The sequence below is a fragment of the Pseudochaenichthys georgianus genome, chromosome 9 (assembly GCF_902827115.2).
Source record: "Pseudochaenichthys georgianus chromosome 9, fPseGeo1.2, whole genome shotgun sequence".
Classification (NCBI taxonomy): Eukaryota; Metazoa; Chordata; class Actinopteri; order Perciformes; family Channichthyidae; genus Pseudochaenichthys; species Pseudochaenichthys georgianus.
Genome location: NC_047511.1, coordinates 31603127 through 31675215, shown reverse-complemented (window position 1 = coordinate 31675215; position 72089 = coordinate 31603127). Strand labels below are relative to the sequence as shown.

At 40.1% G+C, this 72089-nt stretch overlaps 1 protein-coding gene and 1 long non-coding RNA gene across 3 annotated transcripts; one reads left to right on the top strand and one right to left on the bottom strand.

The window, feature by feature from the left end:
* Window positions 1-6841: 6841 nt before the first annotated feature.
* LOC139434429 (uncharacterized) lies at window positions 6842-9270 on the bottom strand. The gene is made up of 2 exons (XR_011643778.1): window positions 9073-9270; window positions 6842-7835 (listed from the first exon to the last, which is right to left on the bottom strand). It is a non-coding gene; the product is annotated as an uncharacterized lncRNA (long non-coding RNA).
* Window positions 9271-11769: 2499 nt separating this feature from the next.
* Window positions 11770-70303, top strand: dtx1 (deltex 1, E3 ubiquitin ligase). 2 transcript variants are annotated; one of them, XM_034091106.2, is made up of 10 exons: window positions 11770-12046; window positions 12659-13305; window positions 51667-52414; window positions 58541-58602; window positions 59198-59359; window positions 61295-61356; window positions 61504-61662; window positions 62766-62927; window positions 64485-64574; window positions 65289-70303. In XM_034091106.2, exons 2-10 carry the CDS (start codon window positions 13047-13049, stop codon window positions 65511-65513), a joined length of 1929 nt encoding a protein of 642 aa, XP_033946997.1. In that variant the 5' UTR covers window positions 11770-12046; window positions 12659-13046; the 3' UTR covers window positions 65514-70303. The 2 variants fall into 2 exon arrangements, with proteins under 2 accessions (XP_033946997.1, XP_033946996.1); XM_034091105.2 differs by having other exon boundaries at window positions 11770-12234.
* The last annotated feature ends 1786 nt before the right edge of the window (window positions 70304-72089 follow it).

The following is a 72089-nucleotide window of genomic DNA, read 5'->3' as shown; positions in this document are numbered from 1 at the left end:
GAAGTGGGAATTATGGGCTCTCCACTTAAATCAGCAACGCAATAAAATAAAATGCATTTAGGCGATTCTTCATCAAGTCCACGTGGAAGTTTGTGAAAATTGAAGAAATTCCCTTTTTTCCTATTTCTGTGCTAACGAGTTGAATACAGCTCAATAAGTTAAAATCAAAGTTTTCACAACAAATAAAATAAGGTACAAGACAAAATAAGAAAAAGAAAATGAACACTTAAAATGAAACAAAATGTAAAATTAAATCCAAAGGAAACTTCTCAAAAGTATTCAACAGTGTACTTCAAGATACAAATCCTATAAAATGTTCACCTTCTGTAGCCCTGCCCCTTTTCCCACTTCTAGTTCGAACGCTTATGTATTAGTTATTCTGGTTTAGCACTAGCAGCAGGTCGGACTGAATACTAAAGCTCATGAGGACAGTTTATAGTAACTCGTATTGCCAGAAGGGAAGATAAAAGATCCAGTGATAACATTCATAAAAACAAGTTAACCAAGAGAACAAACTCAATTAACCTGTCTGTGTGCTATTTAAATAGCGTACGTTAACCAGATAGCGAACATCAGCTATTTATCAAGCAAACCTATCCATCTATAGATATATCTATCTCTATATCTTTAAATCAAGCTAACTATTTATCCCTATCTATCTAACCAGTTAGCTAGCTTTCCTAAGCTTAACATCTAACAAAATATCAAGCGAATGATATCTAAGTTAGAATGATAGCTATCTAGCTAGCTATCTCCAAATTGAAGGCTCTCGTAATTTAAATATGAATAATTATGTAATGCCCTATGGTTAGACTTGCAGTGCAGACCTGTGTTTACCGTACTCACAGTAAAAGTCATTATAAGAACTTTAAGCAGTCTAGAATTAGCAATTAAGCTCTAACCTGAAGTGCCAATACATCATACAAAAATGTGGAAGCGCCCTAGAGGCGGCAGAGCATAAGGTTGAATTAAATAATATACACTACCTGTGACAAAATGTTATAAATACAGTACCAGAAAATGCATGAAGTCAGTTCATCCACGAGTCCAAATAAAAGTTTGTGCCAAATTTGAAGAAATACTGCTGCGTGTTCCTGGGAAAAACGCGATATATAAAGCTTGACAAATTCAATCAAATGGTGCACAACACCCGCAACGCAAGGAAATAAATCAGATTAAATGCATTTAGTCGGTTCGTCCTCAAGTCCAAGAAGAAGTTTGTGAAAATTGAAGAAATTCCCGTTGTACATGTTTCTCTGATAACGCGTTAAATACAGCTCAATAAATTAAAATCAAAGTTTTCACAATAAATAAAATAAGGTACAAGAAAATTAAAATAAACACTTAAAATTAAAATAAAATTGAAAATGTAAAATTAAATCCAAAGGAAACTTCTCAAAAGTATTCAACAGTGTACTTCAAGATACAAATCCTATAAAATGTTCACCTTCTGTAGCCCTGCCCCTTTTCTTACTTCTAGTTCGAACACTAATGTATTAGTTCTTCTGGTTTAGCACCAGCAGCAGGTCGGACTGAATACTAAAGCTCATGAGGACAGTTTATAGTAACTCTTATTGCCAGAAGGGAAGATAAAAGATCCAGTGATAACATTCATAAAAACAAGTTAACCTGGGGAACAAACTCAATTAACCTGTCTGTGTGCTATTTAAATGGCGCACGTTAACCATTTAGATAGCGAACATCAGCTATTTATCAAGCAAACCTATCCATCTATCTATCTATAGATATATCTATCTATATATCTGTAAATCAAGATAACTATTTATCCCTATCTATCTAACCAGTTAGCTAGCTTTCCTAACCTTAACATCTATCAAGCTATCAAGCGAATGATAGCTATGTTAGTATGATAGCTATCTAGCTAGCTATCTCCAAATTGAAGGCTCTCGTAATTTAAATATGAATAATTATTTAATGCCCTATGGTTAGACTTGCAGTGCGGACCTGTGTTTACCGTACTCGCAGTAAAAGTCATTATAAGAACTTTAAGCAGTCTAGAACTAGCAATTAAGCTCTAACCTGATGTGCCAATACATCATACAAAAATGTGGAAGCGCCCTAGAGGCGGCAGAGCATAAGGTTGAATTAAATAATATACACTACCTGTGACAAAATGTTATAAATACAGTACCAGAAAATGCATGAAGTCAGTTCATCCACGAGTCCAAATAAAAGTTTGTGCCAAATTTGAAGAAATACTGCTGCGTGTTCCTGGGAAAAATGCGATATATAAAGCTTGACGAATTCAATCAAATGGTGCACAACACCCGCAACGCAAGGAAATAAATCAGATTAAATGCATTTAGTCGGTTCGTCCTCAAGTCCAAGAAGAAGTTTGTGAAAATTGAAGAAATTCCCGTTTTACATGTTTCTCTGATAACGCGTTAAATACAGCTCAATAAATTAAAATCAAAGTTTTCACAATAAATAAAATAAGGTACAAGAAAATTAAAATAAACACTTAAAATTAAAACAAAATTGAAAATGTAAAATTAAATCCAAAGGAAACTTCTCAAAAGTATTCAACAGTGTACTTCAAGATACAAATCCTCTAAAATGTTCACCTTCTGTAGCCCTGCCCCTTTTCTCACTTCTAGTTCGAACACTTATGTATTAGTTATTCTGGTTTAGCACCAGCATCAGGTCGGACTGAATACTAAAGCTCATGAGGACAGTTTATAGTAACTCTTATTGCCAGAAGGGAAGATAAAAGATCCAGTGATAACATTCATAAAAACAAGTTAACCTAGGGAACAAACTCAATTAACCTGTCTGTGTGCTATTTAAATGGCGCACGTTAACCATTTAGATAGCGAACATCAGCTATTTATCAAGCAAACCTATCCATCTATCTATCTATAGATATATCTATCTCTATATCTGTAAATCAAGCTAACTATTTATCCCTATCTATCTAACTAGTTAGCTAGCTTTCCTAAGCTTAACATCTACCAAGCTATCAAGCGAATGATAGCTATGTTAGAATGATAGCTATCTAGCTAGCTATCTCCAAATTGAAGGCTCTCGTAATTTAAATATGAATAATTATTTAATGCCCTATGGTTAGACTTGCAGTGCGGACCTGTGTTTACCGTACTCGCAGTAAAAGTCATTATAAGAACTTTAAGCAGTCTAGAACTAGCAATTATGCTCTAACCTGAAGTGCCAATACATCATACAAAAATGTGGAAGCGCCCTAGAGGCGGCGGAGCATAAGGTTGAATTAAATAATATACACTACCTGTGACAAAATGTTATAAATACAGTACCAGAAAATGCATGAAGTCAGTTCATCCACAAGTCCAAATAAAAGTTTGTGCCAAATTTGAAGAAATACTGCTGCGTGTTCCTGGGAAAAATGCGATATATAAAGCTTGACAAATTCAATCAAATGGTGCACAACACCCGCAACGCAAGGAAATAAATCAGATTAAATGCATTTAGTCGGTTCGTCCTCAAGTCCAAGAAGAAGTTTGTGAAAATTGAAGAAATTCCAGTTTTACATGTTTCTCTGATAACGCGTTAAATACAGCTCAATAAATTAAACTCAAAGTGTTGACAATAAATAAAATAAGGTACAAGAAAATTAAAATAAACACTTAAAATGAAAACAAAATTGAAAATGTAAAATTAAATCCAAAGGAAACTTCTCAAAAGTATTCAACAGTGTACTTCAAGATACAAATCCTATAAAATGTTCACCTTCTGTAGCCCTGCCCCTTTTCCTACTTCTAGTTCGAACACTAATGTATTAGTTCTTCTGGTTTAGCACCAGCATCAGGTTGGACTGAATACTAAAGCTCATGAGGACAGTTTATAGTAACTCTTATTGCCAGAAGGGAAGATAAAAGATCCAGTGATAACATTCATAAAAACAAGTTAACCTAGGGAACTAACTGAATTAACCTGTCTGTGTGCTATTTAAATTGCGCACGTTAACCATTTAGATAGCGAACATCAGCTATTTATCAAGCAAACCTATCCATCTATCTATCTATAGATATCTATCTATCAGCTATTTATCAAGCAAACCTATCCATCTATCTATATATAGATATATCTATCTATATATCTGTAAATCAAGCTAACTATTTATCCCTATCTATCTAACTAGTTAGCTAGCTTTCCTAAGCTTAACATCTACCAAGCTATCAAGCGAATGATAGCTATGTTAGAATGATAGCTATCTAGCTAGCTATCTCCAAATTGAAGGCTCTCGTAATTTAAATATGAATAATTATTTAATGCCCTATGGTTAGACTTGCAGTGCGGACCTGTGTTTACCGTACTCGCAGTAAAGTCATTATAAGAACTTTAAGCAGTCTAGAACTAGCAATTATGCTCTAACCTGAAGTGCCAATACATCATACAAAAATGTGGAAGCGCCCTAGAGGCGGCGAAGCATAAGGTTGAATTAAATAATATACACTACCTGTGACAAAATGTTATAAATACAGTACCAGAAAATGCATGAAGTCAGTTCATCCACAAGTCCAAATAAAAGTTTGTGCCAAATTTGAAGAAATACTGCTGCGTGTTCCTGGGAAAAATGCGATATATAAAGCTTGACAAATTCAATCAAATGGTGCACAACACCCGCAACGCAAGGAAATAAATCAGATTAAATGCATTTAGTCGGTTCGTCCTCAAGTCCAAGAAGAAGTTTGTGAAAATTGAAGAAATTCCCGTTTTACATGTTTCTCTGATAACGCGTTAAATACAGCTCAATAAATTAAAATCAAAGTTTTCACAATAAATAAAATAAGGTACAAGAAAATTAAAATAAACACTTAAAATTAAAACAAAATTGAAAATGTAAAATTAAATCCAAAGGAAACTTCTCAAAAGTATTCAACAGTGTACTTCAAGATACAAATCCTATAAAATGTTCACCTTCTGTAGCCCTGCCCCTTTTCCTACTTCTAGTTCGAACACTAATGTATTAGTTCTTCTGGTTTAGCACCAGCAGCAGGTCGGACTGAATACTAAAGCTCATGAGGACAGTTTATAGTAACTCTTATTGCCAGAAGGGAAGATAAAAGATCCAGTGATAACATTCATAAAAACAGGTTAACCTGGGGAACAAACTCAATTAACCTGTCTGTGTGCTATTTAAATGGCGCACGTTAACCATTTAGATAGCGAACATCAGCTATTTATCAAGCAAACCTATCCATCTATCTATCTATAGATATATCTATCTATATATCTGTAAATCAAGCTAACTATTTATCCCTATCTATCTAACTAGTTAGCTAGCTTTCCTAAGCTTAACATCTACCAAGCTATCAAGCGAATGATAGCTATGTTAGAATGATAGCTATCTAGCTAGCTATCTCCAAATTGAAGGCTCTCGTAATTTAAATATGAATAATTATTTAATGCCCTATGGTTAGACTTGCAGTGCGGACCTGTGTTTACCGTACTCGCAGTAAAAGTCATTATAAGAACTTTAAGCAGTCTAGAACTAGCAATTATGCTCTAACCTGAAGTGCCAATACATCATACAAAAATGTGGAAGCGCCCTAGAGGCGGCGAAGCATAAGGTTGAATTAAATAATATACACTACCTGTGACAAAATGTTATAAATACAGTACCAGAAAATGCATGAAGTCAGTTCATCCACAAGTCCAAATAAAAGTTTGTGCCAAATTTGAAGAAATAGTGCTACGTGTTCCTGGGAAAAATGCGATATATAAAGCTTGACAAATTCAATCAAATGGTGCACAACACCCGCAACGCAAGGAAATAAATCAGATTAAATGCATTTAGTCAGTTCGTCCTCAAGTCCAAGAAGAAGTTTGTGAAAATTGAAGAAATTCCCGTTTTACATGTTTCTCTGATAACGCGTTAAATACAGCTCAATAAATTAAAATCAAAGTTTTCACAATAAATAAAATAAGGTACAAGAAAATTAAAATAAACACTTAAAATTAAAACAAAATTGAAAATGTAAAATTAAATCCAAAGGAAACTTCTCAAAAGTATTCAACAGTGTACTTCAAGATACAAATCCTATAAAATGTTCACCTTCTGTAGCCCTGCCCCTTTTCCTACTTCTAGTTCGAACACTAATGTATTAGTTCTTCTGGTTTAGCACCAGCAGCAGGTCGGACTGAATACTAAAGCTCATAAGGACCGTTTATAGTTACTCTTATTGCCAGAAGGGAAGATAAAAGATCCAGTGATAACATTCATAAAAACAAGTTAATCAAGGGAACAAACTCAATTAACCTGTCTGTGTGCTATTTAAATTGCGCACGTTAACCATTTAGATAGTGAACTTCAGCTATTTATCAAGCAAACCTATCTATCTATCTGTCCGTCAATCTATCTATCTATCTATCTCTATCTATCTGTAAATCAAGCTAACTATTTAACCTGTGTTTACCGTACTTGCAGTAAAAGTCATTATAAGAACTTTAAGCAGTCTAGAAATAGCAATTACGCTCTAACCTGAAGAGCCAATACATTATACACAAATGTGGAAGCGCCCTAGAGGCGGCAGAGCATAAGGTGAATGGAATAAACCACCCGCGACGCAATCAAATAAACAAAATGACAGGAAGTGCTTGAAGAAATACCCCCACGTGTTCCTGGGAAAATGCGATACAGCTCGAAAAAATAAATAAAATGCATCAAGTCAAGTAAAAGATTGAGAAATGTCCTCTACCTGTTCCTGGGATACTTCGTTAAATACAGCGCAATAAATTCAATTTAAAGTTTTCACAATAAATAAATTACAATCAAAATGAAGACATAAAGTAAAAAATTAAAATGAATTTCTAAAGGAAACTCAACAAAAATTATAAAACAGTGTACTTCAAAAATCGATATATTGATATTGTCCACTATGCACAAAATACAATTAGTACATAAAATGCATGAAGTCAGTTCTTCCTGAAGTCCAAGTAGAATTCTGTGCCAAATGTTGACGAGGCACGTAAGGTCTCAGTAAGCTTGACCTTTGACCTCCAAAAATACAATCACTTCATCTCTGAGTCCTGGTGGAAGTTTGTGAACATTTCAAGAAATCCCTGCAATGTGTTTCTGTGACAATACGTTAATTAAAGTGCAATAAATTCAATTAAAAGTTTTCACAATAAGTACAATAAGGTACAAACAAAACAACACAAAAATGAAATAAACGATTGAAATGAAAACAATAATAAAATGTAAAATTCATTGGGGACGAATATTATCAAGAATGTTTAAAAAGTGTACTTAAATAGAATGAAATCATATATATATATATATATATAATATGAATATAATAGCATACATGACCATTCATGTTATTACTCATATAAAAGAACACAAAAGGCATTTAGTCAGCACTTCCTCAAGTCCAAATTGAAGTTCGTGCCACATTTTGAAGATATTTCACTACATGTTCCTTGGAAAATGTGTTAGATACAGCTTGAGAAATTCAATTAAATGGCTAACAACACCCGCAACGCAAGGAAATAAATACAATTAATTAAAATCCTTGATGTTAGTTCATCCTAATGTACATCAAAATGTGACATGAAAAACAAAACAGTTCAAAAAATTTGAAAATCAAACAAAAATAAATATCAAATTGAAAACAAAGTTAAGTCAAATCAATTTAAAGTTTAAACAATTTGAATAACATATTTCACACTAAGTCAAATTAAAAACACAACAACATTATAAATGCAGAAATCAGTAGCAAAATGTAGTGGCGCTTAATTAGAATACAAACAAATAGACAAATGGACATGTTTGCAGTAAAGCATCACAATTAAATGGTTTCAAACCATTAAAAGTGCTTTTGATGAAGCTGTTCAAACTATTATGCAAACAGAAAACATTGGATGAAAAATAAATGTTAATATTTGACTGCAGTACAAGTACAACACAGTTTATATATATAGATTATACATCCAAAAAGTACATAACATGGTAAAATAACCTCCACATCTGAATTAGATGTTCTTTTAAGGATAATCAAATATTGTGGTGAAAGCAGACAAGTATTTCACTCAAATGATGTACTTAAGTTCAAATCTGTAATACGCAGTGGTGTAAAGTAACTAAGTAGATTTACTCAAGTAATGTACTCAAACACAATTATGAGATATTGTACTTTACTTGAGCATTTCCATGTGTTGCTATTTTGTACTTCTACTCCACTACAATTCAGAGGTAAATGGTGTACTTTTACTCAGCTACATTTATTTCATATCTTTAGTAGAAATATAATCAATACTTAAATAGTTACACCTGGAGTAAATTCAAAAGCTACCGTGCAGCATACAAAGTAATTAAAACTAGCTGCACCTTTACCAGCTTTGATAAACACATTAATGCATCAATAATTGTAAGAAAAACATATAATTTATAACATGCTAAAATGTGCCAATCTCCATGAGTAGTTTTACTTTTGGTATTTTAGTTTATTTTGCTAGTTTGATTTTTGTACTTTTACTTGAGTAACAATTTGATTGCAGGAATTTTACTTACAGAGTATACCTACACTCTGCATAAACAATATTGACATTTTATATGTAGTTGAAACCTTAACTGTCTTACACTTTGTTCCCCTACCTTTATCTGAGAGCTTCAAATACTAGTAACATTCAGATTAAGATTGCTTTATGATCCGTTATTTTTACAGCAGGCATCTGCCATACATTTTAAAACCTACTTGACTTAACTTTGATTAACTGCTTGATGTATTTCTTATATGTAATATAAAGGAGATGCATGCAAAGAGCAGCATGATCAAATACCAAAGCCTTAAAATATAAATAAAACGTATTAAATTCGATTAAATTCGATACAATTATAACAAAACATAATTGTATTTACGTTATTTCTGTAAAAGTGCACCGTGTGCTTGTTTATCTGTCTGTTCATCTTTGTAATTAGTGTCCAGTTCACTTTAGTTTTGGTTTAAAACTTGCAGGGGAAAGTCCTTCATAATTGGTTAATTTAAAAGGAGAATTTCACCTAATTTTGACTTTTTTGGCTATCCCTCATGAGAGTAAGTTAGGTTTTGAAAAATCATGGGTAGGTCTACTTACCAGTCCAATATGGATTTCAAAAGCAGTTATACTCACTCCCTCCTTCATGGTCGCACCTGGCCTCTGTCAGTGGGTCGTCTGTGGATGTCTTGATGGAAAAGGGCATGGGTGGGGGTCTCTGTCTCAGAGGTGTGGTCGTCTGAAGAGCTGCAAAGTGTTGATCTGATAGGTGTTTCAAAGCCAGTAACCCGCGACGTTCTGTTCTGGATCGACTGAATTTTGATGACAGAGAAAAAAGATGTTCTCAATTCCATGAGCTCTGCGTTCCATCGCATGACGCAATATATCTATATTTCGATGTACATTTGACCATACATAGACTGCCTTTGTTTATAAGATAATAAAGCTTATATTCAGTGGCAGAGAACCAAAAAAAAGTCACAAGATTGGCACTTATCAAATCAAAAGTTTCCCCTCATATCTGCTGCAGTTTCGCTCTAAAATAAAATGTCTAATGCTTTTTGGTGGGTTTGCTTCTTTCTTTCTGTTATTTACTCAGGTAAATACAAAATTAGTCAGTTTGGCTTTTTTTAGTTTCTGGAGTTTACAGAGGTAGACTAAAGTGTAGCTTAGTTTGACATAGCATAATAATCGACCTAACCTACTCTGTTATGCAGAATGGACGATTTCAGGTTAATAACCAGGGGTGCACATAACTTTCTCAGTGAGGTACTCAGATGAGTACTGGAGTCCACTCAAAGTTATTTAATGAAGCCCTCTGTATCGCGAACGTCAAAGGGGGGGGGGGGGGTGCTAGTGGAGTACTTCATGACCACAGAGCGTGAACGTTGTGATCAGCTGTTTTAGCACAGTTCTCCAGTGAAGGGGGGGGGGGAGTCTCCCTCCGCAGCCGGTTGCCGTAGTTTTGGCACAATTCCGTTGTACAGGCCGACGTTAACAGCAGCCCTGTCTGTGCACACGGAGACCGACTCTGTCGTCCGGTGATCTAACCGCCTTCTGGAAAAGCTTCACAAGTACGTCGGTACGCAAATGCGATTTGTGACACAAGTGACGGTACGCATTTCAGAATGTTGCCGCGCATGCGTACCTGCGTACCAGTTATGTGCACCCCTGTTAATAACTATATTATTACAATATAATTATTTAAAAATGAGAATAAGGCCCGTAATGTAAAACGACTGTTTTTACTGGCCGATAGCTTAATAATCAATTATAATAAATCATTAGTTGATGGTTGTTGAATAAAGTCATATTTTGAGATAATATGAATCTGTAAAAAGTGAACAGCACCTATAGCTGTCAAATAAATGTTGTAGTAAATCAATTATAATGTTGAAACGTGGAGAGAAAACGATTTCCTGTAAAAGATGTAATGATTACAAAACGCCACACGATGGTGCCCTACTTCAAATAAATAATGATGTTTGCAATGTTTGAAGAAGATTGGTCTTGTTCCTCTATTTTATTTCAGATGAGTTTCAAGAGTAGGCCTATACGTCTTTGACCAACCTACATGGCAGATTTAGCCTCTGTCGTGTGAATAGTTGAAGAAACGATATTATTTTGAAAGAAAATCAATCACACAAAACAAACAAAATGCATAAAGCATTTGAGATGTTCTGCAGGGATGTGATAATTGTTCAATCAAAATACCTCAATAATCCAAGGGGGAAATTAGGCTTCATGACAGTTGCACCATATTATAATTAAAATAGGCTAAATACATATTTACATAAACATAAAATGAATACAAAATGAGCATTAAAAGGGAATAGCGTGTTAGGTACAGAAACAAGGCAGGATGTCCTCCACCGCACAGGACCCTCAGAATACTCAGGTTCATGGTTATAAGTCATAAATTGTTGATGTAGTTTTCTTTCAAACCTCAATATCACAATGCCTTCATTGAAGTCCCTATTGTAGGTCACAATTTCACAAATCGTAGTAATGCTTCTGAAGTAAGTTATTTCATCTAAGCTATCCCCATCATCCATAGGTTTTAGTGTTATTTTGCAACAGGTTAATTTGCACTGATTTCAAGTAGTAGAGTGACAACAAGGCCTCAGAAGGCCCAGAGATGAGTCAATACTACCAATTAATGCTTTGAGTTTTCATACAATGTACTATTGGGAAAGATACATCAAAACCAACAAGACATTTGAGTTTATAAACATATATAGACAACAATGTATATGCAGAGTAGCAGATGTCTACCTGATTGATTTCATAGGATGCATATTCCAAAAATAATAAATAAATAAAAGCGTTTCAAATCGCAAATACCTTTTACGTGAGTAGGTTATGTAATTGCACTTACTAAGTATACTGTTGCATGCAGCATTCATATATTTGGGGTATATTTCTTCTTCTGCTCTTAATATTGCCCTTTACACTTTTACCTTATTGCCCAGTCATCTGTTGTACAAAGGATTGTGGGTCAGAAAATACAGAAAAGCAAGCTGTTTTACAAATCAAAGTTTTTCTATTACTTTTATGCATCTAGTCTTGCAACGTAAACACTGTTGCATGCAGGCATATGGCATACTAAATATGGTATGGTAATATACAGTATGTTTATTTATTTTCTTCTTGTTTATGTTAGCAGTGTACCGTAACCAGTACGTTATTATCATAGAGGTTATCTAGTAAACAGGGGTTTTATTTTGAAACCAGATACCGGAAGTTGTATAATTTTGTTTTGATGTTATTGACACTTTGAATGATTTTCAACGGATATCCATACAGGTGCGCCAGGATATTTTTTGCGTAATTTGCTGGCGGCATAAAATGCGTGTTTACTGTTTTCACGCATGCTGTCTCTCGTTTTACAGGCAGTCATGCGCGTCCAAGGCGAAATGGCTCTGCACCTCACACACTGAAAACCGTGCAACTGGGGCATGCATTCACTTTGACAGAGCGGACCAACAAGCTGCTGTAGTCTGTAGCAGATCCACGGGAATAAAACGACGTCTTGGCTTTCTGCAATAACAGTGGATTACTGGAGCTATAGAAGGTGGGTTTGAAGGAAGATTTCAGTTTAAATGATACGGGGAAACGTACAAATCACAGATGTGAAAAAGCAGGTGCGTTTCGAGATTTTGCACCTCGGTTTTTTTTCTTTTGCAATCTGATTTTCGGCCGGAGTCTGTGAAATGCAGTCTCTACCTGAGAGATGTGTAGCACCACAACTGCAGCCTACAGGTCTGTATCGCCAGAATCAAATCCTGAAACAATGCATGCCATGAAAACATTCAGTATGATGAGTTATAGTAGTGAGAAGCAACAGACCAGGCTTTGCATTTACTGCACCTGAAAAGCTTGTGTTGAAAACGTCTGAGTGAGATTCTGTCTGCTACGATCATGACAGCCTCTTGCTATTTTTGCACACTGCTTTGTCCCCTCTACACAAATCTGAGGACAGTTACTATTATTTTGCTGCTGAAAAAGCTCGTATACATTTTTTTGTCACCGCACTGTATATAAACAGTATTGCCTAGAGGCGACTAATGGGACTATGTTACAGAACTGTAACTGTAAAGCAGTGACTGACTGTTAAGACATAACTCATGGGATTGATCACAGCATTTGTTTACCAGTGTGTTTCTGCTCCTTGTCTCTTGTTTAGAGAACTTCTCCTGTCTACCTGCTGCTAATCTGCTGTGGTCGGCTGTGGAGGACTAAGACTGTCACCAATGCAAATCTCATAATCATAACCATCATCATCACCATCATCCACGTCTGCCACTTCAAACACCAAGACACAAGAGGCCAGAGGCTGCTTTTGGCTGATCAAAGAGCCAGCAGTCACAAAGCACCTGTAGCCCATGACTCCTGCAGAGCTGCCTGCGTGATAGCAGCATGAGATAATCGAGGAGTACCATACTAATAGCTGATTCAAGCCTTATCTGTTTGGCGGTGATGAAAATGTTCCAGTGTGTCAGTTGACTGACAGTTGCAGTGCTGTTCTAGCGTGGGACATAGCCAGTAGCTGAAGCGCAGACACCACAAAGGAGATGGCTCGTCCAGGATCAGGGCTGCTGGTACCTGTCAATGGTCTGGGATACCCTCCTCAGAACCTTGCCAGGGTGGTGGTCTGGGAGTGGATGAACGAACATGGCCGCTGGAGGCCCTACAGTGCCGTGGTTTGCCACCATATTGAGAATGTACTGAAGGGGGATGCTCGGGGAACTGTAGTCCTGGGGCAGGTGGATGCCCAGCTCACTGCCTACATCATCGACCTGCAGTCCATGCACCAGTTTCGACAGGACACGGGTAAGAGATGTGGCATTTACAAGTCAATGTACATGGATGTCGCTAAAAAGGGTTTCAAACAAAGTACAGATAATAAGCACAATAGTCATCAATACATTTTTGGCCTGTTCACCCAGCAGATCAAATATAAAATAGGTAAATACATTTATTTTATTTCTGTGTGCTCACCACAAGTGATATAATATACTGTTAACATTGGAACTGATTGAAACAGAGCAACCCTTGTTTTGGTTGCTACACAGATCTTATGTAACTTTCAGGGGAATTAATGAGTCCTGAATGTCCCGTCTGATTTGGTGCTCTCGTGGATAAAGCCACTGGTTGTGATTAGATGCGTTTCAACAAACTGGACACAAAAATGACAAGTGTAGCAGTGATTTACTCATCCAGGAGTGTCTTTATGCGGCTGCTCTAATGACCTTCCCAAAGGTCACAATGTTGAAGGAGCTGTGCATCATTCATCAGGCAAATGAGCGCTGTTGCTCGGTGCGACACTCCTCACTCTTTCTGCTGATTGTATTCATCAAACGTGTTGTCATTCAGATCTAAGTGTGGCAATCACAATAGTGGTTAGTGATAAAGGGACTGTGCTCTTCAATCATCGATTCACCTCAATTTATTTCGCTCCACATAATGGAAAGAATATGCAGTTTATGGAAAAATCTAGATATATATTAGATAGTGAACCCCTTCCACTACGCTATACTGAGTGGCGATTCAAAAGGGTTTTATGCCGAATATGGGTTCTGTAGTAGAGCATGGGACCAACATTATCTTGAGTGATGGAACAATTACTTCTGGTAACGGTAGTAGTATATTAAAAGTTATAATACCATGTCACTTTGGAGTAAAATCCTCCCAGCACAGCCTTTATTTGGTGGACTATAATTCTCTGTGATGACTGCTACCTTTTTAAAACTAGACCAGATGTTTTTTTTGCCGTGCTCCACTAAAGCTAAACACACTCTCTGTTCGTCTTTGTGTGTGTATTAACCTCCCTGCTGTCTCAGTGTTTGAAGCAGAAGTATGGAGGAGGTTTAGACATCTGGAGGAAGCAGCATTGGACACATCTCAGCTGCCTGAATTATTCTTCTATGTCTGATTCAGTATACATCACTGTGTAAGAGTCAGTTATAAATCAAGCTAATGATTGTTATTTCTGTTGGAGGCTTGATGAACAGGTGGGGTCTTCAACTAAAAAAACAATGTCTTATCACCTCATTGATTAAATCCACAATAATTGAGTCAAACTCTCTCTGTAAGTCAGATACAAGTCTATGTTTTTGAAGGCGTTCTGTAACATTAGAGCGTTACAAGAGGCACAGGGTCATACACATAGGATATACAAAAGGTGACCTCACAATGCATTAATCTGCATTATGTCACGTTTGATTATTTTGCATTGCATCATTTACATTTGTATTTGTGATTTTTGAAATAACGGTCAAAATGTAATGCATTGTTAAAATCAGCAAAAATCCCTACAATTGTAATAAGTTGTAGTCATCTATTTGCCTAGTTGTTACACTGCGTGTGTCTTTATATTAGCCCAGCTACAGATGGGCGTTGCAAACTAGCTCACGCTATACATTCTGTGGTATGTGGCTTTGGGCGAAGCCATATACTTGCTCCTTTTTTAAATAAATATGAACAAAAATTAAAGGTCAGACTGTTTTATTATAAAAAAAAACATGACACTATTCAGTTCTCATGTAAATTAGATTGCATTGCTGTTGAATTCATGCTGTAGAAAGAGAAAAACAGACAGAATAAATGGGACATCTTAATTATACATTATCAGAACAATCCCAACATGTAGAAAGTATTTTCTATTATCCGATGCCTACAATATTTATATATAACAGAAGTGCTACATAAAAAAAATCGTAACGTGTGAAGGCAAATAAAGGCATTGGAAAGGCTTTGAACCCATATGTCAAGTAAATTGATTGAGCACTTAATGAATGGGCTATAGACAGCATACAGTATAGCAATAGATATATTAGCGTTTTCAAGACATTTTTTTCCCTTTAATGTTTGAAATGCATGACAGTCAGGAGAGCTATAGGTGTTTTCCCGTCTGATAGAACAAAACCCAAAGCTTCAGTATGTCTGTGTTTGACTGGCTGTGAGATGAGCCACTGAGCCGTTTGTCAGCCATTACTACGGCGCTGAGGCTAGGCCTGACGTTTATCGGTCCTCATTGTGCTGTTCGGTGTGTAACGTTCCCCCTCGGCTGGGATAAACCTGTCACAGCCCATTGCCTGACGGACAACAGCCCGGACACCTGCTGCCTCCTCTTCATCCTTTTTCCTGTCCCCCAAATATGGGCTGACCTCTACCAGGCCATACCATAGACCATACCATAGGCCATACCTCTACCAGGCCTCTACCAGCCATCAATCCAAACTAGCCTAGCTTTCAGGCTCTAGGGATGTTTACCGCCTGTTTACACAAAGGGCATCAGTGAGTTTGTTTAAACATGGATTGTGATGCATCTGTTTCACTTTGGATGTTTGTCGCTCACCATGTCACACTCTCTGTTGAAGGCCCATGGAGTGTCCCTGCAGGGAAACCCCATTTTGTTGCTGTGCCACTTATATTGTCCTCTGATGCTGTTTATTGCTGGAAAGAGGGTTGAGTGTGCTTGCTGTCCCCTGAGTGTGTGGGTATCTGTCCTTTTTTGTGTACATCTGTGAGTTTTCTGATGACGGTGCTGTGGCAGCTGTGGTGTTTGTGTCCTGTCCCTGCAGGCTGTGTTGAGGTGCCCTGTTCCTCGTGTGGGTTTGGGAGGAGCTCCTGTGGGTGGGAACCTCACAGACTAATGAGAACGGAGCAGTTACAGTTTATCTCCATTGCTCTCTCTAATCAAAGTATCATGACGACAACGCATGCACCACAAGGCGATGCGGCAGGGTTCTCTGTGAAAAGCCACCTAAACAAATCTTTATTTAGTTGGCTCATAAACACAGGGCATGGGTTTCATAATACAGCAACTGGTGAAACACAAAAGTATATGGCAAAATCCTGTACCCCAGTGCTTTATATATACAGTATGACTGAAGGCTTAGAGGCTTATATATAGTGTGGATGAATTTCTGGCTGAAGGCAGGGCCAGGATTGGCTCAGAGCCATGCAGGATCGATCCGTTCTCCTCCCCAGAGGGGCGTTTGAACCTCTAAACACTGCTGTGGACTGATCCCCTTTCACTACACCCACTCCCATAGCTAAACACATGGGCTTATCTGCCATCTCCATCATATACGGGCGGTGGTGGCGAAGTCGATAGGGACTTGGCTTGGCAACTGGAAGGTCACCAGTTCAAGTCCCGGCAAGACCAAGTGCGAGGTGTCCCTGTGCAAGGCACTGTTCCCCGCACTGCTCCCCGGGCGCCGTTCAAAATGGCAGCACACTGCTCCTAGCACTAGGATGGGTCAAATGCAGAGAAACATTTTCCACACGAGGGATTAATAATAAAAGTCCATCTTATATACCAACACTTGTGGCCTGTCTGATGGATTCCACACTGCAGCTATTGCTTTTGGTGCTTGGCTTTTAAGCATTTACCTCTTGTGTATTTTCTCTCATGATGGAGAGGTGGCACAAAGCAGGGGGACCAGCAAGTAAGCATTCATGAAAGATACCTAACAGCTGCATCATTCAAAACATGAGTATTATTCTTAAATGAAGACAGGTTCTGTTTGCTACTGATGTAGTTCTATAGTTATGTTATTGCTAGAAGGATATCCTTTATAGCAGGCTTGTTATTAAAGCACAGTAAAGACAGTCAAAAGAGACAACCGAATAGAAGTGACATTAACTTACAGGGTAATGTGAAGATACATGTGTAATTTGTGAATTGATTGACAGGTGAAAGAGACCAAATTTAGTTTTTTAATTGACCCTTTAATCGTTGCAAATGTGTGCATTGATGTTATATTAACTTAAAACTTAAACCTTTAATGTTTGACTGAAATTAAGATGTATCTTTGTTTGGTAAGTCCTTGTCTGTTGTTACTCATAAACGTATTTGGCTAAGAATTTTGATAGCTAAAAAGAAGTGTTTTTAGTACCAACAAACAATATTGGTTCTGTAATTTGATTGGTTAAATACTTGCGTGGGCGGGTACTAACAACATCAATTAAGTTTCAAACGCCAACATTATTATCTATTTTCAAAGTCCTACCTTACATTTGTGAATGTGTTGTGCTTTTAATTACATGCGATGAATGTGAGTTTTTAAAAAAAAATTACAGGGGGAGTTTCAGTTTTGACAGATGGGTTTTTGCCTTTACCACAACTGGAGCCATCATGGAGAGAAAGCAGGTCATCGGCAGCTTCTACACCAAATGTAATGTTGTTGCAAGTTAGGCTAAATGGCTTCCATTCGGTATAGCTTGTAAGCTTCTAATCGGGAATAGACTACACATTTAAGATAATTGGTCCTCTTAAATGTTTATTGTTGTAAACAGACTGTGAGATTACTTCATTAAAAAAGTCCTGACTGCCCGCTACATGCTCGGCGCCATACAGCAGACACAGCGTCATGAAGTATCAGTTATTGCAGGATTCAATTATTTGTGGTTAAGAGTAAATGCAAGGTGGGCTTTATTTCCAGAGAACAACACCTCTTTGATCAATGTTTGTTAACTACAGAAGGTTTACTTAATGTTTTTGAGTAACGTTTGTTAGTAGATCTCAGTTTACTGCTGCCAAGGGAAACAACATCCCGAAGTGTATGGATGATTTGATTTCAGAAAACGATGTCATCCTTATTTGAAAAATGGGAAAGAAATAGTAGCAGTCTCATAACATTTTCTTACAGGAGACAATGGTACAGTTTAACTTAAAATCACAGAAACAGCATGTAGTGTGTCTTATACTTTCTTGTGTTTGTGTTCCAGTTGCAGGGGCCATTACAGTTGCTCGGTGCTCAGTGTTGTGAAATGGCCCATGAGTGACTGCACAGATAACCCCTATCAGCGGCTGTTTGCTGCTGTGTTACCGGAGCAGGGCTTTGTTTGTTTTGGTTCCACAGGCGTGAGAACCTCCTCTCCTCTGGCCCATTTCCTAACAGCCTTCCCTGACTAATTACATTGAAAACCCCCAGAAAGCATAGAGGAGATGGTCATGTTCTCACGTCTGTTTTGTGTTAAGCTGAAAAACAACAGTCGCTGTGGTTGTGGTTTGCATACTGCCTGGAAACTTGCAGAGCATAGAGACTGAAATGCTGCACATTGTTGAAGAGGGGGGTGCTTTAGGTGTACTTGTTTAATGTAGTTGAGTATGTAGTAAATGCGTGTGGGAACTGTTTTGGTGGTCTGTGGGAGGAAGCTGTAAAAAGGATTCCCGCTATGTACGTGCTAGAGGTCAGGTGCTGTATGCATCAGCCCTCAATGTGAAATCCCACTTGCGTCAGAAGAAAGCAGAATGAGCAAAGAGTGTAGCCCGAAGGCTCTAAAGTGTAGATTTAGAATAGAAACGAGAAGGAATTCAAACGAGACGGAACCAGCCGCTTTGATATATGTCTACAAGTGAAGCACTGTGATGTTTGCTGACACACTGAGCAGTTATATGTTCTTTATTACTGGCTTAGATATTGTAGGACTGCTGTTTGTGATAAATATTTATATAGATTCAGAGGGGTAACTTTTCCTGTATACTGTACATAGACATTTAGAAGTACAAAGGATGTTATGAGATTCCATTTGTTGGTACCTAGTAAGTGGCAAATTCTAAAAATATGACTGTACTAGACCTACAAGTGTTTTAGTCTGCTGTTAAAGGCCAGAGAAGGAAGAAGAAGAACAGCTGCCAGCACAGAAAAACATCAACACTTTAAATGGGTGCAAATTTTGTTGTCATAATTGTATTTTGTGCCTCTACTAAGACATGTTTACACCTCTTTTCGCCCTCTGTCTGAAACCAGCCTCTTCCAATTGGTTAGCTGGTCAGCTCTGTTGTGATTTGTCAACCGCTTAGAGATATCACGCCCCTTAGCCTATCACATACAATGTGTTGGAGCTCTTGGGGTGGATTATGAGAGGTTAATAATACGTTCACATGAATCCAGATTGCAGTTTAAATTGAAGTACATATTATTTTCTGTTTTTTGTCTTTTACAATGGTTTGTATTGAGTATTGAGAATCATGGAATGTCCCCCTATTTGTTACATCGTAAATGTATTTTCTTTCCTAAGTTCACTTCCGGACCTTATCCTCAGTCACATGTTACAATGATAAACAGACATGACGTATAATGACCAAGTCATTTTTCTCTTCTCTAGTCATTAGCATAATTAGTTAGTGAAGGACAAACAGAATTACAGTGGTGCTGAACCGAGGCGGTGCTAAGGTGTCGCTGTTCACAGGGGTCCATTATACAGTAGCCACAAGCAGCTGGCTGGATTCCACTTGTCGGCAGGAAAGGGATTGGAGAGGCACTGTGGAGAGGGAGGAGGGGGGGAGCTGACAGAGGTGAGGAGAGAAGGGGAACAGAGGGAGAGGTGGAGCATTGTCCTCATGGAAAGTGACAGTCAGGGTGGAGGGAGGGATAATAACACTAAAAAGACCCTCAGCTGTGCACATTCCCCTGCACCAACAGCTTTTGGCTTTGTGCTGTGAAGCATCCCATCCAAGGCCTCAAGGTGTGCTTATTTAATTGTCTCTGGACATATTTGTGTAAATTATCGGACTAAATATATACATATAGTGAATTTCACAAGCTACCAGAATAATAAGTCATTTAAATGGTCTGACCAGCAGCCAATGCAATACCAGATTCCTACATTTCTATGCAATTTAACAAGACAATCACATTTTACTCAAACAATGACTTAAATGTCTTGAGCTAAAAAAGAAAAAGCAGCATAATGACACATTTCAAAATTATATCTTTACCTATTTTGGTCATTTTCATCAATGTTCAACCTGTACATTCTTTCGGAGACAAACAGCACAAAAACCAAACACTATTCGATTAATCAAACAGTCAAAAGGGGCAAATCGTAACATTTCAGAATCCGGTTAGAGCAGATTTGGCAAAAACGTTAAACATAAATCAGTTTTGCAAATGTATCTTCTATGCATTCATTCATTAATCAAGTAATTATTTTTAGCACTAAATACGTAATTTGATCCTTTTTAATCATCAATGGCTGCGAAAAAATTTCTTAGGGTTGCAGTGCTTTGGTCTGCTCTGTGCACATCCTTATTGCTTTACAGTGATCAGCAGGCTTCTGGCAGCCTCCGGCGTTGTTTGCAGAAGCGTCTCTCCACATTTCCTTTTAACTTCTGATCCAGCGAGTCACCACTTTTAACTTCTAAAGTGGATATCATACTCTTTTATCAGGAAAGCGGCTTTAAAGCTGCTCTCAGCGCCACTTCCTTATCAGGCCGGTCTGGGAGGTCAGTGAGATCGTAAGCTGTCGTCTGCCTCAGCCGGCTGCTGCTGCTCGGATAGGAATGAGGCATCATCCCTCAACTGTTTGAGTAAACTATCTTTCGCCTCCTGGTTACTTGTATTCAAATGTATCTCACTATCTAGGATCAAATTGTCAAAGTATTCTCACACTGCTCTCCTGCTAATGTGATTTACTTGGGTTAGAACAAATAAGCTTTATAGTGCACAGGCTTTTCGGTATACAAACCAGATGTAGCTGTCATTTTGAAATGGTACAAACTGTTCCCGCTGTAACAAATGGGGTGTATTTGATCTGCAGGAGTGCGTCTGGTCTAACATTTACAGAAAGCATGGTTTGACAGAGACCAGAGCTGCACTGACGCAACTCGGCTGCCAGCGGTTGCATCAACCAACATCTCCCTTGATCAGGCTCAGCGAAACACAGCGCAAGACTTTCTGTTATGGTGTCAGCATTTTTTACTCATTTTATTAAAATAAATCCCCATAGCCCACTTTAGACCCATAGCAGCATGATAAATCGCTAAAGCCGAAACTTGGATATCTTTTTCAAAAGTGTCTTTGTGCTAAGACAGTCTTCATTGTTCCAGTGTAAGACGCTGTGGTAAAAAATATCTTCATAAAGTCTGAAGACACAGGCAGGAGTCACATCTCTGCTATGAGCCAGTTACTGAAACACTCCAACAACCAAAACACAACTTTATTTATTGGCCCATTTATACATACTTTATTATATTACATGCAAAACAAATACTCAATTAGCTTGGGAAACAAATGTTTCAGCTTGAAAGACCTTTACTGCTTACTATGCAACGTTTTTAGCCAGCATGCTAGTGTAACGGCTCAACAAAAAATCAACAACTACTTAAAGTCTGATACCTATGAGCATGGGGAGCTACAATGCAACAGACGGCAGTAATATCGCCATGCACCTCCTCACTAAGTGAAGTGATATCGTTACTTAATAAAACGTTTTATTTATGAATTTGTAAGTTCAATAGTTCATATGGATTACTTGATCATATCTAATTTTTGTTCTCAAAATCTCTTGAAGTTTCTTTTTGGAATAGTTCCCCCGTTGACAGCTCTATTTTGTATTTATCTTTCCTACAGTAAGCATCTGTCGCAGCCCTAGCATCAACTGAATTGTCATGGTTTATGGTTGGTTGCAGTTGTCAGATTGGCTTCTTGTGTTGAATTCATTGCGTTCCAAGTGCCAAGTTACAGGCTATTTGGTAAAAAAAGAGAAGAAATGGGACAACGCATGCATGTAACACTGGTGCACATTCCCTCACACACTCTGACTTTTAAGAACAATCACTTATTTTGATTGTTTTCTGCCTAAGCGCTCAGCAGAATATCAATATGAGTCTCACCATCTTGTTCCTTTCTCTGTGTAAGTGCTTCTAAATCACAGCTCCTGGTGAGAGTCCATGTCCTGTTACGGGTCAGCGTGAGGAACGTCCTGCAGTAGCCTGTGAGGTGAAAAATATTAAACCGATGCTCCTGGCAGACGCCCCACTGTTGCTCTCAGAGGAGCTGCTGACACACACCATCACTCTCAGATTCTTCTTTATTAATAAGTGATCGCAAACTCCCCCAGGATTTAAAACACTTGTGTGTCAAGGTGAATTTCTATCAGACTTCAATGGTAATTACTTCTACTCTGTTCTGTCCTTCGTATGGCTGCATTGAGTTAGACATTATCAATACGAAATATAATACAGTGAATGTCACCTCAACAATGTCTTTAAGGTTAAACTTGTTCGGAGGTTGAAAGTATGAATCAATTAATAAAGAAAATCTTTAAACTTACCAGTGACATGTCACCAGGGAGCGTGATACCATTGTTATAATTCCGGAAAAGCGCTCAACAAGAAGTAATTGTAGGAGAAAAATGTGTTTCATCATAAGCAATAAAGCACACTTGAGCAAAGTACTCTTATATGAGGTGAATAAAGTAACCTTCCCATCACCAGGACAGCGTGTGTCGTCCTCACCACAGACTGTGGTCTTTGCTTGTTCTCATACCTCAGCTGCTGTCATGTGAGAAACAATGCAGGACTCTGGATACAACTGTCAGATCAGATGCAGACTTTAGTGTTTCAAAATATAAATAAAAAGAAAACCAAAATATCCCCTACATGCAGACAAGGTTTCCAGATAAGACAAGTTGTTTGTTTGGCTACAATTGCCTGAAATGTGTCTCATATAGGGCTGGGCGATTTGGCCTAAATATAAAAAAAAAAAAATTTTCTAACTAATGGACAATTTTCGATTTAAACCTCAATTTTTTCTGTTTTTTTCTAAACAGACCAGACCAAGGCAACATTTAAATACATATTTTCTTTATTAACACAATAAAAATAAATGAGATTACCAAGTAGTCTAGGCCTATGTGAACAAATCAGTTGTTCAAGAATAAAAAAAATAAAATAAAAACAGCACCACGGCACTTGGCTGTCATTAATGTGCAAAGATTTTTTTGAAATCAAACTGAAAAAAAAATCTCTTGTAAGCCATCCCTGAAAAAACTTGTAAAATGAAATACAACAAATAATAAATAATGATAATGAAATGAATAATAAAAAAATACCCTCAAACAAAATAACATCCCTTTAACTTTCTAGGAAGTTGTCTTTCTACAGACCTTACACAGAACAGTTGTTTGTTCTATGTATGACCGCTTGTACCCGAACCACTTCCATACAACTGAAGTAGCACCTTTTTTAGGAATGAGTTCTTCGTCTGTGTTCGTGGACATTTTTATGGTACGTCTGTCGGTGAAGCGGTGAATGTGATTGTAGTAGGCTATGTGACTACCCGATCTGCAGCTCTGCACATGCGCACAGTGTTATAAATGAAAATCAATGTTTTTGATGGCATAAAGTACCTTAAACATACGGTCAGTTTAAATGCTGTTTTATACTGAAAAACCAGAAGTTCTCGTGCGCAGTTGTTAAGCTTTTATTCTGAAAATCCTTCATCTCCGGTTAGCATTTAGCATGTGGCTAATATACCATTTACTATAGAGGTGAATTTAGTAGCGATATGACACGGAGTGTTGCACACCGAAACCTACTGATTTCAACACTACAACTACTGTATAGACGTCGAGATATTACTATTGCTGAATATTAAATGAAGGTACATTTTATTTGAATACGTTTGTTTACAGACGTGGGTAGCATGAGACAACAACCGGAACTACCAGAAATGAAACCAGCCGTGAAGTTTTTCCTGTCTTGAGTATTGATTACAGCGTTCAAAACCATATTAAATGAAAAGTCATGAAAGAGATAAGGAGGAGAAAAGGCGTGTTTAGTTATATATGTAATGTACAAAGTCTGTGTCCTCTGTTATGCTCAACAACGAACACAGCATAACAACAGCAGAACGGGCAGAGCTGCAGATCGGGTAGTCACAGGCAATGTGGCTGAGTTTTGTGCGCGTTCTGGAAAGTGAGAGAGTAAGCTACTACGGAGTCCCTTAAAGCAAAACAAATCTGCGGAGTCTAGAAATGTTTTAAAATCGCGATTTTTCGGTTCAGCCATTTCATAAACCGTAGGAAAGTAAAAATGCAAATTAATCGTGAAAACCGAAAAAATCGCCCAGCCCTAGTCTCATACAGTACGTCCATGTGTTAAAGTTAGCACACTTTTCCTGCTTCTACAGATAAATGTGAAAACAAACAACAGCCCAGAGAAGCTGAAACATCCAAGAAAGGTGAAAATAAGGACTTTAAAAAAGCAATACTACAGTGTAAAAATAGTCAGTTACAGTTAATAATCTAAATCTGCAAAGTAACTTGGAACAACGTTTCTAAAATAATTGTAGGGCACTATAAGTATCTAGTAGCACAATGTAAAAATACAAAGTAAAGTACAATTACCTTAATTTTCTACTCAAGTACAGTACTTGGGTAAATGTACTCAGGGCCGGCCCTCGGCATAGGCAGCATAGGCGAATGCTAAGGGCGCATCAACCCATCGGGGGTGCCGGAAATTGGGGAATGAAAACAAATAAAATTGGGAAATTTCATAAGAACACAATTTCCCGATTTTGGATCAACAAAGTACATCTTATTATCTTATACTAACAGAACTACGCCTATATTGCGTACAGCGCCCATAAACTATGGCGCACCCCCCCCCAAAATCAAATCAAGTTGAACTGCCCCAGTAAAAACCAGAGGTTTTTGTGAAATAGTTCTTTTTTTTTAAATAATGGTTTTAGTGTGCAATTATAGGTTTTAATTTTGTATGTGTGTTCATTTAAAATAAATCAAACTCCCAAAAAACCTATACAGCTTCTGTGTGCTTTTATTAACATTGGAATTTACTGTGTAAGCGGCCGCGGGGGGAGAGCTTTAGAGAGCTCTCTCCTGAAAGACTGAGAGGCTCTGATAAGCTCAGTGAGGTAAAGGCACACCTTTATATGATCATTATAATGACCCCCCCTAGAGGAGGTTAGGTCCACCTCCCACTTAAATCATGTTCAAATGGATAGGATACTAAATACAGTTGCACACATCTTGTGTCCATATCTTTCTGTTTTGGTGTTCATGCCACAACCGTGCGAGTCATAGTGAGTATCTGCATTTGGGGAGGGGGGGGGCGCCACCAGCTAAAATCTTGCCTAGGGCAGCAAATTGGTCAGGGCCGGCCCTGAATGTACTTAGTAACATTCCACCACTGCTTTAAAGTCGCATATGGTTTACAATGGTTCCCAAGTGTGTACAGATTTAACAGCACATAACAGAAGAAGCACTACTTAAAATCCTTAATCTACTGCATTACGATCTACTTCCCTATATTCCAGTTCCATGGAGAAAATGTTCCACACTGATTGTTTCTTGAAAATATGGTTTGATACGCTGCCTCGGGCTGAGCTTTAGATCTTTGAGGCAGTCTTTTGGGTGGTGTTTCACTTGAGCACCAATAAGCCCATCCCTCCCCCTGATGACTGCAACATAAATTGAATTTCAAAGTTGACCCTCCTCTGTTCTTCAGTAATTAAGCCTTCCCTGAAAGTTATTAATGATGTATTCACCATAGTTGCATATGCATTATGTATGTTTCTTGCAGCTATAATAGCCTCGAGAGCATGAAGTAATCCGCTTGAACTGATTCTACGACATAAACAACCCGCAATTATGATTCATTATCAGTGACAAAAAGTAGAGGTGCATGGTTTCGCGTGACAATGTCATTCACATTTCAGCAGCTCTCTTTCACAGAACTGACGACGTCTGAAAAAAGGATTTGTGAAATTAGTTTCTCTACAGGCTTTGACCCCCAAAGTCAATGTACCGCTGCTATACCTCTGCAGGCTTTGATAAAGATCATTGGACTCATGTTCAGGCTTTAAGCTCAATAAAAGCTTTTAGCGATCCAACATCAACTTTCCAACAAGGACATGCCCCTGATTTTATTCCAGCCTCTGACATTTAGCCTCAACAAGCACGGTTTCATGAATATCCTCTGTTCCTCTTAATAGATTCCATAGTCAAATGTACATCAAACAAATACATCATTCATAAATAATTGAATGTTGAGCTGTTAAGTGAGCTATTAAAGGGGTCCTAATATTCTCATTCTCATTTTCAGGTTCATATTTGTATGATATGCCTCTACTGTGACGTGTTTTCATGCTTTAAAAAAGGTCTTTATTTTTCTCATAATGCCTGTGCTGCAGCACCTCTTTTCACCCTCTGTCTGAAACCAGAGTCCTGTCTGCTCTGATTGGTTAGCCGGGCCGGCTCTGTTGTGATTGGTCATCCATGTAGAGATGTCCCGCCCCTTATTCTATCACGCACAATGTGTTGGGGCGCTAGAGTGTTACACTAGAGGCTTCTCAATACTCAAATTTCCCCTCCTCGACTCCCCTCCTCGATACTTAGACCCGCCCACAGGAGATGCGAGCGGAGGACCGAGGAGGGGAACCGAGGAGAGAGGAGGGGAAGCAGCAGACGTTTAAAGAAATGAGAACTCCTCTCCTCTGAGCGGTCATATTAAAGCGACGTCCGTTCATTATTACGTGGCAACAGCTGCATCAGCTGTCGAGTGTTTTGTCATATTTTATAATCTCTGTTAGATCAGCTGCACATTGTTCCCCCACATATTTACCTTGAATTCATTGAGAGTGCGGTATAATGAGACAATACCAGGCTACAGATGCGGACACACAGACACAAATATATTTATATAAATATATGCAATTTAAAGTATGAGAGCACTCTCATGATAACGTAACACAATCAGAGACTGGATATATCCCCCCCCCCCCCCCTCTCTCTCGTCGCTGAAATGGGGAATTGAAATTAAGGGCCAAAAGTTGTATTTGCAAGTATTAAAAGTAAGGACATCAAACCAACTGAGACCCGTCTGTCCGCCGCATCTGCGCACTGTACAACACACACCTACACACTGTACAACACGCACCTACACACTGTACAGTGTTGGGAAAGTTCACTTTATACATGAACTAGTTCAGTTCACAGTTCACAAATTTTAAAATGAACTAGTTCAGTTCATAGTTCATAATTCAAAATGTTGAACTAAAGTTCATGGTTTCAAAAATGAACTAATTTATAGTTTATAGTTCTTTTTTCAATACGTTGCTGCGAGCTATTATTTGTCTCCTGTACGATGTTAATAGGATTTGGGTGGTAGTGGATCTGTTTTGGCGCTCTTTTTTATTCGCCACTCGCACATACCGTGAAAGGCTAGTCGTGTGCTTATTCTCAATGTGCCGTTTAAGGTTTGTTGTCGACGTCGTCGATGTACGGACTTGCTTTTTCAAACCGGGCGGACACAGTTTACAGGCAAACGTTAGATTTTTCCGTCCGAGTCAGTACTGACTTTAACGTAAAACTATTTAAAATGATCATACGCCGACGTCGTAGAGCAGGGGTCTTCAACTAAAATTCAACGAGGTCCAGTTAGAGAAAATGTCCCCATGCAATGGTCCGGAACATCAAAATGTCTAACTTGCTTCATGAATTAGTGTGATATATATTGAAGTAGCCTGTAGCTTTATCAACATCTGTATGTAATCAACAGCTGACTGCCAATCAAATAAAGAAAGTACAATTCAAAAACAACAATATATATTGTCAATTAACATTAAATACTGTGGATATGTGTAATGTTCCTCTCGGGCTGCATTTACAAATAAACTAGAGAAAATAAATAAAATAGCTTTTGAAAATATATGCATCTTAAAAGTGCTTAATTTGAGATAAATACAATAAAGTGTAGCAGCAGCTTGAGTGTCCCTTTTTCTTTGTTAACCGTTTCACATCATGACTTAACAGTTTCAGCCGATTATAGAACAATATCAGTCTTTACACATCATAACAATTGAACAGTTTCAAAGTTTCTCTTTCTGTCCCTCTTATATTGCAGTCCCCCACTCACTTTTGTTAAATTCAGTGTGAGAATTGAGCTTGAGCTTGTCCTGCCAGGAGTTTGTAAATCTGGGCTGACATGGAGTCAAGTTGTACTTTTTACAGTATTACGGCTTCTACAGATGACGTTTTTTTTATGGATTTTTTGTCAAAGCACTTAAGCTATTCATTGCTATCGGGATGTTAAGAGCATTCCATGGAATATAACAAAAAGTGTATCTCGAGCCGGTTTCTGAAACTTACCTACCCCACCTTTAAGTTAAAAATCAAGGGTTTTTATTATTATTCACAGCAGGGGTGGGGAACCTTTTTCCTTTCAATTTTTACAACATCCTCCGAGGGTCGTACAAATTATTGAACTCAACCTTTGCTTAAAATATTGAAGTTAAATGCATCAATCTGGTACACTTTGAGAGCAACATTAAGAGATCTATGGATACATCTCTCAACACCCATATGAAACAGAACTGTAAGCATATTTTTCTTTTTGGATATTTTACAAATCACTCCCCTTTTAAACTCTATTCTTGTTATTTTTAACAACTTTTTTGTTACTGTCATATAGTATTTTATACCTGTTTTTCATTTAGTCTCATTAATAACTATAATGATCATATCAAGGTGTGCCTTAACCTCACTGAGCTGAGGATATTTGACCCTCTCAGGAGAGCTCTCTTCCACCTGGCTGTAGAAAAGCTCTTTAAATCCGTTAGCATAGCTAGCTAACCAGATGCTAACAACAACAGATCGCCACTGTGTTTACAACTAAAGACACAGCCACGCAAACACTGCGGCATGTGTACGGCTCCTTGTGGATTATTATCCTTATATGCAATATTTTAAGGGCTGGAGCGGCGTTCCGGTGCTCAGCACTCCTTTCAGACGAGACATATACCACGTGAAGACAGGTTACGCTCGTGTTGTGTTCAATGAACCTGTCCTTGGCCAGGAAAAACAGGAACTCGCTTGTTTAATTATTTTTGCGGTCTAGATTTCTTCTTCTTTTGTGAAGTGAGAAGTTGTCCGTCAGTCGAAAACTCTTCGGTTCTCCACGAATTACACAAGTCACCCAAATCAGCGTTAAAAAAGCGGGAGGCGCCGAAAAATCCCCTATTAATGTATTGATTATAGCTCGGGTCCGTATAGGTCGGCGTCTGGGTCCGGATCCGGACCGCGGTCCGCCTGTTGCCGACCCCTGCCGGAGAGTCTCTGAGCAAGTGCTGCTGCAGCTGCTCTCGGCTTCGTCCATACTAATTCATTCATTCATTCAATGCACGCCGGTTCCGCGGTTCCACATTGTTTGTTGTGAGGAGTCTGATATATTTATTATATTATATTTTAGTGCGACAGCCAGGGGTGACAGGCGCGTACGCGTCACAGGCAGCTTGCTGTTGCCAGATTGGGTGGTTTTCCGCATTAGTTTGAAGCCTGTTTACGGTGTATTTTAACTGGGTTTTCGGCTGAAAGGCATATGAAATCTGGCACACTTTTGAACGCCGTTATAATACAGTGCTGAGAATGAACGCACTTTTGAACGCCGTTATACAGCGCTGAGAATGAACGCGTTCTCAATTACGTTCATCTAGCGGAAATACAGTACGTTCAGTTCACGTTCGCCCAAAATATGAACGCGTTCATGAACGATCGTTCATTGAACGCGTTCAGGTACATCACTGACTGTACAACACACCTACACACTGTACAACACACACCTACACACTGTACCACACACACCTACAGCTCCTAAAGCATAATCAGGCTACAGCCGTTGTGTGTTTTATTATGTGAAGCACTAAATGGTTTTAGAAAAATATCGACTCTTTGTTTGTAGATATCTACTAAACTAAAGCAAATAAAGAGAGTATGCCTGTTATACTGAGTGATATATATTTTACACACTGCTCTGCTTTCTGCACCTCACAGCTGTTCTCACTGTAAACATCGCGTTGCGATGAGAGCAGTTTCTAAAATAATATCCAGGGGATGCATGCAGAGCTGTCATTGGCTGAGATAAGTCCGGCCGTGCGTCACGCCTCCACCGTTCCCGGAAATGCATCCGTGGAGGAGCCGTGGAGGAACCATCAGTGTATCCTCGGTTATAGCTCCTCCAGAGAGCCTCCTCGACGCTCGATCCTCGGTCCTCGGTGTGCATTTAGAGAAATGAGACGTCCTTCAAAATGGCGCTGAAATTCATTTCCGGGTCACTACTGGAGGACCGAGGAGTCGAGGAGTCGAGGAGGGGAAATTTGAGTATTGAGAAGCCTCTACTGTCATGTCTCTATTTTGTGTGTGGGAGAGAAACTCTCTTGTCAGGAACTACGGGATTTTAGCCTTTGCAGACCATTTACATGCACACAAACCTATATCACACACTACAGGAAATGGAATACTCCCACGAAGCATAATAGGCCCGGCTAACACAAAATAAAATGAATGTCTCTGAGTCTGTATGCATTTTTTAGTTTGGGAAAAAAGAAGAAGAAGAATGATTACACTTGCAGGAAAAAGGTCTGGCCCTAATAATAAAAAACATCTAAGGAAAGTAGAACACACTTCAGGAGAAGCAGGTTTTTGGTACAATAAAAATACATTACTCTGCAGGGTGGTCTGGTGTCCTCTGACCTCTCTCACATCCAGTCCACTTATTGCTGATCAGTGTAGTCTGGCCCAGAGTCAGTTTACTGTAATGTAGCCAGACGTTTCCTCTGATAAGACCTGACTGCGTCTGACAGCTATGAATTGGGTAATGAAAGCCTGTCTCAGCAATCTCATGTACTGCATGCTGTTCATCTCAATGAGTCAGACTGCTTTTAATTGTCAAATGTAATATGTTTCCTTCTCTGTGCCACACACAAACAGCCTTGACATTGTGTTGTAAATTAGTCGACATTTGTAACATACTAATTAGTCTGTTTTGTTCAGAATATTCTTTAATACCTAATCCACATATGTTGTGTATGATTACAATATCCACCAAATCAGAATCAGAATTGGTTTTATTACCAAGTAGGTTTACACATACAGTATGAGGAATTTGCTTTGCTATATGTGGTGCATACTGTACAAAGACACAGAAAGAAGAATACATAGCTTCTAGGCCTAGACTAGAGCTTGTGTGGCCGTGAGTCAGAAATGAATGATGTCTAACCTCACAGTAAGAGTTTGGGATGGGGGGTGTTAGAAATTAAAATCAATGTTTTATGGCATAATGTACCTTAAACATACCGTCAGTTTAAATGCTATTTTATTCTGGAAAAAACCGGAAGTTCTCAATAACAAGCTTTTATTCTGAAAATCCTTCATGACGACATCCGGGACTACCGCCCATTAGTATCATTAAAGTGGCTATTGACGCCGTTAACATGTATTACATATAAAGTTATGAAAGAGATAAGGAGGAGAAAAGGCATGTGGAAGTAAGCAATGAATGTAAAATGTCGAAATCCTCTGTTTAACGCGATATCGGACACAGACGAACGAGGGGGGAAGTCCCCTACGTCACTACAGCTCCCAGAGAGGAGGAGCGAACAGCCAGAAGCGGGAAGGACGAATGCTTGTAAGCTCTCTTCTGCACGGCCATCACAGGCAAGGCCGGATTAGTACCTCCAGGGGCCCCTGGGCACTGAGCGCTCATGGCCCCCCCCCCAACCCACGTACCAACAAGTAACACCACGCCTACCCAATCCTACCAACATGACCAATATTTAGAATTTTCAGTCAATCTGGCATGTCAAATCGCACACCTATTTGTCAAAAGCAGGGTCCTGAGAGACACAGGGAACTTCCGATGAACTCGAACCTTCACCCTGCTCTGTGACGTCCTCGTCAGGCTCGTCTTCATCTTTTTCCTCCTCTTCTACCCGCTGCTGCGTTAGCATGCTAGGTTCAAGGCTAAAATTGCTCGCTAGCTCAACAACATCCTCCATGACCGCCGCCACTGTTCCTTGTGGTTGTTGCTGGACTATTTCGTCACTTTTTGCTTTTTTGAAAAAGCAATTTATTGTTGGCAAATGTTTTAATGCAGCCGCCACTCTCTCTTCTTTTTCTTTCTTTTCGCAGCCCCGCTGGGCGTTTGGCTACCGGCACCATCCATGATTTCTGCTCATGTGACAAAATGTGACATGAGTGAGGGTGGGGCTGTGAGTCGGCTATACACCGCCGCCGCGTAGTAATAAAGTTGAGCGCATACATAGTGAGACCTACAGTACAGAGACGCTTTAGAAAATATATTAATTTGACCCTATAGAAAAGCTGTGTTATTTATAGCGATGAGTGAGTGTCATTTAAAACAATCTATGATGAGTGAGGTTGTGCCCGAAAAAAAGAATAATAATAATAAAAAAAAAAATACATTTTTTTTTTTAAATCTTGTCACTGAGGGCCCTCTTTGCTCAAGGGCCCCAGGTTGCCCATATGGTTAATCCGGCCTTGATCACAGGGAGAGGAAGCTGCAGACTTTCTCTCCTAACGGAACAATATCCTGTTTGTAACATTACCGCGCTTTTTATTAATTAAAGTACCAATTTGAAACAATCTCAGAGACTCCATTTAGTCTCCTTTTTAAGCTTCTCTCCTGGACGCTAGAATAACTACACATAGATAACAGGGGGTTCAAGCATAAAACCGTCCTGTTTATAGAATTGACCTCTTAACAACACATTATGTAATATCACCGCAATAAAGGTATCTAATGGAATTTGGAAAACACATCTTATGGATGCTATATGTTACACTTTCCCTGGCATTTTTAAATGAGATAAGAATAAGATAAGAACTTTATTTAACTGGACTCCACCCCTTTTCCCTTCAACAACCAGAATCCATTACTGTCTTAACACTATATATTTCATTTAATATGCTATTTCTCGCACACTTAACCTAATTAATATCCTACTTTAAAAAACGTATAGCTGTAAATTGGCCCTTGTTTACATGCTGCTGTGACAAAAAAAACTCCCAAATTGGGATCAATAAAGTAAATCTTATCTTACCTTATAAATCCTCACTGGGGAAAGATATATATTACACATTGCAGATGTTCTTAAAAATGTGGGCGTTGCAATTTTTTTAGGATGTCGTTTTGGCTAATGAAAGATACTAGTAATCAACTTAAAGGTCCCATGTCATGGCCGTTTTCACTGATCATAATTTCATTGTTTGAGGTCTACTAGAATAGATTTATACTGTGCAATTTTCCAAACTCACATTGGTTTCGCATACAGCATCTCTGTAAAGTATGTGTATTCAGCAGTATTCACTCTCTCCACTAAATGGCTCGTTGCAGCTCTTGCCCCCCCCTCCCTGTGAGCCCAGTGTGATCCGATTGGTCGGGACCAGTCGGGACGTTGTGAATCACGCTGAACTCGTGGAGGTGTGATTTCCTTGTTTAGCGAAACACAGCGAACACAAGTGTGGCTTGATATTGAGTAAGAAAAAGGTTGATAAACGCTGTGAGAATGGGTCTGCATGCACTGCAGAGAGAATTTTGCCGCGATTCCAACTGTCTGTTATCAGCCTGCAGCCAGGGAGGAGAAATCAGCTGCGCTGCATGCACTGAGTGTGTGAGGAAGTCTGTGGATTGGTCAATTTGGACCAATCAGCGGGGGCTTAACGTAACGGCTCCGTGGACGTAACGTAACGGCTCCACGGATTGGTCCATTTCGTTCCGGGGACGACATGACATCATGATGTACCCGGAAGAATCAAATGGACAGTGACGTATCTCCAACGAGGCATTTTGGGGAGGTATTTTCTGTTTTAGAGTTTTACTCCCTACAGGGTGTACTTTGAGGGTTTTGACTCTGCACACCGTTTACATGCATAAAAACCTTCATAACACACAAGGGGACGGGTAATAACCGGAAAAGCATGACATGTCACCTTTAATTCATCGTTTGTCTTGGATTAATTGGGTGTCAGAATTATTTATCACATGATTCATAAAACAATAATTGTGGTTAAAATGGATTTTTTCTGATTGAAAACATCAATTTTGGCTGGATTTATTAAATATTGCGTTCAGGCTGTGTATAACAAAATGCAACATATTATTACATACTGTACATAAGTGCTATTACAATATATACTACTATACATATATAACATGTTGTCTAGTTATCACATAATTAAACCTTAGTCTGTCATCATTTGATAAATGTAGTTTGTGTTCAGTCATGGTGCATTAAACACACACTTGACCGTGATTGATTCATGATTCAGTCATGTAGCGGTTAGCGTTACATGTATGTGTGGCAGAGGTCATCTCATGACGAACGCGTGAGCTATTCCTCTCCTCTGACGGCCATCAATCTGCGTGTTGTCACAGATGAATTGTGTGTGTGTGTGTGTGTGTGTGTGTGTGTGTGTGTGTGTGTGTGTGTGTGTGTGTGTGTGTGTGTGTGTGTGTGTGTGTGTGTGTGTGTGTGTGTGTGTGTGTGTGTGTGTGTGTGTGTGTGTGTGTGTGTGTGTGTGTGTGTGTGTGTGTGTGTGTGTGTGTGTGTGTGTGTGTGTGTGTGTGTGTGTGTGTGTGTGTGTGTGTGTGTGTGTGTGTGTGTGTGTGTGTGTGTGTGTGTGTGTGTGTGTGTGTGTGTGTGTGTGTGTGTGTGTGTGTGTGTGTGTGTGTGTGTGTGTGTGTTAAATGGAGGGAGGAGCAATGCAGTCTGCGGTGCAAGGTCAGCTGTAGTGCTAAGTGATGTGTTGGGAATCATTTGGAAACATCACAATAACAATATTGATTTTACATTAATGTCATACACTCATCATCTGCAACAGACTAATGAAAAGGTCAAGTAATACAAAAGCATTACTTTGTCTCCTTGTAGAAGTAAAGGCCAATTGTAAAACAAAAACGGAAACATGTTTGCCACAACAATTTCAGAAAGAATAATGTATGTATGTCTGATGTAATGTATCTAAGTAAATACTCAAGCTCTGTAAAAAAATGGATGTTAGTGTACTTTACTTTAGTACTTTCAAATGATGCTGCTTTTACTCAACTACATTTTGTTGGCAAATTGCTTGCTAGCTTTTGGTACTTAAATATATTTTTATGGTATTATTTTTTCTCTTTCACTTAAGTACAATTTTGAATGCACTTCTTTTACTCATAACTGAATATTTTTAAGACTAAATGAATACATATTTTTTTAAAACAGCAATCAGAACTCTTATTCACTTTATGATTTCATATCAGATTTCCATGTTTCAGTCTTAATGTGGTCAAAGTCTGAAGAAATGCACCGAACTGTAGCAACTGTAATTATTGTTAAAAAAGAAATCCAGTAATAAAAAATGAAAACGAGTCAAAGCTTTCTTCCTAAAGAAACAATATTGTTTGTACCAACCACATTCTGCTTCCTGTAATGTATAACACAAGTGTGATCATAGCAGTTCTTTACCTTAATAACGTTGGTACTTATTACCCTCTCTACCTCTATAGTGAAAATGTGTTTTAAATTATTGATACATACATCATTCATACATCATTCATCATCACATACATCAATTCTGTAGTGCATGCATCTTATTTTGACATTTTCAAATCCAGGGATAATTCTTTTTAGTTTTTATATGTTGTGCAGTACATGTTCTGCAGTATTTATTGGCAGCGCTGTGTTCGAACTGGACTGCTGCCAGGATAAGAAACTCTGTAGCACCCAGGCATAAGAAGTCATCTCTTGGCAGCTGTCTGAAATTGGAAGAAATGTTGTGATAAAATAAAAAGCCTCTGTAGTGCACAGGGGAAATCGGGCAAGAATCCCAGGGAATTAGCAAATGTTATACCTCAGAAGGAAACGTTAAACATGTTGTCAAAGGCGGCATCAACCAAATAAGCTGTCAGTGATTTTAGCTTTGTCCGACAGCAACCCATATCTGCTGTCTTCAAGGCAAAAATTAACCTTGCAGGGTTTAGTTTTTCCATGTGTGAAAGTGACTCCTCTGCTAACAAGAAACCTGTTTCCTTGTAACCCTGACACCTCTCCTTGGCAGAGCTGCCCTGTGGCATGTGAAGCCAAGGCATGTGTGTGTTTGCGTGTGTGTTTGTGCTACCTACTCCCTTGCCCTGATGACAGCCCTGCATGGTGCTGACACACTAACGAGGCATACCTGCTGCACTTTATGAAGCTGAAGTGGTGTGAAGTGGATGCAATTGTGCTGTGAAACACTCAGAGGCAGACTCACCTATTCAGCCACTTCTGGTGTTCTCACACATATACTCACACACACACACACACACACACACACACACACACACACACACACACACACACACACACACACACACACACACACACACACACACAAAGTGAGTCAGAAAGCAACCCTTGGCAGAACTGCAGCTCCTCAGCTGAGCGCGGTCACGACACCCAGCAGCGAGTCAGAAGGTTGTTTCAGGGTCTGTTGCTTCACTGCAGTGCAGGAGTTGGCAGGTGGACAGGACTAAAACTTCATTTGCTCAAGATTTCTTCCACTCTGACTTTTCTTTGTGACCCAAGTAACTGCATACTCCGCATAAGTGCACAGTGACTGGCCAGCTCCTATGTCCTGGGTGTGGGAGAGTTGTGTAGAGTTTAAGGGGCTGGGGGTGAGGACGGTTGCAGTGGGAGTTAAGCCACTTTCCCTCACCACCACTTTGTCTTGCTGGCAGCAAAACTGTATTAGCGGTGCTTGTTTTACTGCAGTGTTCACTTTTAAGCTCGGCAGAAGTGAGACATCGTCTTTTTTTATTGTTATTTCGCAGAAAACCTCCACTCATCGCATGCCTCCTTCAGTACTCCCTCCCTCCTTACTCTTGTACTCATCCCTAGTCTTTCTCCTTGATCCACTTTTATTCTCTCATCCCTCGTCCCTTTCTTTTCCCTTCCTTCTTCCCTTCATCCTTTCATCCTTACTTTTGTCAATTACTGTCCACCTTCTTAACTCCCATTCAATCCCCTTTTCACTTCCTTTAACTGCACCTTCCCTGTATACTTTCCTTTCCTCAATCAGTGTCCCCCTGCCTCCCTACCTGCACAACCCCCCCCCCCCCCCCCGCTTTTATTCATCCATCACAGATGCCGATAAAGAGATCGAAGACTTAAGGGAATCCAAGTCGCTATTCACTTGTGTAGCTCATTATAAAAACTACATTCTGGGAAAACCAGTCTCATCTCAGTATAGAAAATGAGCTTTAATGTGTTGTTTTTTTGGAGTGGAGCAGGGGGGCCGCAATATTGTTATGTATAATGCTGTTAAACCAGCTTAATGCCAGCCTGTCATCCTCATTATTAGGGTCTATGATCTCTGGGTATCTGTTAATGAGGAGATAATGCTCTTACAGATCTCTCCGACTTTGATGTTCAGGTATGACAATGCCTTTTTGAGAGTTTTTCACATCTAAAGCCTCAGTGGTACAAGCATTAAAACGAAAAGTTCACTTCTTATCATATTCATATGCTTTGTTATCAGATATTTTTGGAGCCAGATGTGTTCTCCGAGTCTGTGATGCATTTTTAAACCGCTCTGCAGTATTCTGTCTCTTCATCATCTCTAATAGCCAGCTTGGGTGCATTGTTTGTGAAGGCCTTTTTGAGAGATGAAAGTCCTTTTTTCAAGCTGTCCTCTGGGGTTTATGTGAAACATCAAACGCGCTTCAATTATTACATACTGTAGAATGTATTAGCATATCCATCATGTGTTCACTATTCATTTGTAGCATATTGTGAAAGCTGTATGATGATCATTTATAGCCTGTGCCTTCTCTGATGCTGTGCTGCTTGGAGCTTTGTAGGTCTTTTGTTTGAACAAAAGTTGATCAACGTCAAAAAAAAGGCATGTTGTCACAGAATTGCTTGTTGGAAAGCCTGTTTTTTTTTATGAATGATGAAGCTTGGCAGGAGTTGAGCCAAGATGTATCCATAATACTAAGAAATTATTTGACAAGAATTAGAGGGGACCCTGAATTAAAACGGATCAAGGACATGCATTTGAGGAGAAGCTTGTTTTAGGTACAGAGACAACAAGGTCCTGTTTTGATAACAGATTAATTAATTTCTTTATTTCTGTTTTAAGCACAGTTTGTAGTACTCACCGTGTGAGAAAAAGTTTTTAGAGAGTACTTGTCCATGGACAAGTGAGTTTGACAATTTACTTGTCCGAATACATTTTTTACTTGTCCAGAATGGACAAAAATTGGGGCCACTGGAATCTTCTTCTTCGTCATCGTATTTTACATTTTCCCACGGTTTTTATGACACCGCTAACGTAAGTGAGCGGTAAGATTTTACTGCATCACACATAGGGTTGGGTATCGTTTGGATTTTAACGATTCCGGTTCTGCTTTTCGATTCCGGTTATTTTCGGTTCTTGATTCCGGTTCTTTGAGAGGGTAAACATAAGTCCCATGACAAACTGGGAGAAAAATATATTTATGAAAACATTAAGTCAAATCTGTATTCCTATTTACAAATCACTTCATACTGTTTAATTTCTTACGGTTATTGAATACAATTATATAAAAATAATCTCTGCATTGTTTAGTTAGTTCTAAGTGGTGCAGTTTGAGAATGTACAATTGGCCCAGTTTCCTCTGATGTTACACTGCAACCTGCCTGTGAGACAGAGTCCAACCACACATGTCCAACACATAGGACATAACCTAATAATAATAATAATGACACATTAGATGTATAGCCTATAGGCCTAGCACTTTTCTACAACTCAAAGACGCTTGCACGCTTACACATGTCCTGCAATACACATGCTGCAGCTGCTCACTGTTTGTAAAAGTAAATAAATAGTATTTTCATTTCAATAATGTACTTTCTATACCCTGCTTCATAAACAATACTGACATCCCTGTGCTCCTCTGAGTCTGGGGGTCCGAGGATGTGAGGACAGCGCGAGGACACAGACAGGGAGGCTGCTTTACTTCATAAAGGAAATGGTGGTCAATATTAACAACATAGGAGCTAAAACGCTTAATAACCTTCATTACGTGTTAGAGAAAGAACATAAGAAAGTTTGACAAAGATGAGGCTGTTAAATGGGCAGCAGATCTGCTGTGTGTAGAAAGAGAGAGAGAGAGACGCTGAGCTGCAGTCCGCGGCTCAGGGGCTTGGCCTCGCCTCCTGTCCTCACAACTCTTATTAATCCCGGTACCGGACAATTGTTATTTGTTCCTACTCGGAACCGAGTTTTGCTTCCCAACCCTGCCACTGTGCTACACTCCCCACCCCGCTCCGCCCCCGTCTAACTGTACAGAAAACGGTGAGATGCATTTCCTTAGGAATCGACAAGCAGAACAGAAACTAACACTTGTAAACGAACAATGGCGGACACGTACAATTTGCGAATGAGTTCTGCCTTTTGTAAACTGAATGTATCAATCATTTGTCAATAAATCAGGCCGAAAAACGTCACTTGTCCGCCGGACAAGTCAATTGAAAGATCTACTTGTCCGATATTGTAAATAACACGTCCCGGACGGTGGGACGTGTACTTTTTCGCACACTGATACTGAATAACAACTCTGGAAAGTTATCATTGCAATGATTGTGAGGTAAATTAATAAGCCTTCAAAAAATGTTTGCCTGCATGTTTATGACTGGCCTACGGTTCCTTGGGAACAGCAATGTTTGAATGCAGTACTTAAAGGTCACATGTCATGGCCATTTCCACTGATCATAATTCCATTGTTGTGGTCTACTAGAATAGATTTATACTGTGCAATTTTCCAAACTCACATTGGTTTCACATACAGCATCTCTGTAAAGTATGTGTATTCACTCTCTCCACTAAACGACTCGTTGCAGCTCTTGCCCCCCCCTCCCTGTGAGCCCAGTGTGCTCCGATAGGTCGGGACGTTGTGAATCGCGCTAAACTCCGTGGAGGTGTGATTTCCTTGTTTAGCGATACACAGCCAAACACAGCCAAACTCACCCTGAGCACACACAAAGTCACAGCCGAAGTAAAAACAATAAGTGTGGCTTGATATTGAGTAAGAAAAAGGTTGATAAACGCTGTGAGAATGGGTCTGCAGAGAGAATTTCGCCGCGATCCCAACTGTCTGTTATCAGCCTGCAGCCAGGGAGGAGAAATCAGCTGAGCTGCATGCACTGAGTGTGTGAGGAAGTCCGTGGATTGGTGGAAAAGCATGACATGTCACCTTTAAGGAGTCTGCTAGCCTGCTCAGAATTACATACTGTAGCTGCATGATTTTGCTAAGCATTTATAAAGTTTACGGTGCTCACCATCTCAGTTTAACTTGTTAGCATATGGTAATTGTGTATAGGTCTGTCAAAAATGAAGTTCTAAAATGGAAAACTAGGTTTGATGTCATTCAGAAACAGTGACTCCTTTTAGATTACAGGCAAGTTGATTGTTACATATTAAAATGTCCTACTCAGTTTGAATATTTGGCACAATTTCAAATCACTATTGTTTCTTTGTCATCGTTTCATTTAAAAAAACAATATAATCCTCTTTAACAGGGGAGGAGGAGGACCTCTCTGCTTATGTTACTTGAGTAACAATAATAAAGTTATGAAAGTGAGAGTGAGAACAATGCTGTGGGTATACTGTGCCGTGTTGTTTAAATAACAGAGCCACTGAAAAAGGGAAATGTGTTTCACACAATCAGTGTCTGACTCTCCTGGGCTATAACTCGAGCAGGAATTGATGTTCCTGTCTCTGCTGTTATGAATCTCTCTTTGTTTGAATGGGTAAGAATTATTTATCATTAGTGAGTCTAGAAAGAAGCCCTTCACTTCAATCAAAATGTACTAGACATTCATATCTAAAAATGACTGTTCTCGCATACTGAGAGTCAAATTCTCAAAAGCATTGCTTAGGTTTTATGGCCATGAGAAAACTGCACAAATGGAACAAACAGAATCTCTCGCAAATGGCGAGTTGTATTTAGCCTCTCGGTTCTCAGGGCTACTTGCACATGTTTAAAATAGGTAATATGCATATATTTAGTTTGTTTGATAGCTAAATGGATACATTGCATCCCCCTTAACTGCACTGTTGCAGTTCCGATTACAGCCGGCAACATTTTTTGCATGTTTAGCCACTATGTCTCCACATATCCTCCCTCATCAAAATCAAACTATCCACTAACAGTGATGCACCATTCATGATTTCAATAGCCGCAATTAATAAAGTGTGCGTTGCAGCCATGCAGTAGTGCTGAAGTGACTGAACATTGCACTTCCAATATTTGGGGCAATAAAGTGGTGCAGTGACGCGTCCTAAAACCCGGAAGTATGTTAGCATTTTACCACTTCCGGTTCCCTCGACAAAAAAGCAATGCAAGGATTTTGGAAAATAGCTCGAAATAAGGTCTGTGGTTGACACACATTAAAGACACGGATCACGTTTTGTTCTACGACATTAAATACATCAGCAGTGACCCCACTGGTGATTTCTGAAGAGTTTACGTGTGTGAAAAATGATGGTTGTTAACAAGTGGCTGAATAGGACTACAGAAGTTGTCGAGGACGTTGTACGTCATTACACCGAACACGGAAACACTCCCGCTAAGTTTGTTTTTCCCCGTGTTCTGCTTGAAAGCAAGTGCCTCCTGCAAACTGTTAAAACAAAAGCTTCAACTTGTACAATTTTGAATCTGTGTTTTTGAATATGGATCTTAAGTTGGCGTGACGTTGAAGCAGCGACCCTGCTGTAGTTCGTTTAGCACAGGGGTGGGGAACCTTTTTCCTCTCAAGGGCCATTTCAATTTTTTCAACATCCTCCGAGGGCCGTACAAATTATTGACGTCTGCTTAAAAATACTAAAATCACAGCCCATTCATTTGGTCTTTCTTTCATGCTGTGCAAAGAAAAAGCAACCTCTTAATCCAGATATTTTACCATGATTCGCGCATGCATGCACGTGCACAGTTGTGGCATGACCACCAAAACAGAAAGATATGGACACAAGATGTGTGCAATTTCGTTTCCTATCCATGTGAACATGATTGAAGTGGGGGGGGACCTAACCTCCTCTAGGGGGGTCCGGGGGCATGCTCCCCCGGGAAGATCTTTTTTTTTTTAATATTGAAGTTAAAAGCATCAATCTGGTGCCATTTGAGAGCAACATTAGTAGATCTATGGATACATCTCTCAACACCCAGATGAAACAGAACAGGAAGCAGATTTTCTTTTTCTTTATGGATATTTTACAAATCACTTCCCTTTCAAACTGTATTCTTGTTTATTAATAACAACTTTTTTTTACTGTCATACAGTATAGTATTTTATACCCGTTTACTGTATTCTCTTATTTTTTTATAACTATAATGATCATATAAAGATGTGCCTTTACCTCACTGGTTGGAGAAAAAGCTTCTTATATTCGTTAGCATAGCTAGCTAACCAGATGCTAATAACAACAAAGTTATTGACTGTATGATCAGTATGACGGATGAACAGATCGCCACTGGGCTTTCAACTAAAGACACAGCCACGCAAAAACTGCAACATGTGTACGGCTCCTTATGGCTACTGACATTTGTGAAGTCCCGGCCCGGTGCGGCGTTCTGGTGCTCTGCTCTCCGGCAGCCCTAAACCCCTGTCGGACGAGACATATACCACGTGATGACACGTGAGGCTCGTGTTGTGTTCATAGACCCTGACCTGTGTGTTACCTCGAGGGCCGTATCAAATTGTCTCGCGGGCCGTATACGGCCCGGGGGCCGGAGGTTCCCCACCCCTGGTTTAGCATAACGTTAGCATTTTGCTTCTGGCGATTAGATTTACGATTATAAATTCATAAAAGTAGGGTAGACATGTGGAGATTATCCGACTGAACAAAAAGTGATCAGTCTCTTAAATGTGTGTCAACCACAGACCTTATTTCGAGCTATTTTCCAAAATCCTATGGAGAAATTGCATTGCTTTTTTGTCGAGGGAACCGAAGGGAACCCATGCGCAGCTTACTTTCGGGTTTTAGGACGCGTCACTGTGCCAGAGGCGAAGTCCCTCCCCTTCCGGTTGAGCTCCATGGGACCTTGGCCCATTCCCAAACCGCCCCCTACACCCTACCCCTCCGTTTGCGCGTTCACGCATGGTTCACGCGGAGGGTCCGCCATATTAAGGGCTGTTCCAAAGCAACGAGTGTGGAGCGGTGTGGAGGGGGAGTGGGCTATCAAGCCCTCAAACAGCGAGTCTGCAGCGGTGCTGACTTGAGACCGGTCTCTACCTGACCCGTCTCAACGCTGTGTGTGTCCGTCAGGAAACAAGCTAGTAGTACAAATCCAGGAAATCACATTGTAGGATTTTTAATGAATTAATTGGTAAATTCCTCGGTAAAATAAGTATTTGGTCACCTACAAACAAACAAGATTTCTGGCTCTCACAGACCTGTAACTTCTTCTTTAAGAGCCTCCTCTGTCCTCCACTCGTTAACGAGTTCAAACAAGTGCTATTAATACAGTTATCAGTATAAAAGACACCTGTCCACAACCTCAAACAGTCACACTCCAAACTCCACTATGGCCAAGACCAAAGAGCTGTCAAAGGACACCAGAAACAAAATTGTAGACCTGCACCAGGCTGGGAAGACTGAATCTGCAATAGGTAAGCAGCTTGGTGTGAAGAAATCAACTGAGGGAGCAATTATTAGAAAATGGAAGACATACAAGACCACTGATAATCTCCCTCGATCTGGGGCTCCACGCAAGATCTCACCCCGTGGGGTCAAAATGATCACAAGAACGGTGAGCAAAAATCCCAGAACCACACAGGGGGACCTAGTCAATGACCTGCAGAGAGCTGGGACCAAAGTAACAAAGGCTACTATCAGTAACACACTACGCCGCCAGGGACTCAAATCCTGCAGTGCCAGACGTGTCCCCCTGCATAAGCCAGTACATGTCCAGGCCCGTCTGAAATTTGCTAGAGAGCATTTAGATGATCCAGAAGAGGATTGGGAGAATGTCATATGGTTAGATGAAACCAAAATAGAACTTTTTGGTAAAAAACTCAACTAGACGTGTTTGGAGGAGAAAGAATGCTGAGTTGCAAAGGGACCAGGACGACTGATCCGTGTAAAGGAAAGAATGAATGGGGCCATGTATCATGAGATTTTGAGTGACAACCTCCTCCTTCCATCAGCAAGGGCATTGAAGATGAAACGTGGCTGGGTCTTTCAGCATGACAATGATCCCAAACACACCGCCCGGGCAACGAAGGAGTGGCTTCGTAAGAAGCATTTCAAGGTCCTGGAGTGGCCTAGCCAGTCTCCAGATCTCAACTCCATAGAAAATCTTTGGAGGGAGTTGAAAGTCCGTGTTGCCCAGCGACAGCCCCAAAACATCACTGCTCTAGAGGAGATGTGATTTTCTGGATTTTTATTTTCTCATTTTGTCTCTCATAGTTGAGGTATACCTAGGATGAAAATTACAGGCCTCTCATCTTTTTAAGTGGGAGAACTTGCACAATTGGTGGCTGACTAAATTTTTTTTTGCCCCACTGTATGTCCCCTCTGTGTAAAGAGATTCGCTCACTTTTGGGCCTGATCCATTTATATAAAAACTAGTGCTGTCAAAATTATCGCGTTAACGGCGGTAATTAATTTTTTGAATTAATTGCGTTAAAATATTTAACGCATTTAACGCATGTGCAGAATGGCCCGCCCCATACGTGCCACCAGTGGCAGGCCAGGGTATGGCTGGCGTAGGCTACACCCATACCAAGAAATGGCTTAGCCCCACCATGAAAAATGATGTTAAAGTAAGCAAAATAAAGTCTGCCAACTCGCGGAGTAAATTGCACAGACAGCAGTTAGTAAAACTGATTTCAGTAGCCACGGTTTTGAAAACTTTTGTCACGTAGTGATCGTCTTCTCAATAGAACATCTTTGATAACGGCGTGGTGTTGTTGCAGGAAGTCCCGACGCAGAATACTTTTGCTGGAGTACAGGGCAGAGCCATATAATAGTAATAATATGGCTCTGGTACAGGGGTGCACATAACTGGTACGCAGGTTATGTGCGTAATCTGAAATGCGTACCGTCACTTGTGTCACAAAGCGCATTTGCGTACCGACGTACTTGTGAAGCTTTTCCAGAAGGCGGTTAGATCACCGGACGACAGAGTCGGTCTCCGTGTGCACAGACAGGGCTGCTGTTAACGTCGGTCTGTACAACGGAACTGTGCCAAAACTACGCCAACCGGCTGCGGAGGGAGACTCCCCTCTTCACTGGAGAACTGCGCTAAAACAGCTGATCACAACGTTCACACTCTGTGGTCACGAAGTACTCCACTAGCCCCCCCCCCCTCTGTCGACTTTCCTGAAGTACTCCCCCGTTGATAGAAATCAACACGTAATGAATTAAGACCCCACGGTTTGATGATTGATAGGTGTGTGGGTCGTCTTTCATTTTGACACGCAGAAAAATGTTATAATAAACATAGATACTGTATGTTAAATGGATATATCCGCCTTCTTTCGTTTATCTTTCCATTCCCACAAAAATATACATAAATAAATGGCATATTTTGGACATAGTTCGAATGGTGATTAATCATGATTAATTAATTTTTAAGCTGTGATTAATCTGATTAAAATTTGTAATCGTTTGACAGCCCTAATAAAAACCTGTCTGAAAATGAGCTGATCAGAATTTGGCCACTTTATGATGTCATAACGTTTTTTTTGGCTTGTGTAACCATTAGTAACCCCCCCCCCCTATCACCTGAATCTCCTCCTAGAGCACCGACAGAGAACAGAGAATCGGCACTTTTGAAACAGGGCTGAAACAGAAGGTTTTTTGGGTTTGATATTTCGAGGCAAACACTTCAGAGACATGTTTTGTATATATATGAGACCTATAATAAAGTAATGAAAGACAGTATAATAGGGGACCTTTTAAAGTATTCACTCTTCAAACATCAAGTCTTTTTTTTGTTTCTGTTCTGTATATGCAGCATCATGTCAGACGTCTGCCCCTTCTCCATCAGAGACCACAGATTAGCTAGTTTGAAATACTGCTCAGACAGCATTGAGCCGTATAATGCCGGACCTGTTACTGGCCTCTCTTGTTCTGTAACGAAAAATGCAACACTAAGTTTTAATAACCTGAACGCATCCCAGAGGAAATTGATAAGTCTTGTTAATTATAAGGATATATTACAGATCTTGATGTGTCATTCTCCTCCTTCCTTTAGTGCAAGGTGATGTGGACCTCTTATTCAATGACGCAGTTTTCTGCTCTCTGTCCAAGTGTTGAGTGTTTTGTGAGCGAAGGATGGGGACTAGTGAGTGACAGAGTGGAAAATGTGAAGAATAGCTCAGAGAGACAGTGCTGGTGAGGAGCCAGGAGACTGTGGAGAGCGAGGGGAAAGCTGGTGTCAGCAGCAGATGAGATGAGCGAGCGGAGGAGGAGTTGACTCTGATGGTGCTGTGCTCAGGGAAAGGAATAGTAGGAGCGTTCACATACAGTCAACACCCCCCCCCCCTCTCTTCTACCCACCACCCTCCTCTCACTACTTACAGCCCCAGGGACAGCTTCCATGACAACAAAACCTCCCCCTGGCGTTTCTGTGACAAACAAAGGCTGTCTCTCACGCATTAGCAGTGGCTCAGGTATTACCTGTGGTGCACACACTACGTATTCGTCACTTTCCATTACGGGGGTTTCCATCATATTTTCCTGTGTGACCACAGAGGTGTTGGTGCAGGAAAAACACGCACATCGATAACCTCAGATTCAGACATGATTTACTGCTCACTGTGTGAAGCAGCTTCACTCCAAAGATCAGTTTTAGCTAGAGAGAAGTGGATTTATTCCCTAAATGGTGATGCCACAGTTTGATTTCTATATTCAAATCAGTTATTTTATTATTTAAATGTGCATACAAGAGAAGATAATATTACTCATTTGTAAAAAGAAGAGTGGCGTTCTTTTTTTGAAAGGTAAATTACTGATTTGAGATGTTGCCAATTAAAAAGACACAACATTTCAAAAAATTTAAAACTATTCCTTTATTCTATTTTATACAAATTGGCTGAGCTTTTAACAAACCGACCGTTTATCTTACTTTATTTTGGGAGTGTTGTTTTGTTCTCAGATTTTAGTGGATTTGAATATATAACGATAGAAATGAAATTCACAAAAAATGCACAATTTTATTTCTATTTTCCTATCAGTTATTTTATTATTGTAATGCAACATAAAAATGAAGAGAAAATATTATAACTCATGTATAAGAAAGATGTGTCTAGAGTTAAATTACTTGGTCAGGTCAAGAAACGCTCTGTATCTTTTTGAAAAAAATACAATATACTCTTTTATTGCCCCTTGTTAACAGTTCTTAGAAAAGCTTTCACCAGAATGAACTACAAAGCATCCATTTGTCAATCTGCTATCTTTCCCTGCAGCAGGCCTCTGAGGGCAGTCAAGGATGTTACAAGTTAATGTTGCATGTCCTTCCATTTAACAGAGTGTTTCAGACAGAGGAAAACAAAACTATCAAGGTTGGAGACTGGCACAGCCTCATGTGGAGAGCCGGCAGCAGGAAGTTTTACCCCCAGCTAAGATGGGAGAGGGCAGCCATGCTCACCCTGACCCCACCTGGCCCTGTGTGACAGCGGGGTCAGAGTCCCACTGTGAGGCCTGACGGGCTGTACATCACACAGCTCAGCAGAGGGAAACACGCTGGAGTTGGGCAAAGACATAGAGAGGACAAGGGAAATGAGGGGAGGGCAGGAAAGATGGCTGCTGAAGGCACACGGGGTCTGACAGGAAGTGGCCACTCTTGCTAAGTTTCCTGCTAGGAAGAGCGTTAAGGGTCACAGGGGGAACATGAACCACTCTGCCTTTTTGGCTGTGGCAGTATACAGCAGTAAATTACAGCAGAATGAGAGGCAGTGTGCAGCGTTTCAGGCTGAATGTTTTGAATATGACTTCCCACATGAGGCCCCAGGACACGTGTGTTGTTGTAGCCTTTGCCTTTTCCTCTCAAGGACCCTGATCCGCAACCTGTACACTCCCTGCAGAAGAATGCAAGTGTTTAGAGAAGAACTGTAGTTTGTTTGAATGTGGGTTTTACTTTGGACATAATTTCAATTGGTTACAATAGTTGTGTACTTATGTGTTGAGATGTTGGAAACCAGCAACATCCAAGTTAGCCAAAACATATTTGGAAGATGAAAACAAAGACTTAAAGTGGCATTACTACCAAAACTGTACAATGTTAACATCCATCTTATTTGGATGATAATAGGTGGGTTTGTTTGGTTTAATTTTAAAGGAATAGCTTGACTTGTAGGAATTGTGATGGGAGATGCTTAGCTTAGAATAAGGAGTGTGTGTGGGGGAGAAACTCCCTTTGGATAACAGAAACCTGTAAAACACACTACAGGAAAACCCCAAAATCATGATAGTGCCCCTTTTTAAGAATTAGTTTGCTAGCACCTATCAACATGTTTATCTCATTTGTTTATTTGATACAAATACATACATGTAACAGACATTTAGCAGATTAAACAAGACACAAAATCAAACTATTCCTTTAACCTACTTCTGCAATGTCCATTTGTCTTACTTTATAGGTAGGAAGTCACCTTGTTATCCGATCTCAGCAATTGTTTTAGTTAGTTTAAATGTATAAAAATATACTAAACTAAAATTGTCGTTAACAAATACATTGCATTGTTGAGATATATCATATGAGCATTTACCTTTTATGCTTAGTCCTTGAAAGCCTCAGTTTGTGCCCTGCGTGTATTATGAGCTAGAAAGCTGTGGATATTGGTCGATCTTTTAAAATCCCTAGAAAGCGTTGTTGGTTTCTCGCACAACAGATGTATTTTTAATCCAGATGGTCAGATGAGTGTTTGAGGATTCTAGAAATATTTTTATAACCGCAGTAATTCTTATAAAATGACCTTCTAGGTTATTAAAAAATTGCCGGGTATTTATTTTTTGGTGGAAAATTGGGTGCTTACCTCCGTGACTCGAATTGAATAAGTAATATAGGGGAGTCACAAACCAGGTTTTTTCTGTGAATGCTGAGCAAAGCCCTGTCCTCGCCTCACTTTAACTACGGCAGAGAAATCTGGCTGCCAAACACCCATCCCTCCGAGCCCACTGAAAATCTTTCAGCTGAGCACATTTAATGCGTCAGGCTCCATCAGCACTCTCATGAACAATTACCAGTACTAATAGGCTTTCAAAGATAGAAACTGTTTCTTTCTCACCACCGAAGTTAAGATGTATAAATTGACGCCTGGGAAAAACACATCTTCACATGTTGAAACATTTATGAAGCTTGTGTTAAACCTATTAGCAAGACTCTGTATGGCTGTGCCTGTGCCACCATTGACCACGTGGTCACAGAAACATGCAGCCATTCGGAAAGTGTCGCATCTAATGCATCCCTCAGGAGCTGCAGGGATAAAGTGTTCAGATGTGTGGCTAGCTCTCCAACGCTACGCTAAAAGTGTGTGTGTGTGTGTGTGTGTGTGTGTGTGTGTGTGTGTGTGTGTGTGTGTGTGTGTGTGTGTGTGTGTGTGTGTGTGTGTGTGTGTGTGTGTGTGTGTGTGTGTGTGTGTGTGTGTGTGTGTGTGTGTGTGTGTGTGTGTGTGTGTGTGTGTGTGTGTGTGTGTGTGTGTGTGTGTGTGTGTGTGTGTGTGTGTGTGTGTGTGTGTGTGTGTGTGTGTGTGTGTGTGTGTGTGTGTGTGTGTGTGTGTGTGTGTGTGTGTGTGAATTAGTCGTCAAACCGAGTCCTTTAGCAGCAGTCTGCAGCACAGCCTCAAGGTCAGACTTACTGATTCTACTGATGCATTTTATTCTCCAGAGCAAGCAGCATGAGGGGTTACCGCTGCCCACAGACCCCTCTACTCTTTCCAACATCCATTCACACACTCCCATCCCTCCATCACCCTGGTCCTCCCTGGCAGGAGAGTGTGCATTTACCCGTTAAATTAGGTGGGGGAAGGTGGGGGTCGGAGTGCCTGGATACCCTTGTGGACTTGCTGCGGGGAGATGGATAGGCGAAGGTGTCCTGATTTCCCATGTGACTACGGTAATTGTGTTATAATGGAGGTGGGAGCTGAGTGGCCGTCAGCAGAGGGACAAAGGTACAACCCACTCTTTTCCCGTCGCCATACAGAACAGTTGACTGTAGACTGAGGCAGAAGGGGATTGTGGGTATGATGTGTGTGGCCATCGCATGCAGCTTAATAGACACTCGGAGCGATTTTCCTAGCGTGTGCACACCAGCTTGTTGCTATGTATTTTTCTTCTTTTTTTTGAGCCACTGACTTACTGCTACAGTTTGCAACTACATTCCCTTCCGGCAGGTAGAGAAGTGTTACACCTCGTCTTCATCAGCTGGTCAATCTGCTGTCTCAACAACACTTGTTGGCTCAGTCATTGAGCAATAAACCGAAGCAGCATTAAAACTGCATTGTGCCTCTGGCTAATATCAACAGAGTTTAATCTAATGATGCCTTTTTCCTAGTGATCATTTACACAATTATTAATTTACACAATTATTTGTCAAGTATAATGAAAAATTCTAAGCACGTTTACATTTGTTAGAGTTTTATGTTTTTTCATAGTTTCTTGTCCATGGATGTCTAAAGGGAACTGGATACAGCATCGGAGGCGGGACTTATTCATTCCTATGAAAGTTGCTCAGTGGCACATGAAGCCTAAAATGGAACGACTGTAGATACAAACCCAAATCATCCGGGGACTTTTGCCCATATGCGTGCGTACTTGAGCTTTCCTTAAGCCCGCCTCCAATCTCCCGCTCTCAGCTCAAGTCAAATGAATGGAGAGTGAAAATAACTCTGGTAAACTTGTAAAACCTAATGATAAAGCAGCTCTAAAATTGTTCATACTGGGTGGTTGACAATGTTAGTCAATGGGAAAACGTTTTTTTGGGCCAAAATGACGTGATGTGCTAGAATGGGACTGTAGAAACACCATTTGGCAACTACGACAATTTGCTTCAACGGCTGGCGCTCTTCTTTGGGGCTTGATTTTGACTCATCAAATTAGAGTCATCTCATTTGCAACCAATAGAGAAATCAATAGAATAAATTAAATGGGCATTAAGCTTATTTTACACGTGAAGTTACGCTTACTATTTGAGCTTGAGCTTGAGACTTTTCATTTTACATTTTAAACAGATTTACAAACTGGAGGTTTGTCCAGTACCTTGAGTTGTTGTAGCTTGACCCACATAAGAGACTCAAAGTTCATTTACTTTTTTAGTCTGTCTCTTGAAAGTCCTCAGACTTTATGAACGACAAACTAAATGGTTTAATTTAGCTTATAATGAAACTCATAATGAACTTTCAAAATTAGAACCATTTCCTGTGGACGGATGAGTTAATTGACCTGAATCTGTAAAGCCAGCAGAGGTGTCAAAAGATGCAGAATAAAGAAAATCTGGTCTAAAAAATGATGTTTATTCCTCCTCACATTTATCATTTGTGATCTTCTGTCCTTGCAAAGTAGCTGACCATAACAAAAGCTTTTTTTTTTTAGATTGTCCTCATTTTTCACTCTCTCCCCTGTCTTTTGTTTTAGGCACGATGAGACCAGCGCAGAGAAACTTCTATGAGCCGTCGTCCGCCCCGGGGAAAGGCGTGGTTTGGGAGTGGGAGAACGACAGCGGCTCGTGGACGCCGTATGACATGGAGATCTGTGTGACCATCCAGAATGCCTACGAGAAGCAGCACCCCTGGCTGGACCTCACCTCTCTGGGCTTCAGCTACCTCATCGACTTCAACAGCATGTGTCAGACCAACAGGCAGAGTCAGCGTAAGAGACGCCTGCGGAGACGCATGGACCTGGCCTACCCGCTCATCATGGGCTCCATCCCCAAGTCCCAGTCGTGGCCCGTGGGAGCAAACTCCGGCCAGCCCTGCTCCTGCCAGCAGTGCATCCTAGTCAACAGCACGAGAGCCGCCTCCAATGCAATTCTGGCCTCTCAACGGCGTAAGCACTACGGCGGGACAACAGGAAACACAGGCGCTACAGGAACTCTCACTGCAGTGCGGCAGAGCAACACCTTTGCTGGAACCTCCCTCTGGTCCCCGACATCCACCTCCTCGGGCCCCAACAACAATAACATAAGTATGGGAGGTGGGCATGCCAAAGCTGAACAGGTGCTGTTGCCACTGTCCTCTGCCAACTTCCCCTGTTCCCCCGTGATGCCCACTCTTTCATCCGCCCATGGCCACCACGCTCTCACCATCAACGGACAGAACAACCTGAACCGGCCGGGCACACAGCGCATTTCCATGAGCACTGCCAGAGGAGCCGTCCCACCAGGGTAATGACAAACAGAAGCATTCATACCCCTTATCTTCCACTTGAATGGAGTATGCAGTGGCCTGTTACTTGTTATAGCACAGGCATAATGCTCGGATTTGGTTGCATTTCCAGTTGAGCTGAGGCAATAGGAGGATATAAAAAGCAAAGACAATCTCTGTTTCTGCTTTTCTGCTTCACAAAGCTTTAGTATCTTTGTGTCAGGAGTATTGTTCTCTGTCGTTTTCTACCTCTCTCTGCTGGTTTATGATACATTTCGTTAACATATGGATCATTACAGCTGCAGAAAAAGCCTTGGGTCCAGTTGATTTTACAGAGGAAGAGCCCTTCTTTTCACATGTTCGTCTGCAATGGCGACTGCTCCATAATGAGCTTATGTTGGCCCCAATAGGCGTGAAATACTGCAGCTCTTCTATATTATTCTGTGGCCTCTGCTTGCACATTTCTTATGACACCATGCTGTGGTGGTCATGAAGAAAATGACATTGTAGGTTGAATATCTGGATCTTTGTGTGTGTAACCGCGTCTTTTTGTTTTATGGTGTTCATGCACGGGCAGGCTCTGGTGTAGCTGTGGAAAGCTATTTGCCATGGAGGCACTGGCGAAGAATGAATAATGGAAAAAGGAAAAATGGGAGCTTCAGCTGAGCGCTGTGACCTCAGAGCGATTCAGCGAAAGGAGGAAAAGAAGTGTGTGTAGAGTTGTAACCGATACTTCAGTCCTTTATCCTGCTTTCTTTTACTACAATAAACCACTCCTGATCTAATTTGATTCAATTTTGCTCGCACTGCTCATGGGGAGAGACACACTTACTGCGTGTTTGAATAATGCCGTCCTTCACCCAGGCACACATCCTTTTACTTTCTGTGGCCTCATTCTGCGACACTGAATGGAAACGTATAAGATGTTGCTCTTCGTAGCAGGCCATGACCTTGTTTTATACAGCAAGCATGTGGAAAATGATGCAACTGTGTGCATAAAGAAAACCAGCATGGGAGGTATATACATTTTCTTCTTTATTGTAAGAAATCAGTGAAAGCTTGAATGTCACTTTTTCACACAAAATGTTTTTTGCGGACACAGAAAAAGCGAGGGAGAGGAATAGACTGGGGGTGAGGTGGAGTGTGTCAGTTCCCAGGCGAGTGGCTCGACATACAGGATGAGTGTGGTTAACATTCACACAACATGAGCTCACACACACAAAATGAAATGAGAAAAAAAAACAAGCGTGCTCAGGGCCGATAACAGAGGAACCCACACAAAATGCAAAACATCAGATCTGTTTTTCACACACCAGAATAAAAACGGGTGCTGGGTGCGAGAAAGGTAATTGGCATCTATGGCTTGTTTACAGGAGTTGATGTCACTGCTTTAGATACACAAACCACCATATGTTGTTTTGACTTGTGTATTATTGGAGACTACAGTTCAAATATTGATGTTTTTATTGTGTGAAGGAACCAAAGGGTTTCGGGCTATTAATGGTGTTGTTGTTTAATGCATCTGTCTTGTGAACTGATATTAGAAGTGGCACCATCTGCTGGTTTGTGTAAACACATCAGTTTATCTTAATAATGGGTTTGACACAGCCCACTATATAACACCTGCTGAAACAAGGTCATGTGTAGTAACGACAGATACAGGCTGCTGTAGATTATTTTTGAATGATTCAGTTTACACTCTATTAACACTTGTGTGAAACAAAGGCTATATTTAGTAGGGCTGCAACTTCAGATGTTTTTCAAAAAGCAGAAGATTCTCACTTTTTAAAAGCTGTAAGAGTTGACGATAACATTGAGTGATGAGGAGTTATTATATTTATTTATAAGACTGTTTGAAAGATAAAGAAGCATATTATGAGGGTGGATTGAACAGAAATAATGTAACAAGATCTCTGAGCTGAGACGCGCTGTCTTCAGGCAACAGGGCACGGGTGTGTGTATGAATGTGCACGCTGTCATTGGCTGTGTTTACGAGCTTCACTCTGCTTGTTTTAATACAGCTCGCCTGAGTGTTGGCTGGAGGGCTGTGTGTGAAGTTCATTATCTCTCAGTGGGCAGCTCTGGGGCTTACCATCAGATAACATTTATATAAAAAATGAATTCATCAATCATGTCAGCTCATCAGGACCAAACTGATTGGTGTCATTATTGCTTAATTCTCAGGACATTTCAGGAGGTGAAAGTGCATTGCCCATGTTGTAAACCCCCCACAGTGCAGCACGTACAGGGCTTTCCTCTGCCTCCTGATACTCGCAGCAATATGCAATTAAGCCCTCCTGGAGTTCTCTCCCTCCATCCCCCCTCTTACTGTCTTTATGGTGCATAATAAACAGATGAGGAGATATAAGACCTCCGTCAGCACATTCCTAACTAGGCCTAATGTAGTCTCTATTTGGGGAATCACATCCCTCCCGGTCTGATTAATTCCTCAAGGCAGGCTGGAGGTTCCCTCAGGATAGGAAGGAGGAAAAAACTGAAAAAGGACGGCAACCCTCGTGCCCTGACCTAGCATGGGCCACAATTAAGGTGGTTTTAATGAGTTAGGTGTGAAGGGGTTGGATTCAACACTTAATTTGCATTGGTTTTAGCTCAGAAATTGCAGCGTTTGACCTACAAAAAAGCGCCATAGCAAATGGTAATTCCTCAGAAGCACACTACTGTCCACTTTTATAGGTTTGATTGTGGCCAGGCTCGGAGAAGGAGATACATTTGAGTTGGCAGAGCAAAATAAATGCAGAGGGGATGATGTTTAGTCTGGTTTTCCAAAGGAGCCTTGTCAAAGCTTGGATACTGGAAAAGAAGGGTTGCAGTGTAAAGGCCAAAGGTCTGCTCTTGTTTGTACATGAGCTAACGCAGCCTGTTGTTTATGATCAGTGGAGACCTCCAGCAGCACACTTTTAGGAACTAGATGATAAGTAATGACAAAGGATTTTGATGCACTCCCAATAATTATGACGGTATTTTTAGACAAGAATTATGTGCGGCAGAGAGCGGAATAGGCAACAAGGGGGAGGAGTTTAACCGTTGAAATAATCCAGCATTAGGATTGTCAGTGTGTGAAGCTGCTTCAGGCACAGCCATGATGGAGAGGGTCATACCTCCAGGTGTAATATTTCTAAAAGCAAATTAAGAGAAAAGGGTGCGCAGAATTAGATGGAGTGGAAGCTGCTTACAGGTTACAGGTCGACTGGCTGGTAAAGGATGCAGTCATGTGTTTACAAATAATTCTGCACTGTAAAGATAGGTAATCACGCTCACAGAAGTAATGAAGTACAGCCAAAAAGCAATTGCCTGCAAGATGGGGATATATTTGTCTTCATATTAAAATACACCATAAAAACAGAGTAGATAAGTATGTTTGCTTTTTTGGTGGATGTGTAATCAAACGGTGTGTAGCTGTTTCATTAACATTGCATATTTATTATGCGATACACTTTGCCGGCTCATGCCAAGATCTTTGCCAGAATCTGAAGGCAATAAACATGAAAAGCATTTTCCTAATTAATGTAATGTTATGGATCTTTGACAAATCCTCTGTGCTGTGTGCCTATAGGAGTGTGTCGTTTGTGCAGTGTGCACACGGCACACAATGAGATGGTGTTAAGGGCTCTCATGGTGTGCTGTCTCATTTCTTCTCCTAATGGAAATTATTTGTTTGATCACAGCGCTCTCACTGAACAAGCTTAATTATACATGCGTTCATAGAGGGAGGCGTCATGTGTTTTGATTTGATTTAGGCCTAAGTGCATGTTTAAATGGAGGAGGGACTCTCCCACTGGGCTGTACCTAATTTGGTTTTAATGAGTATCAGATGCCGCTTTGGCCAATCCCATTCTACTTCTGATATTCAGGTTTGAAAAGGTGTTTGGCACTTGCTCTGCCTTAAAGCAGCCCTATTACGCTCATTTTCAGGTTCATATTCATATTTTGTGCCTCTAGTGTGACATGTTTACACGCTTTAATGTTGAAATAGGTTTTTATTTATCATACTGCCTGTGCTGCAGCTCTTTTCACCCTCTGTCTGAAACCAGAGCCCAGTCTGCTCTGATTGGTTAGCTGGCCGTCTGTGTTGTTATTGGTCAACCACTTAGGCTAAGGGGCAGGACATCTCTATCACGTACAATGTGTTGGAGCGCTGGCCAATAGAAGCAAGAGTGTACGTAGTGATGTCACTATGTTACTGAAGTAAACAAAGGAGTCCAATGGAGGCGTTTCAGGCAGGAAGGGGAAATGTGTGTGAGAGATATAGATTGGTAAATAGATATATGATATGCTTTATTTATCTATCTATTGGTTTGTGTGCACATACCAGGAAAGGAAAATCCCCAAACAGCATAATCGGGTCCAGTGTAAAAAAATTCCTCTACTTTTAAAACCAATAAAAAAGGCAAAACTGTTTGTTTAACTTAGTAATGTATCGACTAGTTGGTTTGAGCTGTAAGCAGTGACTGCAGTGGGGGAGTTCACAAGTGAATTCCTCTGCTGCGGTTGAGGGTGTGAAATCACTTGCTTTTGTCACTAAAAATCAAACCTGTCTCAGTTTCACATCTTGAATTCAACATTTTGACATAAGTTGTTTGAAACAACAACACATCACCAGCTTTCTTTTGTTTCCAGTCTGACACACAACAGGAGTCAGCTGATCCTGCTCTCTGGTCCTCTGGTGTGAGAAACAAAGTGCAGCAAGTCCCTACCAAAGGGACGATGGGACACATCAGCCTCAGCCAGGCCTCGCGTCCCTTTCCCTTATTGCTTGCACTCAGCTAATTGAAGGGCTTCCCCTGGCGCAGGAACAGAGGCTCCGAGGCTCTGGCTAATATCAAAGCAGTCTCCTGATGCGGATCTGTGAAACGCCTGAGCGCTGCAGGGCCAAAGATCTCAGTCCCTTCATGGTCAGAGAGCAGAGAGATGTAGAAGTATATGTGGAGATTAGTTAGTGTGTGTGTGTGTGAGTGTGTGATATACAGAGATAAATTGCTCAGTGAGCAGTGCCCCATTTACACAGATAATTTCATGTAACTTTGTTCAAGTTATGTTTAAAAAATGTCTCAGACCATCTACGTAAAGGAATTGTTTGGATGTTTTAATGAGTGGTTGTATGAGGTACTTATCCATAGCCAGTGTATTCCCTACAGAAGATGGTGGTCTGCATGCCAGATCTTAGTTTGTGATATTCTGTGACTTTGAGGAGGTCGAGATAACACTCTAAAACAGCAAAGTCATACAATAACACAAACTAATTGACTTGTAGTAGACCAGCAAGTTGTGGTTTCGTTTTCTTATACATATATGTTACTTTATTGACCCCAACCCAACAGCTAATAAAGACTCATGAGAAAAGTGTATTGTTCTGATTAGCAGCCGAATGCTTCACTGTATTTACGAGACTTGATTTTGTGGGCCTTTTTTTACAACCAACTCGCATCTGGTGCAACGTGTTCAATTCCGGTTATTTACGTGTTGCTTCTTAGCTGTGATTTAAAGCAAGATATTGATTGCAAATGCATAACTTGAGTTGGCTTGTCATGACACTGGGGCGTTCTCTTTACCTGAGGAAAGAATAATGGTCTGAAAACTCTGAATGCTTTTCAGTAAACCACGGCCCTCTATAGCGACTCACTGTGTGCCCATAATGATGCCTGAAGTGCTTTTGTCGGCTAGCTCCACAGATGTGGTCAACTGTCAACTGTCTTTGTCGTCTGTTTTCACCATGAACTCTCCAAATGTCATCCTGAATCAGACTCTGCTGCAGTGCTTTGTACATGAGTCAAGCTGTCTCATCCCATTGCAGTTGTCTCTGTCTCTGTGGTGAAGCGCATGTGACATTTTAACAGTTTTTTTGTGGCATGTGGGGCAGAACGGGCTGCTGTTCTCACTTTTCTCAACTGTGGCATTATAGGCAATGATGCATGATCAGGACAATTTAAATGTGTTTTTTGGTTTTGAGAAAAGAACAAGAATGGACTGCCGCACAGAGAAGATGATTTGTGTTTACTGTGGATCTTGATGTCTCCTAATGGCCACTAGAGGTGGTAGTATGACCCTGAATGAATGTATGATGCGAGCTAGACACGTTCTGTGGCCATGATGTACTTTAAAAACATTTTATTCTTTGCTTTTTTTAGGGTTCCTGCTCTCCCAGTAAAAAACCTGACTGGAACTGGACCAGTGCACCCAGCCCTAGCAGGTTAGTCGACATTCAGGCTACTGAGCAATATGTCCAAATACCTTAATCCTTGAATGTCATATCATGGCTTTACAGTATACATGTTTTTTGTCAATTCAATAAATAAATATATATATTTATGAAAAAACTATGTTGTGAAATATATTTTGGATACACCTGTGTTAATTAATTACCTCACAAATGAGGTAATATATATATAATATATATATATATATATATATATATATATATGAAGTAGTATTTCCTCATGTTATAAGAAACTTATAAGGTGAGATTATAAAGACAAAATACATATATATATTTCAAGCTACACGCTGACTACATTTACATTGATGCACACACATACAGAATAATCAGAGGAATTTTAGTTCGTTCGTTTTTCTATTGATTAATTTCGGCATGTCAATATAAAAGACACAAAATTGTCATATTTATTTATCGCCTAGCTCTTATTCATTGTATAGCATCTGCTAAAAATTGATTTGAGTGCTGAAACTCTTATTGATCTTGAAAGACATTTACAATTAGTGTTTTTTTTCATTCTTCTTTGTGTCTATTTGTGTGTGTATGTGTGTGTGCTGTCCTTATGCTTCAGGTATGACAGGTATCCTGATGTGCGCTGCAGGTCTGCCGGTTTGCCTGACCCGGGCCCCCAAGCCCATTCTGCACCCGCCCCCCATCAATAAGAGCGACATGAAGCCTGTTCCAGGGATCAATGGCATGCGCCGCAAAACCAAGAAAAAGCACCTGAGGAGAGGTAAGATGGAGCAAGTCGATGCGAAGAGAGGAGGAAGTGAATTGAGAACTAAGTGTAAATGCTACCATGATATTTTTATATGGTTTTGGAACATTGGAAATGCACTGAGAAGAGAAACCACTGACTGTCAGCAGACTCTCTCTTTCCTTCCAAGCTTTGCAGGATGTTTCCCCATCAGCTGTTCCTTTGTCTGTTGTTTACCATGCAAACAAAATCAAAGCTGTTTACAAAATGATCCTTTAATTGCTTCCAATTCCAGCTGCATGAAGGTTTACAATAAATCCACACTCACCGTGGTCACTGATGATTAGTGAGGCGAGAATGCCTTTACCTTTTTTCAAAAGCTCCTATAAAATGTAATGATGATTGCTTGTTCAGATTAATGAGCAAACGCAGCGAAAGTGTTACTGTAACCATTTTATTTGTGTTACACTACATGCAGATTGATAGAGGCAGTTGTAAGGAAAGTAATTAACAGGGGAAATGTTGTACGGAGCTGGTTTGAGAGGGGATCTGGTGTTCAGTTGGACGGCTTTGTGCTTGAATAAGTGCTGGTCGATGGAAGCCTTGGAACCGCCCGCCTCCCACGGGAGTCTTTGTCCTCATTGATCAGTGAGGCTGTTGGGCTTCGGTTTCTGCACCGTGGTCGTCCTCTTCAACCCTTAAGAGCAGATGATCCAGTGGGACATAATTTAACGGGTCACACAGTTTAATCTAATTTACTCGGAAGGATCCTGATATGTGGCTGTAAATGTATAGGAAGGTTCCTGCTAGGGGAGACTATAATTCTAAATGAACGATGATTAAACATTTCTGGGGTGTTAAATGGAGGAATGAGGCAGCTGCCAAATGTGCAACCTGTATGTGCCGAGTTTAAACTCTGATACTGGAGAGCTGTGAGGGGAATACAAAAGTGTTTTTTTTCTTAAGCAGGGAGATATGGGCTTATCCTTCTCTGCTTTCTGTACAGAAAAAGGTCAGACAGCTCTTGATCCGGGCTAATGAAGCCATCAAGTAGGCATTGCGTAAAAATTATTTTTCCTGTTCTCACTCCTCCTTCTCTTCACAGCTCTCTGCCTCTTCCCTCTCTCCGCCTTTATACCTTTTTTTTGCTCAGTCTTCCTCTCTCCACTGCTCTCCCTCCCTCTGTTTTCGCTGGCTGTCCTCAAATGAACAAACAAAGGCTCCCGGGGGAGAAGAGGTTGCCTGTAAGCGTATTAGGGGTGTAAGCTGTGGGTGTGCTCTCAGCCATCCCTGATTGCACACAGGGATTATGAGAGTGTGGGGATGGCTGGGTTATGTTTGAGTTTGAAGGTGACCTCCTCCTTAACACCACAGACATGTGAACTACATTCACATGGGAAAACACTCTTTCATCAGAAAAAAAAAGCTGTCAGCATAACGGCTGAAACTCATAAAAGTGTGTCATCCGTCAAGATCTTACTGTTATTATTCTCTTGTGTTTAAATGACAAACAAATGCCATTCAGTGGTCTATCTTGCCCTTTTTCATATTTACTTGTGGTGTGTGGGTGTAAGCAAGTGGCTGGATTGTCTTTTCTTCACCGGTCAACTCAAGGTTCAAGTTTCTTTATTGTCAAACAAACATAGCAACAGAGTAATTATGTCGTTGAAAATCTTAGGTCACAGGCTTCTCCAACAATGCAACACAACAATACAGATAAGCAGACAATATTAACCAATATTAAAATATACTATATTAAAAGTAATACAAAAAGAAAAATGTTTTTTCTTTAAAAAAAAAAGTGGAATAGTGCAATACGAGTCTATATACAAGTTATTGGAATGATATATTAGATAATAGATAAATAATTACTAAGTAGCAGATGAATGTTATGAAATTGTTTCAGCAGTTCAGTTGTTTAACAGTCTTATTGCTACTACTCATTTCTCTTATGCTTTATTTTATGACAAGGCAAAAACCCAGAGGATGTGGTGCGAAGATACACAGAGAAGATTAAAGTGGTGCCAGATGAGGTAAGAAAAACACAAGCATGCACAGAAGATTGCTCACCACCAAGAGATGCTCTCTACGACCGTTAGATGTCCTAACCATGTGTGAAAGTCTCATGATTACACAGTCACTTAGAATGACAGCTGAAGTCTTTTGCTTGTCTATTCCAGGACTGTACCATCTGCATGGAGAGGCTGGTCATGGCGTCAGGCTATGAAGGCATCCTGCAGCACAAAGGCATCAAGCCAGAGCTGGTGGGCAAACTTGGCAAGTGTGGCCACATGTACCATCTGCTGTGCCTGGTGGCCATGTACAACAATGGCAATAAGGTGGGTAAAAGCTTGGGAGCCAGACGTTGTTATGATGTCACTCTAGTTGATCAAATTATAAACTCGTGAGGCCCTGACGGATTGTATGGCACTGGCAGATGATCAGGATTCAATATCATTGCACACCGATGGGAATTTTATGAAGTCCCATCAGATAAGTCATACAAGTATTAATAGAAAAATACTTTAAAAAATGTAAACATATGGCTCACTTCGGTTCAGTTTACTTGCATTAATATGCTGTTCGTTAATGCAAATGTTGGCAGCTTTAATTAGCAGCCATCAGTGTTACATTACCAATAATTGGTATAATCATGTGAAATATATGTATCAATTACTATTAAATTGCCGGATTAGACAAATTTAATTAATTTTGTCACTTAGCTCTGGTGGTATCTAAAAGAGTAAAACGTTTTGGTTTTGTTTCTCTGAGTTCTTTTACATATCCTTCTTTGAGATTTCTGCTTTCAACCTGTTGTGATGGTCGTAACATTTCAAACTACAATCGAATATTTTAACACAGTTTTTGTGGAAATGTACCAGCACATTGTTTTACTGGAGAGACATGTTGCAGTTAAATATTTTTCAAAGCTGTATTCAAAGACTTTTTGGCCACTTGACATTAACCATAAAAAATGTCCATTAATGACCATTAACATATTAGCAAACAGTTACTATCTAAAAATCCAGATGTAGATCTACCTTCAGCATTCATTTTGAGTTGTGTTTCTAGTGAACCAATACATCTATTAGTTAACTGATTTAGTGCTTGTTTAGTATCTTTCCTAATTGCTTCGTAGATCTAAGGGGAACTGCTAATTCTCTATGAGTTTCTCATCGCAAGGGTACCGTTTCAAATGATAGATTATCATTTCATCATGTTGAAGAGAAATGTTGAGAGGCTTTAAATATAAGTTTACTTCCAGCATTACGAACTAAATGGCATTCATTGTAATTGTTTGGGAGACCAAATATCTCAAAACGCAAATAAAATCCAAAATATCTACATGACTACAGTCACAGGAGTTGAAGTAAAAAAATGTCTTTAATTTGGGTTAATTTACCACTTACCCTGCCAATATTTATATTTTTTTATCAAACAGGATGGCAGTCTTCAGTGCCCAACATGTAAAACCATCTATGGGGAGAAAACGGGCACCCAGCCTCCTGGGAAGATGGAGTATCACGTCATCCCCCACTGCCTGCCCGGCTACCCAGACTCCAAGAGCATCCGCATCGTCTACGACATTCCTGCTGGGATCCAGGTCAGAACCGTGCCACTTCACCAAATCCACCATGCGTCTTTTGTGCCCTGATCCTTTGTTTCATATCTCTACATCTGTGTGATTTTCTACAACTGCTACCTATCTGCTTGAGTCTGAAAGACGGTTATAAGTGCAGGAAAATGAGGTGTTGCCGCTATGCAAGTCCCACGGTGATCCCCCATAGAAGATGAATGTTTCTTCCATTGTTTTTCAGGGTTTTTCAGCATTTAATTTATCCTTTAAAATGAAATATAAATATATTTTAGAGATGAGAATAAACGGATCCAATAAAGGTAATTTGGATTTTTCATTGCATTTGCAGTGGAGAGGAGAGCATGTTTTTGCAGCCTGGTTCTGTGTCGGTGAGATGAAAAGGTTGCGTATTTCATCCTGACTGCTTAAAGGAGCTTTAATAGAGTCGATAAACTGACCTTTTCCACCAGAGGAACAGGCTTTGTGTCCCGGGGGACAGAGAATACTGGGGGTGACCTGACCGCTCAGGGAACATTTCTGTAGGTCTCCCGCTTCACTTCTTTCTCCTCTCACTCCTCGGTCCACTATGTAACTCTGTAATGGAGCTAATGAACAACAGCTAAATAATATTACAGTTAAAATCAATGAATTAATTAAAACTATCACAGGAATAAACAAAAGATAAAACGTATATCTCTAAAGGTGTACACTGTATTTCTTCTGCTTTGCAATCAGATTGATGTCTGTGTAGGTCTGTCTCATTAGTCTACATGTACTGAGGAGACAAGGAGACCCAAAGAGGTGAAGGGACTCTCGACACACAAAAAAGGCCCGATATAACAAATGTTCAAACCTCACTGGAAATAGGAAACATTATGTGACCAATCTACCACGACAAGACAGCTGTAACTATAAGTTCCTTTATTAATAAGTGTGGGTGGGAAAATGATTTAATCAAGTTTTTTTCACATTGGAGCTATCAGAGCACAATTCTTAAATATATCTACAAAAACAAAATACTAAGGTTACTAGATATTATCTAAATATCGTGAAACAAAACCATTTCCTCAAATTCTATAACTTCTTATTTTACTCTGATGCACACTTAACAATTATTCATAACCTTGCACCCCCCTCCTCTTTACTAGGTGGTAGCATCTACTAAGAGTGACTGGGTACCACAGTTCAGAATTACAGCCGTGTTGTCTTCTTCCATACACGCAAACATGGAGTGTTTAAAATCATACTGAATCTACTTATTATCTCACACCGATGGACTTCTATGTACTGTGCTATTTCATGTAGTGTTTTTGTCATTATGCGGGGGGGTTTTGTCCACCTTACCATGCACAACAGATGCAAATGATCTCCGAGCTAACTCTGATGCAATTACTTTTATTTGTGTGCTGTCCCTGGAAAAATAAACAATACATAAAATAAATAATTGGATATTCACAATAGCATATCTCTTTTTTCTTTTTTTTACATTGTTATCTACTTATTGCTGTTGACATCTCCTACACAATAAAGTCGTAATTGGGAAAGGAGTTGTAACGTTTTTTTGCTTGACTTTTCTTTCACCAGACCAATGAGCACCCCAGCCCCGGGAAAAAATTCAGTGCCAGAGGGTTTCCTCGACACTGCTACCTCCCTGACAATGACAAAGGCAGGAAGGTAAGCACTGATGGTCCATGAAAACAATCAGACACAGACAACAGCTCAGAAGCATTACATCCTTGCAAGTGTGCTTAGCTGCACATTATTTCTTTCTTAAGAAGAGGAAAGCATCTCTGCTCCTTATCTTGCTTGTATATTGCAAGATCTTTCTTCACTAAAACTTGAAGTTACTTATTGTTTGGAAAATACTGAATGTACTCTTTCAGAGTAGCAGATGATAACAAAAAGGCCCAACTGTAACTGTGTACGTAACAGGATGTAAGATTACCTGGAAGAGTATCAGGATACACTGTTAGGCATATGATAGCTATGTGACAACGATTAACATGATGATTCAGCCTTTATGGAGATAGACATTATGACAAGCATGATCATTTCTGACGTGGGTCTTAACTAATCTAAAACTAAACATTGTATACTGCTTTGAACCGGTATTATGCATCTTGTGACTGTGTTACACCCTCTCTTGTACTAGTTGTACCATATGCTCTGCATTTGATGACTACTTCCATTCTTGGAAGGATAATAAATACATGTATCCTGATATTGAAGCTCAAGCCGGTGACGAGTGATATTTTTTCTAACACTTATGTATACCTGGTTATCTGAGTAGTATATGAAAGTTAAAACATATTTTGAAAGAGGGATAACATCATAGTTACTTTCTTCTTGCTAAAGCAAGATAATGACATCCTTCTTTCTTCTCTCCAGGTCCTGAAGCTGCTGATCATGGCCTGGGACCGACGCCTCATCTTCACCATCGGCACGTCCAGCACCACGGGAGAGTCGGAAACGGTGGTGTGGAACGAGATTCACCACAAGACAGAATTTGGTTCCAACCTGACTGGTCACGGCTACCCGGACCACAAATACCTGGAGAACGTCCTGACAGAGCTGTCGGCCCAGGGGGTCGGCGAGGACAACCTGAAGGACTGATAGTTGCCTGAGATGGTACACAGGAACAGCGCACACCATGCCCCACCGTCTCCCAGGCAACAGGAAGCTTCATGACGTGCCAAAAAGCAGCCGACAACTCTTTACTCCCCACAAACGAAAATACCCTGCAGAAGCAGTGGCACAAGAGCAACGCAAGCAAAAATAAATGACGTGGTTATGGTCGATATCTTGATTTGTATAACCTAAGATTTCCCCCTGCTGCCTCTTGATCCATGCCTTGAGCAAGTTCTCAGAGGGTAACAAACATAAAGACAAGGTGAGGATTGTGGCTTGGTGAATGGTATTTAACCCCTTTTAGATTAAACTGAAGCTGTTCCTCTGCACTTGATGAGGGGACAAACCTGGCATATTTTAAAATGCTAAACTCCAGAATGCATGGCCCAGACTAACGCTGCATAATGAAGGTTGGGCGATAACCTGCAATCTGATGAAATGTTGATAGATCAGCTGTTGCTTGATCTTGTCAAGATTATATTTAAGAGAATTTCAGCATATTGAATTAATCCAAAGGAATTAATTAATTGCATCCCCCGTTTTTTCATATATTTGATTATTGTCCTGTATCAAGTGGTGGTTTCGTGATTTTGAAAGAGAGGATTGTGGCGTGTTTTTGGTGACTGTACAGTTGCAATGGGCATTTCGGATATTTTCCACTTCAGATACTTGAAGTCAATTGTTTTCGACTATGAAAGTGTGTCCTGTAGTGCATGAAATAAATCCAGAGGCTATAAAACATCAATGTTTGATATTGTGTTGTATGAGCGGAGACACGAAAGATAGATAAAACAAGCATCTTACCAGCCAGTTTGATGCCCGTTATGAGATGTTGTAAATTGAAAGGCTGTGGTTGTGAAGCGGTTTTTGCTACGCTCCAAGGTTAAACTCATTTGTTTTGTTGACACACTGATGACGCTGACCTCTGTTTGTATAAAGCCTGCGCTATTTTTTTCCATGTTGGAGGCAACACGGGCGTCGGCACCATCCATCATGCTGACCATACATGAGGGTCGAGTGTGTGGTTGCGTGCTCTCAGGCAATAATATGCTGGCTTGAGGTCCTTTAGGAGAAAAGCTGAACACACTCCTGGCAGATGGACGTTCGTCTTTCAGCACCAACAGTTCTCTCTGTTGGAGATCCATCTTTGGCTCCTGCTCGCCTGCGATCCACAAGTCTCTTGTGAGCTTGTTAGCTTGTACAGCGAGCAATGAAACATCTCTTTTCCTGCGTGAGCTCACTCAGAGTTGTTAGGCAAGATGCTAATGTGTGGCCTCTCCCCCATCTTTCCTCCTCAGCAGCAGCAGAGTACTTGCAAATGTTGGTCTAGTATTTAGTTCTGCACTCTCCATTTCCCCCTCAGATGTTATGCCCGTGAGGTAAAGAGTTTTTCTGTAGATACTTGGTGGAGTTGTGCTGTTTCTCTACTCGGAGATTAAAGATAACCCAGTGCTGCATAATTCTCCATAATTATATCTGATCAATTTTAATGAGTGGGGGTGTAGATGCATGGTTTATCGTGTGGGCACCCAGCTGTGAGCTTAATTTTGGAGTGAATCATAGTCTTCCATAGCACTTTGAGGCAACGGTTTTGTTTGATCAGTCCTTTTAGTTTTTAGGAAAATGTCTTTAAATTGTGTTTTGTTTTTTTTAAATTGATGTTTATAAACCGGCTTGCGATGCTTTGAAAAATATATACGATATACATTTGCAGATGTGATATAGGCTACCTTTAAATTCAAGCTCAATTTGAGTCGGTGGTGTTGGTTTAATTTATTTTTATACTCTTCTATATAGAATATATAAAATTACCATCTGGCTCACATATCTATACACAGGCACATCTTAACATGAATACAGAAAATCTGGCAAAGATGAATTTGTCAGTATGTCAGGGACTGTTGAAAATGTACTACATGTTATGGACGTCTTATATTACAAGTAGTCTTAGCGTATGCTGCTTTCGTTACCTTAATGTAGAATCTGTGTAGTTGATCCTGTGGGACTCCAATAAATACAGTAAGTGTATCTTTATTATTGGTGGGGGAGCTTTAGCAGCATGAAGATGTCCGTTCCCCCCATAGACCCCTCAATGGGCCATTTCTCTGTTTCTACTTTGACATGGGAATGGTTGCAGTCTGCAATCTCTGTTCAGTTTGGAGGTGAAAACGGTGCGCCTGGGTGAAATAAAATAAACAAATAATTGTTGGGGTCTTTGCTTTAGTTACATGGAGCAACAGATTGGTGCAATTTGACCTCCTGTCAGTTGTCAATTTAGATATAACCTACTTTATTGAAAATTATAAAGACCCTGAAAACCCATTTTCTCAATCATCTTCTTACTTTATCGTACACAAACACACCAATACATGATCTGCCATTTCTTCGTATTTAGGCCTATGTCTTGGCATGTTAATACAAAAAGCCTCTTTTGCCTGGCAATATACTAAGTAATTCAACAACTGGACAGTTTGACCACTCTTGTTTTTATTTGTAAACATACAGTGTAACAAGCCAAGGCCTCAAGTTCCCTCACAGGCTCTGCCTCACAGCTACTAGCTAGCTACAAAGGTTAGCTGTTAGCTAGATTTGTTATTCTTAAGCTAGGCACATTAGCTTTAAATTGCCGCTTTCTCATGAGTGTTTTATGTTACAGAGAAACAATTTTCAGGGGCTTTGAACTACTTTTGTGTATTTACATTGATACCTGCACATGCTAAACAAACCACTAAAGTTATTTGTGAGTTTGATATTTGACCCAGGTGTTGAAAACATATCCTTTTGGCCTGTTCTCTTTTTTTCCTTCACAACCTTTTTGACTCCCTTTATATTACGGGACAGCAAAAGAGAATGCTTCCAACCTTTCAGGGAATGTTTTCCATGTTGATTGAAGTTTCATTAACCAGAGAAATCCAAATGTTTGCTTCTTCTTTGACTTTTCCTTTCCATGTGTCGGCCTTATAGTACGGCCCTTTAGACTTTTCAGGTGTGTACAGACTTATATGGCAATGATGAACAAAACATGGTTTGGTATATTATGTGTCTGATTAAGAAAGAGAGAGATGGTGTTTATGCAATTTACTATTTTTAAGATCTATTACATGATTTATGTGTAGCAAGAAGGCAGATATTTTTGGTTTTAAATGACAATGGATGTTTTCTTTATGGGGTGCCTACCTCCAGGAACAAAGGGGTTGCGATCCGAAGATGTTCACATGCTATGTACTAGAAAACATATATTTTTGATGTCTTTTTTTGAATTATGATTGTCTCTAAAAGAACTATAACATAACATTGTTGTATTACTCTTAAGATTCATTCCATGCTATGTTCACTTTGATTAGAGGTGGTAGTCACTTTTATCAGGCCTATATGAAGTATTTGCAGTTGTACCCTCTTATAACTGTACTTCTCTCTAAATGATACCTTAACATTTTTCAGTGGATATACTGTGTGTTTATCTGATTGTTTGTGCGAGTGTGTGTGAATGTATGCCGAGTTTGCATCTAGTAAACAGAAATTAGGTTCATGTTCTTTAAAGATACAGTAATGTTCTCCGAGAGGTGCATGTTAACCAAACTGTGAGCCAGTTTATTGACAATGCATAGCTTTTGCGTATGAAAACATCATAGCTTCTTTAGAGATATCACCCAGGTCTTCTGGGCCCAGGAGTTCAAAACGTTTAATCTCAATCAGATCCGATCAGATTTTGAAATCCCATTTTTTGTGATCCAGGATCAGACAAGTCGGCCACATTTTGTCCCTGGAGTTCAAAGCAATTCAGGATAGGATCACCCTGATCCAGATTACGATTTTTCAAGATGACTAGATCCTGAATATCAGTGCTTTAATCCTACAGATCGCCATCTAGTGGACATGAAAAATAATACAAGGAAGACAAGAGACCACATTGCAGACATCTATTGTCCGCAATTACTTTTGAAAGGTGATTACAGATGATGGACTTTTTTTTTGTTGAAGATATTTTTTATTTAATCTAAATTGCATTTGTGATTGACGATATTTCAGTTAACAAACTTTACCATCTAATTTAAATTGAAACATATTTTAAAATAAATGGTGCAGTACATGTTGCTCTGGTAATCCACTGGAAATCCACCCCTCTGGTGGGATCAGGATAATCCAGTGTTTTGGGATCAAATTGATCCCAATCCTGTGTTGTCGGTTTGAACTACCCGTTTTGAAGATTTGATCCAGATTAAAGTTTGGATTGGATTTCCTGATCTGATCGGATATCAAAGTGATCCTAATCCTGTTTTTTGGTTTTTAACTCCCCAAAATCCAAATCTGATCCGACCAGATAGGGATTAAAAGTGTTGAACTCCTGGGCCCTGGGGATTTAGCACTGTGGTTTTGCATCTTACTCCAGTTAGATAAAAGTTGATTTCCTCTACCGGGTTTGATTTCCGCAGATGAGGACGACTCAGCGATGGCTGCTCTCCTCAATCTTTTAATATCTCAAACACCCGAATGTGTTACATTGAAGTGCCCATTTTAATTGACATTTTGCGAATCATGATTTTTGTGGTTTGATTTCTCAGAAGCAGTGTCTCCATTTTGCTATTTAAAATGGTTCACAAAGATGAACAGAGATCAATTCAAAGCAAGATATAAAGATACATTGATTCAACTATAAAGGGCTTCTTAATCTATCGGTCTTTATTGAATTGTGATGACATTGTTGCATGTTTGAGTGTTTCTTGTGGAAAAATAAATGTGCCCTGGATAAGGGTAGTTTGTTTGAACTTTTGTCACCTTGACTCCCCCCTCGTTATTTTTCTCCACTCGGTGGCATGTCATTTAGCTCCACCATTTCCTTCTCTTCAGGCTACTCCCTGCTCTACACCTCTTTATATGGTTATAAATTAGCTTTGCTGGAGCTGAGGAGTGCAGCGGAAACGGTTTTCACTGGCAGTACATTTGCTTTATGGTCCTTTTCTGTCACTGACTGCTGTATGTTGGTGCTGTGGTGAGGAGCTGTGGTTGATGCAGACTAAAGCATGCAGGCCTGTGGGAGATCAGCTTCCCCTTCAACACACACCCTCTTCCTCCCAAACACACTCTCACTCCCTAAGCGTCCAATAGCGACGTTTGGTCAGTGTTCGTGGCGTCCAATTGTGACGCTCCTAGGCTCCTTCAGCGTCATAAAGGGACGCAAATAGCTTTCAACTGATTGCAATGTATTCCCATCTGCGTCGGGATTTGACGCTCATGGAAGCACGGCATTCGTTTGTGTTGGCTGCCCTTAAAGGTAATGTGAGCGTCCATTCCCAGGAGTAAAGGATGGCAGAAGACACTACACTACCCAGAATCCCCAGCTATCGTTTGGACTACGCCATGTGCTCTGTTTGACAAACCCGTGATAGTCCTCAAGCTCTGTGATTGGAGAGTGTGCTCCGAGGGTTAAGCCGATTCTCGAACAGCACTTGAAATGGGATGGAACCACGGCAGACTGTCCAAAACTGGATTTGAACGGGTCCCCCCTCCCCCACCCCGTCCCCAGAACTACACATGCTGGCTATTCTGTTTCGCAACATGTTCTCTATGGCACGTCTCTACTGGGAGTTGTAGTTTTAAAAGACGTTTTCGTATTTCCCATAATAAGAAGTTGCCAGTATTAAACTGTGTACATCCCTGGAGGTTTAGGGGACAGGAAACACTCACATTTAAAACATATAATTAATAAATGGGTGAAAATTGCTTGTGCCCATTATGGGCAGTATTAATATATACCCACACGACAGCTAAGGTCAGAAGAGCTTTATTTAACAGCTGGTCTTATGTGTGTGACCCCTGTGATAACATTACATTACATTAATTGATAAGCCTGAAACATGCACTTGTCAAGGTTCAGAGGCACATTTTGCAAATATGGCAGTAGCCATCGATCAGCTTAAGATAAGATATACTTTATTGATCCCAAGTTGGAACATTTGCGTTACATCAGCATGTGTAACAGTTAAATATGCAGTTGTGTTTATTTGAAAATCATTTAGTATAATCACACAAATTCTGTGTTTTATATTCAACAATTCTGTGTTCTTTATTTAGTGATTGTTCAATACCTGACAAGGCCGGAGATGAAATATCTACATCTTATAAGAGTATAATACATTATGTATAATATCAGTTAAAATAAGTGCTTCAACATAGTTAACATTGCTGGAGGTATGCACACATATTGATAGATGTCTTGTAATGCACTATTGAGGAACCTGCAACCCAAGTTTTTCATTCAGTGCAGAACTACACCACAGTTGTGTAGGCCTATATGATATGTCAATAAACCTTAGAAAATCTTGAAATCTTGAAAGGGATGTGCAAAATAGTCATTACATACAGTCTTTAATGAACTATTAGTAGAGAATAACGAGTAATGAATATACTTTATAGGGATCGTATTAATATCTAATAATAAAAATAATTAAATTCAATAACATGCTTTAACCACCAGGTGTCCCTTTATATCAGCTGTGCACCTTTATGGTGTAAATACAGCCTATCTACCAATTGGATCAAATATAAAAGTGAGCCGAATTA

Excerpts from the sequence above, each read along its gene's own strand:
- dtx1 (XM_034091106.2), top strand. The coding sequence starts at position 13,047 with ATGGCTCGTCCAGGATCAGGGCTGCTGGTACCTGTCAATGGTCTGGGA. Across the intron at positions 62,928-64,484 it reads ACATTCCTGCTGGGATCCAG|ACCAATGAGCACCCCAGCCC; the intron begins GTCAGAACCGTG and ends TTCTTTCACCAG. Across the intron at positions 64,575-65,288 it reads ACAATGACAAAGGCAGGAAG|GTCCTGAAGCTGCTGATCAT; the intron begins GTAAGCACTGAT and ends TCTTCTCTCCAG.